The following is a 70,948-nucleotide window of genomic DNA, read 5'->3' as shown; positions in this document are numbered from 1 at the left end:
GGTTCGAAGCACTGCTCGAAACTATAATATCTCGCTGATTCGTTTCACACTCGCTGCAGTCCCATTGCCGTACAACCGAAGTTCGGACCGCAGTGCGACAAAGATTTGCGTCCGTTCTAATGCGTTTCTCTTGTTCGAATTTTTATACGACATTTACGACGGGTTACTTCGAAAAATGGGTAAAACTTTAGTCGAGCAACCGAATTACTAATCCGGATTTCTTGAAGCATCGTTGAATCATGGCGCGTTATCTAAATGGCACGAACCATCCAGCGCGTAAGCCCATTATACTGCCTGAGTTGGCGTGTGATAAATCCAGCTTCCGACGTCGTCGCTAAAGCGCATTCGCTAACACGCACTAACGAAAGTTTTCATTTTTCATACCTAATGAGATTTGCATGTTAGCCATATAATGTGGGTATTTTTGTGAGTCCTTCTTTACTGCGATTTGCGAAGCTGGTTTTGCCGTCTACGTTTTACACATTTCGAAATGCACTATCACTCACGCTGACAAAGTGCATTCCGAGAATTCGCAACTCCTTGATATGTTAATATTGAAGAAGAAACAGCGTAACGTGCAAAACAACGCAAAAAACACGTCAAAAAATACGAGAAGATAAGGAGCAGTTCAAAGTGAGTGCACTCATGTCTCAGTTGACGCATACTATTTTCGGAGTTTTCAGAGCTTTGAAACCAGCCGTCCTTTCTGCCGAGAACGTTGTCGGAAGGATATCAATTGCAGTTCTTGTCATGGAATGCGAAATGGCTTTGTTAGTTTTTTATTACCTTTGCACAAACCATTTGATAAAGGTTTTCATACTTCGCTCCATCGCTGTGCTGGTACTTTATAATTTGGTCAAATTCATGATAAAACTCCCGAGTACTGTATTATGTGAACAATCTTTGTATAATGTGCGCCCTAAACGCGTTCTTTTCTCTATTTTTCTAGAAAAAGAAACGGAAATTTTTGGAAGAAAATTACGGCAATAAACTAACGAAATAAAAAAAGCGGAAGCAAGCTCAAAACAAAGTTCTTGCCGGTAACACTTCTTCCATTCGCCAATAAAGGTTTATTGGGGCGAATTCTATTGTTCTGTTTTGATTTTCATTCAAGTTTCCCATTAGAGGTTAGTGCTTTGCGATTCGCTTGACCCCCTCACAATAACAAGTATACGTAGCCTCGAAAGGGCAACTTTTTTTTCAGGTTGCTGCGCCTCTTTATTTCCGGGAATCCCATGCTAAACCGAACATTCAAACTCGTGCATCGCTCTGTCATTCGAGTAAGTCGTAACCGCGTTTACCAGGAGACCCACCGTAGTCTTTAGTCCCGGATGTGCACCTCATAAATTTGATTTCTATTTTGAAGAATTCTGCTTTGCATACAATAACCTTTACGGCTGCGCAGCATGAACGGCGAATTTCCCGATATTGCTCCATTGCGCGTTGACGTGAATCAACGGCAATATAAGCCGCAAATCCCACTTTTCAGGCTTGCCCCGCCACGGTGGTGTAGTGGTTATGGCGCTCGACCGCTGACCCGAAGGTCGCGGGATCGAATCCCGGCCGCGGCGGCTGCATTTTCGATGGAGGCGAAAATGTTTGAGGCCCGTGTACTTAGCTTTAGGTGCACGTTAAAGAACCCCAGGTGGACGAAATTTCCGGAGCCCTCCACTACGGCGTCTCTCATAATCATATCGTGGTTTTGGGACGTTAAACCCCAGATATTATTATTATTACTTTTCAGGGTTAGGTGTCCCATTTTGAAAAAGCACGCAGCCTGTCTTGAGCTCCAAGCTTTTGAGGTTACGGTTTTTAGGCACACCGGGTTCTAAAGCTTGGTTAGTTATAACGCGTCCGTAGAAAAGAAGATTAAACCGCCGCCGAAGTTGCTTAAAAAATCACCTGCGTATGCTGCGCGGGCACGCCTGTACTACAGCCCGCAAAAAAAATTTAGATGCATAGGGTTTGACATTCCCTCTACTAATGAGCTTCCCGGTTATTCCGGCTTCTTTCAAACGTTGAAGTTTAGTCTAGAGGACTCGACTAATCGTATTTCCCTAGGCGCGCTCTTACCGAGCTGTTTAAACTGCGCGTACACTGTCATAATTTGGCATACGCCTCGGTTTCGCGTTCGCACTGGAAAAGCTAAAACCTGTATTTCGAACAAGAATGCTTGGTTGGCTCTAATTGGTCGCTGCCACTTAATAATAAAATATGATTATTAGCGTAAGGTCAGCTTTCGTTCCAGTGTCTGTTACTGTACCGTGCGAAACAAATCTAGTGCGAACGTTAAGACAGGAAGTGTTGTGTGATTTTTAACAGCGAAGCTTTTTAAGCTCCTGTAATGTGTGTGCCGTATCACGATTCATAAACGAGTATGTGCCACAGAAATTGGGCAAGTTCCACTACTCACCTATGGTTCACTAAAAAGAAAGAAGGCAACATTTAGCCTAACACAAGGGAATGGGAAAGACAACGGCGGCTGCGAGAAGACCGCGAAGCAATGGAAGGCTTACGCCAACGATGACGTGCCCGTAGATCTTTGAGAAGTACGAACGCTTCGTTTCAGCGCGAGTCTGCCTCTGGTTTGACATCCATGTCGTGTCTGTGACTGCATGAGAGGTGCGAACGCTTGCTCTCAGCGTGAGTTCCTGTCTCTAGACATCCGTGTCGTGTCTGCGACTGTGTGTGGTTTAACTCGAACCTCTCTGCGCTGATAATCAACGTAGAAACAACCTAACATCAGCTCGTTAAAGCCTAGCAACGACCTGGAAGCAACCTAGAAACAACCCTTATCCCCTAGCGGAGGCCTAGAAATAAACCTAGAAGCAACCAGATTAGTCTTCACAATCGTCCAGTTTCACTGTTTCAAGGCTTGCGCGGCTTAGTGCTTATTAAACGCTTCGCCATTTTTTGAAGACTGCATCAAATCACTCATATTTTATGTACGATGTTTCACTAACAAAGATAGAAAGGAGAAATGTGACTACAAGTGGTGTGCATAGTCTGTTTCAATAAAAGCAGCTATGGTAAACGTTCTACCCTTATTCTAATGTTTATTAAAAAGAATGCTATTTCCTTTAAAATTATCGGGCCAACCGGAGAACAGCAATGCATCTATCACCATACGTACTTGTGTTAAGCCTATAAGCGATGATCGCACATGATGCTTTGTGACGGTCAAAATGTGTTAAGGAGTTAATTTTCACACTAAAATAGTACCTTTATTTTCGGGGCCATAAAATATCAATTTCTTCCATTAGCACAATTAAGCAGAGCCCTATATTCACACTAGCGTATACCTACGGCATCGCAGTAGACTTCGCCTTCAAGAGCAGAACGCGACTGCGTAATCGGGCCCCGTGCGCATCGCCTTCTAAACTGCTGCTTCGGTTCTCGGTGCATGCCTCAACCGTGCCGTAAGGAAACGAACGTCTGTTCGCGTACCATTGGCCGTTTCAAACTATCCTAGAATGCCTACTGCAACTACAGTTGCCCAGTGCCCACTACGCCATAATTCTTCCTTTTGCGTATCAGCGAAGAGCCCACTACGCGACCGTAAGGCAACACTTGATCCAACACAGCTGCTCACGTTGGTGATGCTTTCGGTGTTGATGATAATTAAATATGTCTGAGTGCTTTGTAATGGGAGAGCCTTTAGAACACCCACTGGTTGCGCAATTCACATCTTTTGACGCCTCACGCGATTCTACGTCTCTGCCACGCAATATTACATGCGTTAAGGTGACTCCTCCCACAGCAAGACATTCATATAGTCTTTTTTCCGAAGATTTTTCTAGCAATGGCGTGGCTGTGTGGTAGAACACCTCCTTGCCACGCTGAAGGCTTGGGTTCGATTCTCACTCGAACCAAATATTTTTATTATATATTTGATTTGCATATTTCTCGATTTTTCGGTCACAGACAATGCTGATTTTTCGCTCGCTACCAACGACGCCGACACAAGAATTTCTGTGAAAGCTCTTTAAAGCTATTCTGGTAATAAAGAAAAAAAAATCACGCCATATCCACGAAGTGAATGATGATGAGTGGGCGAAGCTCCGGAGGTAATCTGGTAAGCCGTCAATCCCCGTAAATTTTGCCTACTCGATCATCATACAAAGACCTGACACACAAACGCGGGGTCCTCATATATGACGTTAAGCTCAGGGGAACGTTTGTTGTCGGCGTTGCCGTTTTGCCTTTCGAGCGCGACAGTGCGTTCACGATCGTTTTCATCCACGGCAGAAAAAGAATGTGTGGTCTGGAACGCGCTTATACTTCATGGTCATCAGCGTCATCGTCATCGTTATCACGTATAGTGGGTACATTCCACTATACTGGAACGCGCTTATTCTTCATGGTCATCAGTCGTCATCGTGATGGAACGCGCTTATACTTCATGGTCATCAGCGTCATCGTCATCGTTATCACGTGTAGTGGGTACATTCCACTATACTGGAACGCGCTTATTCTTCATGGTCATCAGTCGTCATCGTGATGGAACGCGCTTATACTTCATGGTCATCAGCGTCATCGTCATCGTTATCACGTGTAGTGGGTACATTCCACTACACTGGAACGCGCTTATTCTTCATGGTAATCAGTCGTAATTGTCATCTTTATCACATGGAGTGGATACATCCCACTATGCGTGGCTACCTACTACTACATACTACAAAGGAGGGACAGGCTCACACCCTGAGGAGCTTCACTCCTAGAAGAATGTTCAATGCAAAATGTAACGCCGTATAACAGTAGTACTTGTGTATGCTTCAGCACTTGGCTTCTCCACCTCTCCATCCCACTATTTCTGGGCTGTTCATGCATTCGCAATATATTCAGCCTTTGAAAGGGAAGTATATTATAACTAATATGGTGCTGTTACTTTACATTGCTCCTTTGTTTTCGAGCGAACGCATACATGATTATACACTGTAATAGGTTATAGTTAGGTAACCACAATATTTGTTTTAACTGTGAGGGCCCTGAGCAACCTCAAACCTGCGTTTCTTTCTTATTTATTCAGTTTTTTTTGTGCAGTCAAATAACATCTGTTTAGGCCACTTCAATCGCAGCTAATAATGTGCACTATTTCCGAATGCACTAGAATGCACTATTTCCGAGCTACCATAACTCGTTTACCTCAGCCATACATAGTTTAATCTATTGGAAGACTAGAAATGCAGCGGAAGAAAAACCATTATGTCGTGGCTATTGTATATTCATGGGAACCCGACTTAAAAACTAAGGGTATTTTGCGGTCTCTCGGACGATCATATGATAATTAGCACTAGTTATTGCCTCAACCATAAAATTCTAGCAGTGTCTTGGTTCCTTAAAGCTCTTGCACTATTTAACTTCTCGGCAGCGCCCCGCAAAGAAACTTAGCATCAAAGATAGCAAATTTTACGATGTTACATAAATTTAGCAGAATTTTAGTACCTAGGGTGGCCGGTGGTAAAACGTAGGCAGAAAAGAAAAGTATAACTTGCCCTAGTAAATTAGGTTTCTACTGATATTGCAGCCAAGAGAAAATTAAGACAACGAATACATAGAGAAAACTACCTTTCGATATTTCATTCGAATGTAGAAGCATAAAATAATAAAAAAGGGGGCAATAAAAAAAAAGGAGAACACTGTAGGCGGCAGGTGCATCCACAACATCTATGGAGGGCCCATTCTGAAATTTTGATCACCCTCCTTAAAATTGCTTCATTACAATTATAAAAAGGCAGCGAACCTATAATATGCCCTGTGTTGGAACCTAGAAGGATGGCGCTGGTTAGTATCCTCCTATGACATGCACATTTTGCCGTCATCATATAACATAAAAATTAATAATACACAGCAAGTCTGTAATGTTAACTACAGATAGAATGTTCAAGTCGTTCAGATAATAAGAATAATTTTGTTCAACCTATTTTCGTTATTATATAGTCTTGGAGATGTTGGTGCCTTTATATACGTAGCACCGGCGACTCCTTTTCAATGGTATAAGCATAAGCTAAAATCACAACAGTCATCAAATGAAACTACATAAAATCGCGCTCAGAGACAAAGCTTGTATAAGTCGCACACACACGCACACATGCATGCCACAAACACAAACGCACATCGAGCCTCGCGCTCTTTTCAGCCTCCTCACGAACCTATACTCAAGTTGTACGAAGTTCCTCTAACATTTATAAGTTCACTTTTCCTTCTGCTTAAACACTCTTGTGCCTACGCTCACCGCAACTTTTAACCTGCATAATTATTGTCCTTCAAACTCTGGAATGTGAGCTCTAGAAGAAATATCCCGTTTTGCAGGAGCACTAGACCATGATGGTATTTATTAAAGTAATAATATTGTTGAAAGACGTATTTCGTCGTATCATGCCCATTAGCCAGGTTCCCTTCCTGAGGAAACCACGTCCATTGAAGAGCGGGAGCTTTCGAGGCTGCACAAAGGTCTCGGTCAGATGTTGACAAACTTGAAGCGTAGCTTTTTTCCTTGAAAACTTGCAGCGCTATCTATCTTGTTTGCTTCTTTCTGTAAACATAGGACCCGCTGCTACGCTTGAACTGTATCGCTCTTCCGTATTCCGCGAGATCAAAGAAGATCTCTTCTTCCTTTTCTCCGCAGAGCATGCAAATTATTTCTTCATGCCACTTACGTTCCTCTCTGCTGCATCCGAGTGGGTCGCCGAGATCAATATCAAATATTTACAAAAACAGTATCCTTCTAGCTTCAAAACGTATGTCCCATTCAATTAGGTTGGCCGAATCGATCAAAAAAAGCAAGCAAGAAGATTGAATCAGCTAGTCAAATGTAATTTGAATGCCCGTGGGAGAAAAATAAGATAGAATGTGAGTTGATTCGTAGTGTGTCGGCATATTTATAGAGCAATCAATTCTCGGTAGAGATTTTTCGCGTTACTTTTTGTACAGGCATCTTCATCACATGCACCTGTTTATTTACAACAGCAACGGACATCATATATATATATATATATATATATATATATATATATATATATATATATATATATATACGGCGAACGGCGGGTAATGGAGACGCAGGACGCGAGGGACGGGGTGTGCTAGGCGGCGGCTCGTAGTGCATGGTGGGCGGCTGGACGTGGCGTATGGATGACGGTCGGCGTACGCAGCGGCACACTCTCTTCGAAGGCGCCTGCATTTGCGACGGGCGACATGAAGCAACCGCACGCAAAGCAGATGGGGCGGTTGTCGGAGTGCGCCAAGGGCTAGGCGGCCTGGCGATTGGCGTAACTGGCGGCAAGCGAGGGACGGGGTGCTGCTGAGCTGGTGGTATTCCGGTGGGCCCTATGCGATTTCCTGCTCACGTCGGCGTAAGCCGGCAGCAGAAGGCCTGAGGCCTTGCGACGGCTCCGGCGTAAGGCTGCGGGTGATGTGGGGGAACCACAGGGAATAGAGAGAACTGGCGGGCATCTCCTCGCGCACGAAGGACTGAGCGGCACAGTCGCCCGAGGGGGCTTTCGGCGAGCAAGACGGAGTTCCGGCAGACCTGGATTTCCTGCTCAATAGCCAGCGAGATCAGCAGTCGACGGCGCGTCAACAGGCTGCCGGCGCAGCCCTCGTAGAGAGAACTTTGGCACAGTCGCGCACGAAGGACTTGATTTCAGCCACAGACGGAGTGCCGAGGCCGACATGCAGCGAGATGAAGGCACCGTCGCGTGATGGAGGTCAGACGTATCAGACTCAGCTGCCGGCGAGCCTCGTATTTTTCTTGCACAAGTCCAGGACGACGTATGTAACTCGTGAAGTGCTCGCCGGACTGCTGGGCTCGTTCACTGGTGAAGGCTCGTGATGCCTTCATGAATCTTGTCAGGGCGGCCAAACACGTCGACCGGTTTCTTGCGGACCGACGTCGAAGCGTGGTTGTTGTACGCCGGACTCGGGCTCGTTCACACCCGAAGAAAACCAGGTAGTTTTCCGACCTCGTCCCAACGGGCAGGGCGGCCAAAACACGTGTCGGTCTTGAAAGCGGACCACGTAGTGAAATCGCGAGCCAGTGGTTGTTGTAGGTGCGACACCCGCCGTGTGAGGTAGAGAAAACAGGTTGCGGGGGACACCGGGACAGGATTAGTTTCGGGGCCTGGGCGGCAGGCTGTCGTATCCGCTGAAAACAGGAGGGTCGTCGTCTTTGCATGTAGCTCGCAGCTGGCGTGCACGTAGTTGTTTGAAGGGCCACAGCACCTAGAAAACCACGTAAGGCGGGGCGACTAGCATAGCCATCTGTAGCATATTGAGCGCGCGCTCACGCCAAGGAGACCTCTTCTTCTTCTAGTTCTTCGAGCGCATTCATGATGATATTAGGTGCGGAGCACTTTAGGGGCCCGGGCTGTCGTATGCTGTCGTCGTTTGGCGCAACGCAGGCAAAACCGCGTATAAAAATAGAAAAAAGAAGCAAGCGAGAAATAGGAATAGACAGAAAGAAAGGGAACAAATAAGAAGAAAAATGGAGAGAAATAGAAATAAATACAGAAAAAAAGACAGACAATACTGGAGAAAAGAAAAAGAAAGAAAGGGAGGAGGAAAGAAAGATAAAACCGAAGAGGAAGAAAGAAGGCTGCCCAGCTCCGCACTTCCTTCAGGCTTGGCACCACTCGTGCGAAGCTGCCTTTCTTTTTTGTACGAGCACGGCATATTACTTCACACACTACACAACACACACACACACACACACACACACACACACACACACATATAATATATATATATATATATATATATATTATATATATATAAATTATATATATATATATATATATATATATATATATATATATATATATATATATATATATATTTGCCCGCCGTTTGTCAGTTTCGAAAGCGCTGTGACCGCTGTCGCAACTCACAAAACGGCGGGCATAACAGCTCTGCTGTAAAGATCTTTCCAGCCAAGTGCCAAAGGAAGCAGCCGTTTTCCAACCAAACGACATACTACCAAGGTAGAACCTTACTAATTATAGGGTCGCAATTCAGTGAAAACATGGACGCCAGCCATGTAAAATTTGGACACGTTTATAGGAAAGAACAAAAGCCTCTTCACTCTGGGAATCCCGGCAACGTAGTCGCCAATGGCCACGCCCGAAGTCTCATCAACCGGGCGCGTCGGGCTCTTCCAGGGAGCACATGCACTCGTTCAAGGAGATGACCCAGGCATATCGCGTTGAACGCCAGATATATATTCCCCACCCCAACGATCCCTCTACATTTTCGCCAAATATTATGGGCGCCGCCCTCAGACCCGCACACTTCCCTCCCCCTGTTCCCCTCCCCGCTTCTCCCCGGGAGCATACACACCATTCTGTTCTCAATGCACCCACCACCATGCCACCCTCACCTGCATTGGGCTTGAATGCGCGGCGGATCCTCCCCCGCGGGACCCGGAGCCACAGACCACTTGGGAGGATTGGGATGCCTTGTTGGACTGGATAAACCCGGCCAAGCAGAAGATCGCCACTGACCGGGCCACTCAGGTCATGGAACGGCATCAACGCATGAACCTGTAGCGCAGTGGGGTCGTGCGAGGACCCTGCAGGGACGTACGTGCCCGAATCTCTTCGTCCAATAAAGTTTCATCTCTCTCTGCCTCCTCGGCGCCGGTGGGGGAACCTTGTTAGCATTAGGACGTTTAATGTCGGCATTGTGCCAGAAAATATTTGATTGGATGTCGTCCTTGAAATTCAGCGCCTTCAGAGTCGCTTAAGTCAGTACATATTAGATAAGATTTAACTAATTGCAATGACGAAGTACTACGAAGCGCATAGACATGCTCCCTGCGCCATGTCTAGTATATTTATACTCACCGTGAACTTTTGATTTTACTGTACAGAAGCAGAAAAGCTTGGAGAACGCTAGAGCTTCGCCTTCAAGATTAAAAGGCGATAACGTATTCGGGCGCCGTGCGCATCGCCTTCTCTATTGCTAGCCGATATAGCTTAGGTTTTCGGTGCATGCCTCAACCGTGCCGCATGAAAACGAACGTCCATGCGCGTAATATTCCGCGTTCCAAACTATCGTACAATGCCTACGGGAAGTACAGTGGCGCAGTGCCCACTACACCATAATTCTCCCCTTCGCCAATCAGTGAAGGGCCAACTACACGTCCGTAAGTCAACACGCGAACCTAAGCAGCTGCTCACTTTATTGATGCTTTTGCTCATGATGGTGATTAAAATGACTGAGCCCTTTGTAATGGGCGGGCCTTTGAAACACCCACTCGTTGCGCATTTCATATGTTTTAAAGCGTGGCACGATTGTAAGCTTCCACAACGCAATATTACATGCGTTAAGGAGACTCCTCCACTACACTACATTCATATACTGTTTTTTTTTTTTTCCGGAGCGCTTTCAAGCAATGGCGTGGGTCGGTGGTAGAAGACCTGTTTGTCACGCAGAAGGCCTGGGTTCGAATCTCGCTCGAACTGAAAGTCTTCGTTGATTATTCCATTTACATCTTTCTCGATTTTTTGGTCACGGACAACGCTTATTTTTCGCTCACAACCAACTGCACCAAAACCGACGCCGACTCCGACACCGGAATTTCTGCTAAACAAACTCTTTAACGCTGTCACGTCGAAAGGTTTTCATCTTCTTACAGTGCGTTTATTATGTGGTCGGTGTCTGTGTTTCCTTCGCAACTGCATTTTCATGGCAGGCAATATAACTTTTTGTCTAACTGAAACTTCCCAATTCTGATTTTAAAAAGTTGCCGAAACAAAGAGCGAAAAGCACTGCTTTCGTTCAGTTGTGTATGTATTATAGGGCAAAATGACCAATCTCTATAGTGAGGATAATACCCTGTGCATGATAATCAAAACAATCTCTCAGGTTTTACCTGCTAAAACAGCGGTATGATAATGATGCACGTCTTAGTGGTGGCCTCCACAAACTTCGACCACCTGGGCTTCTTCAACGTGCACCTAAATTTAAGTGCACATACTTATGCAGTTTGATGAAAACCTTTTTTTTTTTCAAAACAATAACTGCATTAATTGTATACTACAAAAACGAACTAATTATACATCCTTAGACCAAGTCACATACTCGCACTATTTCCGTTATACAATAATAAAAAAACGTCATAGTCATCGCTAACTGGGGCTTCTATGGGGCGTTGCGGACAAGGTGGTGTATGGATAGCGCAAGGCTTCGCTCGAATGCATATTGAGGCCAGTGCTTCCAGCGCCTTCACGTCTCACTGTTCGCGTGAAAGGGCAAGAAGTTGTATCAGCTATAAACAATGATCCTCGTAAGAAAAGTGCGAAACTCAGTTACGCCACTTCCGATAACTACACAACAAAAACGCGCGTACACTTTTGTGACTGCGGCTTCCATGCCTGATATTTGTGCGCGGTACACGTGTATTTTCGGAGCCAAGTGGTGGTGTTAGACCGTCAAAGTTATTACACGGTGAAATCCCCTGACGTGAGGGTGGGCCTAATTGGTACCTCCGGGCACTAAATGGTCTTGCGCTTAGTCAAAAAAAGGTGAGTGGTAAATCTAATTAGGCCGTTCTTATTATCACGTGCTCGCGCCCGTACCTTTTTGTTTAGCTTCCAGCAGATTGACACTTCAATTTGGACAAGCCGTTAATTAGCTGAAAATGAAACTCTTCCGCAAATTTTCTGCTAACAAGAAGCCATTAATAATTAGAGCGTTAAGTGCACGAAGCTACAGACAAGTCAGAAAAAGAAGTGCTACGCACACGACAAAAAATAAACAATAATTGCTTCAGAAAATGCACTTGTTACTCGAAGGTAGTGCTTAATAGCTTCGTGTTTAGCGAATAAATGTTTGGTTAGTGTTAGCTTCTGTTCTCGGTTGAAGTTGTGCGTTGGTGTTGCTATTGCTTGCGCAGTCACCAAAATTTGTCATAACGGAACCTTATCTAGTGCGCTAGCTATTACGGCTAAAAGTGGACATTGTTTACTCATGGTTGTGTCGACTAAAGTAATACACCATAAAGGCACAATTTGCGAGTGCCCGATGGTCTGCTATGAGAAGATCTTGGCGAACTTTTATGATGATATGTGTGGATATTACGTTTGCGTGAACGTCTCTCTTTTGTGAACTTTTTTTTCCTTCCGGGAACAGGAAAGTTCACTACTGTTTGTGTTTAAGTACTGGAACCAATATACAGGGTGTTTCAAGAAATGTGTCCAACCTACTCAAAAAATCAGGAAAATGTGATATTTGCTCGGGGCTTTCAGAATTGCTTTTCTGTAGCGGCAGGAATCTTAAGGTAGTTAAGGACATCACTTAGGACAGTAATTAATAAAAGTACATTCATTAACTTTTTAATTAGTGGAGTTAGGTGATTATGTCAAATGGGAGACAAATGAAACGGCTTTCAGCAGCGAAAGCCATCGAATTCGGTTGAATTTCATTACTTCGTAATTATAACTAGAGGCCGCTTTTCCGAAATCTCAATGGTGGGATGGGTTCTTCGCATGAAGAACTTCAATTCTCGCATTTCACACAATCACCTAACTCCACTAATTAAAAAGTTAATTAATTTAACTTTCTTAATTACTTTCTCAATTGATAGATCTAACCATCTTAAGACGCCTAGCACTACAGAAAAAGTCATTCACTCATTTTGGACGTCTCAGAAGAATATTGCAGTTGCGTTCTTCCATGTTTCTGTTTAGCTTTCGCCATTGAATTTGGCTGAATTTCATTCCTTCGTAGTTATTACTAGAAGCCAGTTTTTCGCAATCTCAAAGTTGGGTAGGGTTTCTGGCATGAAGAACTTCAATTCTCCCATTTGAAACCACCTATGTCCACTAATTAAAAAGTCGAATAATTTAACTTTTTTACAGTCCCGAATAATTTCTTTAACCATCTTAAAATCCCTGCCACTACAGAAAAACCAGTTCTGAAGGCAGCAATCAAATATCACATTTTCCTGATTTTTTGAGAAGGTTGGACACATTTTGTGAAACACCCTGTATATATATATATATATATATATATATATATATATATATATATATATATATATATATATATATGCTAACTTTAGTCATGCATCCTTGTAGGTGCATAATTCATTAAAGTGCGTCCTTTGCAGTTGATGGACGCATACGAAGAATTCCTTCTTTTGCAAAAAAAAAAACAAAAAGATCACTCCTTAAATAGAAATATTCTTACTTCGTTTTTAAAATCACATCGTATGCAACTTTGAAGTCTGTTTGAAAATTCTGTGATCCGTACGGAGTAAGAAATACAATAAATACGAATGAAGTTATTTTAGCTAGCCACTACTCCACAGATGCGTCTCATCAGGCATCAGGCTTAGTGTTACCAATGATATCGTGACCATAATATCCACAGGCGCAAACTTCTTTTTGTTATCTCGGCACCAAGGGAAACAACCTATCAAAGTGGCGGAGTGCGAGCTAGAAAGCATTCCTTGATAAGTATGTTGCCCCCGACGGCACCTGAATTTTTCAAGTAGAATTTGTTGAAATAGCATTTCATGAAATCACAATTTACCTGCTAAGCAAACAATGCCTATGTCTATCGCAGATACACACGACTCAATGCTCTAGGAGATAGATGTTGGGGATCACTGGTCTCAATCTAAGTGAGTATAATAGTGCGAAATAAAGAACATACAAATGTATTCCGCAATAACTCACCGAATAGCGTCCTGTTTGCAAGGATTTCAGTCATCAATATTGCAACTGAGGCAGAGGTCGTTAATTCCTTTCGCTAACAAGCGAAGAAGCTAGAAGCAACGAAGTTTTCTTTAAGACCTTGTTGGCGGTCTTGTTTTCGTAACTGTTTCGTTTTCTGTACCGCAATCTATGTACCTTTCTTTTTGATAATTTTATCGACAACACTCTCGTCACTGCGCTTCAACAAAGCCCGATACTTCAGGTGTGCAGATACACTTTCGTCCAAAAGCGTACTTCTGAGAAGATGTTCGCAAGCAGTCTTATACCTAGCATTTTCTACGACTGAGGATTCTGGAAGCTCGAAATTTGAAAAGAGATATCGCAAGCTCCTGTTCTTGCGATATGCCCGCAAGATCCGAAACGTCGCCACCGTGGTAGGCGATGAGAGCTGCTCGCCCACCTTGCAACCTACTTGTCTTGTACCCACATGCTGAGCTGCAACTTCAGTAAAGTCGTTTCCAAAACGACTGCGGTTCTCAACCAACGAGCTTCAAGCCATGTGCGGGAACTGCCAGCTCACTTAAGACGTTCAAAAATCTGCTAGCTCCCCCGAAAATCGTCTCACGGTAACTGCATTGGACAGATCCGTCTGACGAAAGAAGTAAAATTGTTGTTCCGCAAGAATAATGTTTTTCTTTTTCGATCTCCTAAGAGGCCGGGAGTCAAGTGGTGAATGACCGAGCACTCAGCGAAAGCGGTGTACGTCAGCTTAGCCGTGGCAGTATAGCCGAGTGGGAGTCTTCCACACTGTCAAACCCATTTGCCCGCTGACAGTACTGTCAAAGTTTTCTTCAAGAAGGTGCTTTCCGGTTTGTTTTATTTTCACATTTTGTCGTAACCTGTACTCGCTCTTCCTCTCTTGTTATTCCGCATCGCTTCCCATCTGCTCCCTTTCATTCCTTTTATGAATCACCGAAAGAAAATCTGCTGCTCTGAGGAGGTCTCAAGAAAGACCTCTTCGTAGTTTAGAAAGCATACGTAAGACACCTTAGAAAAAAATATTTGTGCTGACTGATATTTCTAAAACGAAAGAGAGAAGAATGGCGTAGTAGTTTAGTCGTCAAGCGAGAGCACCACATCAAAAGAGAGAGAGAGAGAAGAAGAAGAATGAAAACAAAAAGCCACTGAAGTACTTCGAGCGAGATAGCAAGCAATGCTTTTAGAATTAGCATTTTAATGGAAAATGACAGAAAAGTTCTTCTCCAAAGGCGTAGTTAACCAGTTCTGCGCGTCTTTTCCGCACATTTCGCCGTCTCCAATTATCTTCTCTTTCCCACTATGATCCTGCAGAACTCTCTTGAAGCGGACGATTGTCGAACGTAGTTGACATTCCAGTATGGCTGAAAGAATGATCTGCTCCAGTGAAGCATTATCTCGCTATTGTAATTTGCATTCGCCCATGCAGTACCGTGACTGCATAAGTTAAATTGTACGCCTAGTGAAAGAGAATAAGCAGTGCTGCGGGACGTTCTGAGAAATGATACACGCAATCTCGTTATCACGAGTTTTCGAAATCTCAGGCAAACCGAATGCCAGCAGATCAAGCCAGTTTGCTATTTCATTGAAGATCATAGCGCACGAAAAAACACGGACAGAGAATGACGTGACACACATATGAGCTAACTTGCAACAACGTTTATTTCGAAAACATAGAACCACATATATAGGCAACATCGCTTTCCGCCATCATCATTACACGCACTTTGCAAATTCAACTATCTTTACGCCGATAGGGTAACTCCTTACAGGAAAGGGCTATCGATGGTTTGGAAATGCCCTTTCTTCGTCCCTATCAATCAACTCAGCCTCGATAATTTCGCGGGTTAGCTGACCTCTGCTGGTATTGACAGTTGAACACTCCTGAAAAATGGGCATGCACGTGGTATGAACATCGTTACTTGCACTGGCACTTGAATTACTGCAGTACCTGCAGTGGGCATCGAGGAACCCACCCCTTTTTTGGGTGGGGCTCCTTCAAACGCTCGTTAACGCATCGTCCACTTTGACACGCCTAATTCTTGCCACACGCTATTGGAAGCTTGTACGCTACCGCATCCGTACATTCTATAAATCTACTTTATGCTTCTTTTTGCATCTCTGCTTCTCCAATGAGGCAGGTTTGGTTAGTCTGCACAAACACTGCAATTTTGTGGGAGCCGAAAACACTACTTTTATGTTCGCACATTGTCCTGTCTTCTTTAGTCGGTGTGATGACCCGTGGATACACGGAATGACCGCGACTTTTCTCGTGTCAGCTAGACCCTGGCCTCCAGGAGTCTCTATTGAAGAGTTAAACTTGAGGATACGCGCTGACAAGCGCGTGCGTAGGGTAACCCGCGGAGAGTAGGCGGCCAATTTGTTCATGGAAATTCACTCATGCACTCAGGACATGATTGCGTAGGACAGTGGTTTTTGTGCGCTATAATCTTCAGTATGACATACCAACACGCACAAAATGCCACGTTACTTGCTGTTGGAGCCTTACGTTTCAGACTGTCCCTATTGATTGCTCCACTTATTACCATACTGACAATACTGTCATGGAATGACATTAAAGATTAGTCAACTGACTGCCATATTGTTAACTTGTGCAGTTATGCATGCTAAAAAATATAGTTATTCGGCGAATGTTTCTGCGACTAGAGCGCCAACATTTGCATTTCTCCAACTGGTATTCTAGTGGTACGAAATTTTCTGATACCTCGTAATTCACTACTTTCTTGTGCATAGTGCACTTGATGCAATGTTGGCCATTTTAGCAACGTGCAGTTGGTAATTAGTATAATTTTTACACCAAAACCTATACTGATAAACACACGTACAATGAAGAACAAAGAAGGAGTGAACGGCGGGCTCTGTCACCGAAGGGAGCAGAATGTCTGCCTAATTTGTCGGGAGGAAGGAACGGAAAAGGGAAGAAGGGAGGAGTGTACAGACAGCTAAATGACAGGAGACACAAATAACAGTACATTTGAATATGACGCACATGCCCAAACAAAAAAGAAAGCGAAAAAATTTCTCTACCACCTAGAAGCGATGTCTGTCTTGTAAAGAAAGATAGAAATGGACGTTGAACCGCGTCCAGTTGAGACGAACTCCAGCTCCGAAACAAGCAGTCGTCAAATGTGCAGATTATATTCGTTTAGTGCCAATGCACGCTTCGTAAAGCATGCGGGAAACTGTGTGATGACGTCTTCGAGTGCCTGGCAGTGTCTACAAGGCGGACATGACATACTGCCCTCATCCTTTTCTCTGTATCAACGTTCGCGTCGCGAAACAAAACCAACATCTAACTTCATAAACAATACGATTCAATGAAATGCAACGCACAGCTTGAAACTCTGATCAGCGCCGTATTATGATTCGATTCTAATATTAATATAGTGATAAATAAGTGCGCGCATGTTTGTTTGAGAATAATGCTCCTGTGGTAGAAAAACACCAAAAGGCATCTGATTGTTATCTGACGAAAGCTTGGAGTGATAGCCCTTTGTTCGCTTCCTCTGTACTTGCTCAAGTGATCAGCTACAGTGATAGCTTAAAATACAAACATGTAGCTTCAGCTTTTGCTTTGCTATCATATGGGCGGCCGTGTCCCGATGATGTTTACGAGCATGTTTTGCACAACCTCGAATGTGTAGCGAAGTAATTTACCTGATAGCCTACAGCAGCGTCATCCGCTTTCAGCGACTTTTCGGTCTGGCCACGCTTAGTCACTGTCCCGCTTGCCGGCCATCGGTCGTCACTATCGTTGAGATCATCGAGCAACCAGACAACACACGAGAAGAGTTCACCGTTTAATCTAAGAGGAAGGCCGGCGCCAGTGCGGCTACATCCGCTTGCTCCGCAGGATCGATGGTGCAAGGGGTCGCGAGTGGTAAGAAGGTAAGTGATTGCGCTCTATTGACCACGTCCTCGCCGCTACTCGCACAGTGCATCAGACCAATGATCGTACCAACGGGAGGGGACTAGACCTTTGGTTATCTCGGTCATAGCACGTGTGCCTCTTACCCCTCTCTCCCTCTCTCTCATCTACTCTTACGATGCTCTAGTTCCCATGTGTAATGTATCGGGCTCTTGGCCTCCGGACGCCGGGAACTAGCCTTTGGCCGGTCACCCGTGCTACGTGGAGTCATTTTTCTCCAATCAAAACAGGCAGGAGCACGAGACGCTACACTAGCCTAGAAGCAACGAAAATGACCTTTAGCGCTGCTTCTACTGACACCTCCTTAAACATGAGATCTCGTTTATTCTATGAGTTCGAAGAAAGAGCTTCTGCACGAGCGCGTTGGAGAGATATACATACTTCAAGAAGTGCGCAAGAAATCACCTCAAATTTTCCTCTTTTCTGTGCGAAAGATTGTATTACAGACTAAGCAGAAAAATGCCGGTTTATTTATTTATTTATTTATTTATTTATTTATTTATTTATTTATTTATTTATCATAGTACCCACTGCGCCCAAGGGCATTACAGTGGGGGGGAAGAATATATTTCGCTACAGAATACAGATTCCAACACTTCAACATTACAATAAACACAATTCACTGTCAACTTGCGTAGTGATACATGTGATATACACAATGTAACTCCGGTTCAAAGTACAGTTTTGGCCTTACACAACCGCGCGAGTACACTACTGGAGACCCAGCAGTGAACTTAAAAATGCTTCATGTGAAGTAATTTCTGCTACTTCAGGAGACAACTGATTCCACTGGCTTATCGTCCTGGGAAAAAATGACATTTTAAATGCGTCAGTCCGGCAGCTTATTTCCTTTATCTTATTGACATGATCTAGTCGCTTCGAAACGTAATCCGGTTTGTGAAAGTATCGCGAGGGGACCAGTCCTGTTTGTTTATGAAATATGCTGTGAAAAAGCTTCAACCTCAGATATTCCCTTCGTTTGTGCAGAAGTTCCCAACCAAGCCTCTCTTTTGCTTTTGAAACACTGAAATTCCTGGTATAATCAGAGCAGACAAACCGAACGGCCATGTTCCGAATTCTTTCTAAATTGGATACGTCACCTGCCTTCCACGGATCCCACGCAGCACAAGCGTAATCTAAGATAGATCGAACGTTAGACATGTATAGTTGAGTGTTGGCCTCAAATGGTAACTTTTTTGCATTTCTGCGCAGGAAACCTAGCACACGTCCGGCTTTAGCTGTGACGTGATTAATGTGACGGCTCCAGGAAAGGTCCGGGGTGAAGTATACACCAAAATGCTTGTGTTCGCGAACTGACAGCAGCCTAGTTGACTTTACAACATAAAATGAGCGATGGGGGGACTTTTTCCTAGTGAAACACATATGCACTGTTTTTTCTTTTTGCATTATTAAACATACGCCACTTTTCACACCATTCTAAGGCCCTATCGAGGTCGTTTTGAAGAGTAGTGCAATCATGGGAGCTGTGTATAATTCTGTACAAAACACAGTCATCGGCAAATAATTTGATATGTGATGAAATACCGGAACAAATGTCATTTATGTAGATGAGGAACAATAGCGGACCCAATACTGACCCTTGGGGCACGCCAGAGGACACATCGACTTCCCGGGATGTCTTACCATTGATAACGACCTTCTGCCTTCTCATATTTAAATACTCGTTTATCCAGTTAACAACGGTATCGTTCACATTATACATTTTTAGTTTTTCAATTAATAAAGAGTGGGGTGCAACGTCAAAGGCTTTCTTAAAATCAAGGAACAAGCAATCAACAGAGAAACCCTTATCTAAAGCACTGGATAAGTCGTGTGCCAATTCAAGTAATTGTGTTGTACAGGAAAAACGACTACGAAAGCCGTGCTGCTGAGGATTAAGTAAGGAATGCGTGTTCATATGAGTCATAACATTGGTAAATAGAACATGTTCAAGTACTTTGCATGGAACACTTGTAAGTGAAATGGGCCTATAATTTAAAACAGTACTTCGCGGTCCACTCTTGTGGACAGGCACTACATTAGCAAGTCTCCGGTCATCGGGTAATGAAGATTCTTCTAAAGACTTAGTGAAAATGACGCACAAGTATTTAGATAGTTGGCGCGGGCATAAAGAAAGCAATGCAGGTGACAAACCATCGCGCCCAGTGGCTTTAGAGGCATTCATGGATTTGATAATGGTCTCTATTCCATGCTGGTCAATCACAATACCGCTCATTTGTTCCGCCACCGCCTCAGTGGGCCGTACGAAAGAGTCAGACATTTGAACTCGAGGGGTGTACACTGAACTGAAAAATGAGATAAAGCATTCAGCTTTTTCGACATCATTATGGATAGTGGAGCCGTTGCTTTCAAGGGCTGGAATCGATAAGATATCTTTGCTGTTTGTCTTAAAGAATTTCCACAGTTCCTTGGGTTACTCTTTTTTAAAAGACGAGTCCTCACTTGCCGCCGATATGTCTCTTTAAAGGTGCGTGTTAACGCCCTTGCAGAGATCATTATGCTGACTTCACAGAGTCGTGGGAGTAGCGACGCTACAAAAGAGAGTTACGGTGTATCTTCAAACAGAGTTATATACGAGGCAAATCACGATTTACTCGCCAAAAAGGAGTGACAAGTAATCTCCATTTCTCCCTTACTTTTTAGTGCAAGGAATACATGGTGAAAAAGGTTGGTGTCAGTTTAGCGGTAAATACGAGAGAAATTTGCTGGTATTACGTCGCGATACTGCGCAACCAGCCGGGTCGAGCACACGTCTGTGAGGAAGCAACGGCGCTGCTTGGGTTTATGCATGCCTCGCACCTCAATTAGATATGAACGAGACGAGACTGATGGGAAGCCGTCATCCCTGTGAGAACCTTATAAGCGTCTCAACGAGTTGGCGTGCACGAAATAATGCAAGGAATACATGGTGAAGCTGTAGAAAGTGTGGCAAGTGACTGAACGCACTTGCTTGTACTCGGAACATTCTAAAAGGTATTATATACCGCCTTGCAAGGACGCAATGATTGAAGTATCAGTATTCAGTAAACAGGCAGAGTGTTAAAATCTCGCCATGAGAACATTCCTATTTTTTATGTATATACAATGTCGATGATATCGCCACCACCCTTATACCCTCCTTCTGCACCCTTTCGGCCCACTTGAGTGCACTACGTGCAGGCGTTGTCCCCATGTCCAATAACACCTCTCGAATGGCGCCCATGAGGGAACGAAGCATGAGATCACTTGACGATGTGCCCTAGGTACGTCATCAGCGGCGGGTGAAGTCTCCAGAGGGCGCGTCACCTCCTGAGGTTCCTTGGCAAGTAAGCTGTTCGGAAGCGCAGGCCATTCCTTTGGGGAAAGATTCCTATCCGCTGGTGTCTTTGAGCTGATTGGCCCTTTCGTAGTTTGACTATGTGGTGCCGCATTGGAGTGGGCGCTGTCGTTTCGTGCATGGGCGCTTTGAGCCCAGTGCTTGAATCTCTTGAGTAGAGCCATGGCTACCAACCACTCTTCTTTTCGATCGGAAGTCAAGACAGCGTCCGTCATCCAGTGGAATGCGAGAGGACTCAAATCACGCCTTTCTGATTTTCGTCAATTTGTGAACACTCACGGTTTCCCCATCATCGTCATTTGCGAGCCCAACATATCGAAACCTGTCAGATTATCGGGGTACGAAGCTGTCATGTCCTCGACAAATGGGGCATGCAGCAAAATCATCGTTTATGTTCGGCGTGAACTCACTTATTTGCTACAGCCAACTGCGCCTGATGACGACAATCAATATGTGTGTTTGACTGTTAAAAAGAACAAACTCCTGTTTACTTTAATAGGCGTTTATATATCGCCATCGAGTACTTTTAATTCACGAAGATTAGAACATATACTGACTGTATGTCCTGCTCCATGGGTCATTATAGGAGATTTTAATGCGCATCATCTGGCATGGGGAAGCACAAGGACAAACGCAAGAGGACGACGATTGGCAAGTTTCGCCTCGAATCATGGCCTTTCTCTCCTGAATGATGGCAGCCCAACGTTTCTTCGAGGTGTGACGTACGGTAGCTGCCTTGATCTTACTTTCGTCTCCAGCTCCTTCACCAGATGTGTTAAATGGTTCTCGGATATTGAGACACACGGAAGTGATCACATTCCTACCTATCTTCACATCAAAGGGCTCTCCAAGTCTTGTCTACAGAAGACCATCAGAATGACTAACTGGACCACTTTCCAGTCTGATATGGAAAATGTTTGCCAAGCGGGCCTGCCCACTGGGCTAGAGCAAGCAATCAAGAGCACAATACAAGACGCAACGCGCCCGATCGTGATTCCTTCTAAGCGAAACGATTTCGATACAGAATTGGAACGACTTCGAGCGCTTCGCCGTCGTGCGGAACGACGATATCGGCGTACGAAGTCCATACATGACCTCAGGACAGCCAGGCGAATGCAAAAGAAAATCCAGCGTCGTATGGACAGATTGGCCTCCCAACGGTGGACAACGTTTTGCCAGACATTAGACCCTCGTAAGCCCCTCTCTCAAATCTGGAGGACGGTGCGTGGTTTGCGCTGTCATCCTGAACAGCGCATTCCCTTCAAGGCGCTGGCACTCTTTCAAAAGCGACAAGACATCAAAGTTGCAGAAGATTTTTGCGCGAGGATCGCTGACCAAGCGGTTCGTCCAGATCCCGTTGCCGGATGTGCCATCCCTTGTTCCCGTGATAGCCGAATGGACCTTCCTTTCACAATGGAGGAACTCGAGGCAGCACTGGCTTCATGCAGGCGTTCTTCATCTCCGGGGCCAGATGGCATATCGTACCGAGCCTTGTGCAATCTTGGTGAGGCCGCGCGGGGAGAACTACTGCGACTCTACAACAACTCGTGGCAAGAGGGCAACGTTCCCGACGAATGGAAGACAAGCCGATTAGTACCACTTCTGAAGCAAGGCAAGTCTCCACTTGACCTTGCCTCGTATCGCCCTATTGCATTGGCCAGCTGCGTGGGGAAGATAATGGAACGAATGATATATGGCCGCCTGGAGTGGTATCTAGAACACTACAAGATCTATCCAAACTCTATGGCTGGCTTCCGACGTGACCGTTCATGCATAGACAATGTTCTTGATCTCGTTACGTACGTTCAACAGCAGAGATCACGTAAGCGACTATCTGCAGCGTTGTTTTTGGATGTGAAAGGCGCCTATGATAATGTTCTACACGAGGCTATTATCGATGCGCTTGAAGTGGTTGGCCTTGGTGGTCGAGTTGTTCGATGGATTGGTAGCTACCTGTCTGCAAGGTCATTCTTTGTGTCCACCGAAGACGGCCCCACCACACTACGCTATACCTGCCGAGGCGTTCCTCAAGGCGGAGTACTCAGTCCCATACTATTCAATCTCGCACTCATTCAACTTGTCGAATCCCTGCCAAGTACGATCAAGATCTCTATATACGCAGACGACATATGTGTCTGGACCTCAGCCGTTACGCGACTTCAAATACGTGCAAGACTTCAAAAGGCTGCAACATTGACAGCGCACTACCTTAGCAAACAAGGCCTCAGAATATCCCCGGAGAAATGTGTATTGGTGGCGTTCACGCGCAAACCAATGACACCATATGCCATTTCTATTGACGGGCAGTCGATTTCTTATGCCAGAACCTACAAATTTCTCGGCATAATTATTGACAGAAACCTCAATTGGAGCCCACACGTGGCCTATTTGAAGAAGCGCCTGACGGCCATTGCCCAGCTGCTCAAGTTCCTGGGAGGGAAGAACTGGGGCATGTCAGTAGATGCAATGTTAGAATTATACAGAGCACTCTTTCTTGGGTTTCTGAGATATAGTCTGCCTGTACTAACCAACACCTGCAAGACAAATCTTCGCGTTCTACAGGCTGCACAAGCTCAGGCACTCAGAGTTTGCCTAGGTCTGCCCAAATGTGCGCCAACAGAGGCGACTATTGCCATCGCCAAGGATATACCAATACAAACACACATTGCGTTAGAAGCCTTGAGAGCTCACATAAGGCATTTTGCTCGAGCTCCTAACCACCACCTGGCAACACTGCCTTCAGAAAGACCGCTAGCATCATACTGCGCGACAATCTGGAGCTACTCCGCCAACCTACCGTCAGGCTTCAACCCCGCATCCAAACCATCGATTCCACCTTGGTGTTTAATTCGTCCTGCAGTGCATCTCATTGTACCAGGAATCAAGAAAAAATCTGATTTGTCATCGCCTGTCCTGAAACAGCTATCTCTGCTTCTACTGCACGAGAAATACACCGACCACATACATGTTTACACCGACGGCTCAACGACCATCCGTGATTCGTCCGGGGCAGTAGTTGTCCCAGCGAAAGGTGTAACTGTTAGCTTTAAGACCGACCACCCAACAACATCAACAGCTGCTGAACTGACAGCTCTTCGCGCTGCACTTTGTGTTATCAATCGCGAACAACCGCAGCGATGGTCAATTTTTAGTGACTCCAAAGCAGCCCTACAATCTCTCTTGTCAGCCCTGCGGCGTGGACCATATGAACAACTGGTATTCGAGATAAGACACCTCATTCATACGTCATTCGAGAAGGGACACCAAGTGACATTTCAATGGTTGCCAAGTCACTGCGGCGTGCTTGGCAACGAACATGCCGATAATGCTGCTCGGTCAGCTTTGCAAGGAGACAAGGAAGAGGCTATACCGCTTTCAAGGTCTGATGCTGCTGCCATGCTTCAAAGGATCGCAAAGAATATTTCGCACTCAACACTGAATACGTCAAGAAGCCAAAACTATCGGCAACACCACCTCAACGAGTTGCGGCGACTTCAAATACCATCTGAACTCCGCCGAAGAGAGGCCACTCTGCTATGCCGCTTATGGCTAAGAGTGGCTTTCACGAAGTCATATTCGTTTCGAATAGGGATGGCCGACAACGCTCTTTGCGACGCCTGCGGCACCGAGGAGACCTTGCAACATATCTTCTGCGACTGTCCTCGCTACGCTGCGCAGAGACGATCCCTGGTATTCGCTCATCTTCACAACAGACCGTTGACACTAGACACGATTCTCCAGAGCCATCCTGATAAGTCATCGAGAGTTCAAGCAACCAAGGCATTGCTCACATTCCTAAGGACAACAGACTTACACGAGCGGCTGTAGACTTTTTAATGATGCCGCATACGGCACAAGACTGCCGCTCTGCGCTGTGACGTTATGTGTGTGCGTGTGTGTTCCCCTCTCTTTCTCTCTTTCTTTACTCTTCTTTCGATCTCCCCCATCCCTTCCCCCTGTACAGGGTAGCATACCGGTTATGCCAAACTGGTTAACATCCCTGTCTTTCCTCTCTCCCGTTTTCTTCTTCTTCATCTGGTCTTTTTCTGCCAAGCTAGAATTTGTGACACATGTGTGGGACCCGTTCGGATAGCATCTATCGGTACTATCGAATCAGACATTCGATATTCAACGATACCAAAGCATTCCCCCGCGCACGATACTGAAAGCAGCACGCGGCACTGGCAGAAACAGTTCAGGCTCCAGTATGTGCCAGCGCACACCAGTGAGAATTCCAGCGTGTCCAGCGCTTCCCAGTGAGCGCCAGCGTCAGAGCGGCAAAGCCAGTGCACCTACCAGTGCGACCCAGCGCTTTCACAGTGCTTTCACCGGAGTCCCAGTGAATTCGAGCGTATATCAGTGTTCCCAGTGCGGTCCAGCGCCAAGAAACGTACTGGTATCACGCTGGGGTACCGGAACGGCGCTGATTTTTGCATTAGGGTGGTTTAACATATATTGGTTTAATACATTGTTTAAAACATATTGCTAAAATAACTTATTGATAATGGTTACTAGTGTATTTGTGAGCCCCATGAGAAAGTGTTCCTACCTACTGGCGGGGTCATGAAAGAAATCATTGCTATCGCCACGTTTACTGAGGCGAAAGCCTTAGATATCTCATCAAACTGAAAAATGTGACTGTCGGCGGCGTCAACACGAGTGATGCAAAACATCATCACGTGATGAAGTCACCCTGTGCGTTATCATGACGTCACAGGTGACAAAAATCTCTGACACTATCATGACGCCACTATGGTGAGCCTTACGTTACGCACATTATGACGTCATCACGTGACATCGTCGCTTGGTCATATGTTGGCTGATCCCGGAGGCACGTGAGGAGCGAAAGGCTTGGGAATGAATCCGATGCCGGCGGCAGTGCTACTCTGGGCTGTTCTCGGTGTTTGTAAATCCAGCTCTGCATAGCGGACTTGCACGTACTCTAGAACTTCTATTTCTTTATCACCTCTAATGTCCTTATTGTCCTATAAGTAATGTATTAAATGGCTTGCTTATTTGAAGAAAGGTTGACGCTCTTGGCGTAGATTTCATATTTTTTAAGACGCGTCACTGTCCTTAAAGAAACACGCAAAGACATACAGGTATTACTCTGACTTTCAAAACCCTCGCTGCGTTCTTGATGAATCAACATCAGACAACTGGAAGGCGAAACCCACGCAGTGCGGCTATTTTACCAGGTACTTTGTATAGCTGCCCAACATTCACAAATTAACAATCACCGACTAGGTGTACCCAGCATAACCTTAACTAATTCACTTTCTCTAAATAAGCTTTCACCAGTTACTTTAATTCTCGTTTAATTCATTTTCATTATTATCATGTTTACCGTTCTCATATTGCATTCACAAATTTATTTGTCAATAAACCACTCACTTGTGTGTTGATTTGCTTCGCCTATCAATAAATGTAGGCCCAGTTATGCTTTCACATACTTTGGCATAGCTTTCAATCCCTTAGATCCCAGTAACTGACGTGTAGGGTTGTGGACGTCGGTTTTTTATTATATTCTCCAAGCCGCTGGCGCCGTTCCGTGGAAGTTCTTCAAAACGTCAGCAGTGCCTGGGATCGTCTTCTTAGTCTTACACTTCGGTTCCACGCTTTAGCAAAGACTGGTATGAGAGTCACGCAGACCCGTTTTTCTTAAACTTGAATGCATTGTACCCGCGATAGAAGAGAAATATAGCAACGTAGCATTCTCTATAAAATATTCCTTGAATTTCGTGGAAGTGGAATAAAAACAGCCTTGATGATAAGATGTCGAGCCGACAGTAACGGTTGTACACATCAGTTATATTCAAGCTTGACGAGTGCTGCAGAGAAGATGGAGAACGCTAGGCCGATGCCGTCTGAAAACGGCGTTCCAGGCGCGTCGCTGCCTGCAAGAAAACCCAACGCTTACGCATTACTTAGACAAGTCCCAGTGGTAGTTCTCTAAGTGATGACAACTCCCAAAGTCTTTATTGCCGGGGTCCACCAAGACTCAACTGATGTATTTCCGTCACGGAAATGACGTAGAAAAAATGCACACGATCAGGCGGCAAATAAACACAAAGAAAAAAGTTCCGTCAACGCGAGTTGAACCCACGACCTCTCGGTCCGCGACAGCAGATGCCGGGCTCGCTATCCAGCGCGCCACCGTCACACTCTCTGGAGGCTTTACAAAGACGCCTTTTGTATCTCGCACATTCCTCTCACGGCGCGCTTGGTCAGCGGTGTGGTGTTAGGATAGCTAGATGGGCTTGTTCCAGCGCAAATAAACTTTTTCGTTCTGAGTCGTTCATATTCGCTCAAAGTTTTGTATTATAATGGGGTGGTGTCACCCTCTGGGAGCGGTAAAGTGAAGTAATGCGTCATGACATGGCCTCCGCGATTAGCTCCTGCAACGCGTCGGTGCACGCGTCCGTTCCATTCCGCGCGTTTCCAATAGCAGAAGTGCAATTTTGTCAACGCCTTAAAACACCGCGACATTTCGACCTTAGCCCAAACCTCGGCCTCGCTCATAGTATCCATCCATATTAAAAATAGTTCTGCGACGCGCGCCTTACTTTTTGACGCCGCCTTCCTCGCTTACGCTCGCCCCGAGAAATATCGTGGCTGCGCTAGAGGGAAGACTCGACGCGCGTTGCGTTTTCCGCTAGTCAGGTCGTGGCGTTATGTTTACTCTCTAACATGCCGCGGAATAGCAACCTTAGTCGACGATCTTTGGCTGTCACACCGGCTTCTCTGATTACGCTCTCACCGTTAACTACTACAGCTACCGCAAATTGTCTAATCGTTGATCGTAGACGTTAGTTGTCGGGATGAAGATGTGTCACCAAGCGTCAACATGGGTGCACCACGTTGAACGGTGTTATAACTGCCAAACACCAATAGATATTGAGCAAGCTCTTTTATATCAATGTACAGTAAACATTCATCTACTTTCGTGTTATACCGAGCCCTATGACGGAGTGACCAACCATGAGTTTTTTGTTATTCATGTGTTTTCTTTTTGTCCGCACGCCAGCTATTATTCTCCTGATTCTATAGAAGTATTGAGCCTTAACAAGTCCATCTCTGGAGTACACCATGCATCCAACGAATACACGGTAGCTATATTGATCATCAGCGTCTACAAGCGCGTTCCGCGCAGTGCGGCATCGCCCTTCACATCCCTCAGGCAATAGAATGCCACTAACTTTACTGATCCGCCTCAAAAGCTTTGCCTCGTTCCATGCAAGAATCCGCCTCCTGGCTCACGGAGCGTGCAATGTTTTGCGACAATAGTTGCTTGGTGCTCAAATTTTCCTATATTTTATGAAACTATATAATAGAGATATACATTTAAAATGAATTCTCGTGTTTTAATCTATTAGACTGCGCTTGCCCCATTACAGAATTATTGCTTGGACATGCGTATTGAGAATTTCTAAATTTTTGTAGTCCACTGCTAGTAGTGTACGTTCAGAGAACAAGGGAAATGAATTCCGTCTCACGGATAAAATAAACCGAAGCTACGACAGCTTGCTACACCCGATTCACCTGGGCGTTGCATTAACTGGCCGCTAGGCGCACATCATTGGCCGTACGGGCAGCCTCAAATGCGAACGCTGCGCAGTGTGTGAAACAGCCGCAGATACATTTTTGTAACTGCCCACATTACGTGTCGCAACGAAACACGCTGGCTTCGACACTGGCATGAATCAGTTTGGCAACACTATGTGACATGATTATTTTGTCCTCAATGCATGGTCCTACAGTGTCAACAACTGCTGCAAGGGCAATTACGGATTCCCTTTAGCCTTCTAACAAATTCTTCCCCTCTCTCTCAGACAACAAAAAAAAAGAGATCAAAGTCAGTGTTTTTTTATTAAAACGAACTCCCCTCTGCCTGACCGATCTAGATATGAGTTTGGTTTTCCAGGTAGAGCATATTTTAACAGTAGAGCTGTTTAAAGCGGAGGCAGGTCCGTAGAACGTTCGCGTAAAGCTATCATCCCAAGAAACGACCTCTACCTTATATGGCATCCGGCTTCGCCTAGCAACGTGTTCGACGATGGAAAGTAGGATAAAGGAAAAAAGCGCCTTCTGTTGTATAGTATAGGAAGGGGGTGGTGAATGGATGTGAGGGAGAATAAGAGTGATGTAAGGAGGAGGGGACAGAGTGAAGCATAGCCCGTCTTTTATAGTATAGTTTTCAAATGTCGCTCAGCAAAGGCGGCGGCTAAATACGAGATGAATATCAGCGGCTCGTAAGCGTTCGAAAGTCTTGTCGCCCTGATGTCGCTGTTACAAATACTCAATGCGTGTTACAATGTGAGCATGCTTCGCTGGTCATATGGAAAATATAGACGCCGGGGAATAGCTTCCCAAATAATTGGCACTATGCTACAGAACCGCATCCACAACTAGTAGTACACACAGAAGGTATATAAGAACTGGAATATTATTTTTGGTATCTTTTATGACAGAGGTTCTTGAGATCCCTCCGCTAGCCTTGAAGCGACAGGAAAATCCTCTCCTCGACATGAGCACTACGAAAAACATCATCGGGCACCATGACCGACGCTGCTATCACGCCGCTACTTTTCCCGCTAATACTGTTGTCTGGGCTGGAGTTTCCAGTCCACGGGACCTGCCATTTTCGCTTGGAGCAGGGAACATGGCGCAGATGTCTGAATTGCATTATAGTAAAGCTTAAATTACCACAACGAAATGGGACAACGAGGGTTTGTTGACAAACGTAATATTTGAAGGTCACCAGCGTTAGCGTTCTTTTTTTCACAAATCACGTATTATGGCCTACTGAAAGGTAGGCGAGAGGCCGCCGTAATGAATGTTTGCATGCGTAATGCTGTTGGTCTCATTGTGAACAATGCTACCGTGTGGGAGCCGAAACGTCAGTAAATAATTTTTACCTTGGTCGGCGTCTATTCATCTTTTCACCAGTAAGGTAACCAATTAATATCGCTAAATGGCCCCACGCGCAAATATTTTGCGCACACTACAGCAAAGTAGACGATGCTATAATTGCCAATAGCGTACACCCGTCGTGCTCATCGCTTAGGAGAGCGCCGCAGCAGCTCATATCTGCACCACTCAATAGCATAACTCTACTGCGATGGAAGAGCCGTTACGGCGCTAGCTATGACGACGATGTCCTTCATGGTCTCATTTGCTCTGGCCTAAAACGACTCGAAGGCGAAAACGATATGCTTATTAGATGCGAAGCATCTTATAGGGGAGTTCAAACCGGTGGTGGTGGTGGTGTACGCCGTCACCACCCCTACTGCGCATGCGCAAGCCCTCTTCACGCACCTTCTATCCACTTCCTCTCTCCCCTTTGCCCATCTCCACTTCCCCTCTCTCTCTCCACTCCTGCTCTGAAACTCGGGCTCGACATACCGAAATTCTCTGCTGCGCAACGCCGCGATGAGCGCCAGCGCATACGCGTCCCCTGCCCCTCTCCTCTCCTAGGCTGGCCTCCTCTCGCGCGCCTGTCGACCGCGTTCCCCGCTCGCCCTGCGAGAATTAACGGCCAGGCTAGAGGGAAGACACGACGTGTGTAGCGTTCCTCCTCGCGTTCCACGACGCGAGGACGGTAGCATGCCCGAGGTCGGTAGCATGCCGAACGAACGCCAACGGAACACGATCGTGCAAGTGCTCTGGCTTCGTATCACCTCATGGTCCCCTTTAGCGGGAAATGGTGTAGTTCTTTCTTCTTTTCAGTTGATGCATTGGTCCCCGTTGCCCCTCGGAAGCTTTTTGCACCTCAACTGGTTTTGCCTTGCACGCGTTATCGGGCCATCTTTGACCAAGTGAGAATGCCTTGTGGTGACATCACGTAGACGTCATACATTTTGATGATCGGTGACATCATGTTACGTCATCAGGCATTGATTATATTTTAACTGCCCGAGCTGACTCCGCCGATGCCGACGGCCAACTTCTGTTTTTGTTAAGGCATATAAGGCTTTTGCCATAGGCATAGCTTACAATACTAATTATTCCATCAAAGGATAATGGCAAGCTGCCCATTTCAGCATAGGAGTGATTCGCATGGTTTCGAAAGCAAAAGGTCAAATATTTAGAATGCTGTAAGCTTCTTTGCTATTGGTCCTGCGGGAAAATGTCGTCGGGACTGCCATCGCATCAATGGAGCTAAGAACACGTTGTACAGGTATTGACGCAGTATAAACGAATAAATTACGTAAGAAATTGTTCCAGAATGCAAGGATTAGGCAGTTCACTGACAACTTTACTAATGAGTACAGCTTTTAAGTAAATATTTCTATAACTGCATTCCCTTGAAAGAACAACTTATTACTTCGTTGTTAGGTGATGCAACCACATTAAAGCCGTAGATTCACACTGTTGTTGGCTAAGGCGGAGGAGAAGGCACTTTAGTAAGACAATCACCCACGTAAAGCGTTGCTCCATGCGCTTTATATAGGATCAGAATATAATGATTCTTGCCTTCCAACTGTTCTTGCTCTCACAAGCATCACGGTAATAAAATTCAGGGCTAATTTGGATACGCTTGGCGTATTTACAGATTTCGGTCTTTAAGGTCCCAGTTCTGAAAGGGGAGCTGATGATATCCGGCTAGTGCAGTTTATGCCAACATTAAGTTTGCAGGAAAACGCAGGCGGCGAACGCAAAGTGTTCCTTGCTGTTCGAAGTACCTTATCGCATATGTTCCCAATGGATAACGAATATCATGACGACGTCCGAAGAAGAGACGAACGTCCGCGTCCCAGAACGGTGGTTCACTGGGCGTGCAGTGGACGTCGCGTTTTGCATGTCCAAAAAAGGCCTTCCAACAGACATCCGAAGAATATAGCACGTGGATGTTTTCAATAATCGAGCCGTCGGTATCAAGAGGAGTTGGCCGTGCGGACAGTTTCAAAGCTGTTTGGATGCACACCGCAACACGCTAGTTCATTTGACAATGCGTGAAACTGATTTTGCAACATGTGGAAACCGCCACTAATTTTTATCTTTCGGAAAAAAACGTGATTGAGGAAATAATCCATGGATAATTGTGCGAGCATGTATGCATTGCATTCGTGGCATTTTTCGCGATTATTTACGTGCTTAGGAGAAAGGTGGGTGAGTGACGCTCGTAAACTTGTCTACTGCAGTTTGTTCCCACAAAACACAAAACCTCTAAAAAAGATGGCTGATCCCTCGGTCATAGAAATGGGTATAACACGAAAGTAAAACATGTCGTCACAGAAGTAGTTTATTGTTTATAATAGATTGGTATATGACAGCTCGTACAATGTCTACTGTTTTTTGGCTGATATCGTACCGCTTATGTGGACGCACTCACGTTGACGCCAGTGACACATCTCCGAACCGACGACTAACGCCCATGATCTTCATTTAAGCGTTGCGCTAGCTGAAGTTGTCAACCTATACCTGGACACCGCGTGTGGTGAATCCCGCGCAACGATGGCGTCAACAAGCACATAATAAACACTGATACTCGGTATGCACTCCTTCAAAGCGTCGTGAAACGCGAACAGAAACGCTACGCGCGTCGTGTTCCCCCTAGCCTGGCCTGGCCGTTAATTCTCACAGGGCGAGCGCGGAACGCGGTTCGACACGCCGAACGGGACGGTCGTAGGGTCGTAGCAACGATGTGTTTTTTTTTTGTTTGTTTTTTCGAGCCTGGTGGCACACATGACACCACCCTGTTATAAAGGGGACGCCAATAGCATCCATCCATCCAAGAGTGCTGCGAGATGAAAATGCGAAAGAAAAAAGGCGCGTTATGTGTTCGGCGATAGCTGAATTGGCTAAGCGCCAGCCAGCCTTCGTTGCGGATCGAGATGTGGTGGGTTCGACTCCTGTCAAGCGAACTTTATCTTATAGTATTTTTTTTTCCTTTTCCATCTCATGGCGTTCGTTTTGCCAACGTACTTCCGTGAAGGAAATATGTCATGACAGTCTTGGTTTACACCGGCGTAAAATACTTTGGTGTTAAAAAAAATTATCCCTTACGTTTTTGTAGCGTTAGATACGCTGTCGGAGGCGGAGCAGTTTCGCGTGGCAGTTTGAGACCCGTGCTGGGCATGCGCGAGGAGCAGTGACGTCACACGGCGCACAGCTGACGCCAAGGAGCCGCCGTAAGGTCCCTGTATTTTTCAAAGGTAGCGCAAACCATTGTTCAAAAAGGAAAGGGAGAATTTCCTCCCCGCTCTCTGCGTCTCTCCTCTCTTCTTCGCCCTTTTGTGCTCCCCTATTGGACCAGGCCCGACACGTGACCAGTTCTCCTCGATGACCCCTCTGCCTCTTGCTCTGGCGCCGGAAAACGACGCCACTGAACTGCGTCTGTGTCTCTACGTATGCGGGCCGGGCGCGCCTTGCGACTCTCGCCCAATAATGGCGGCCGGGCGAGGAGGAAACGGCGCTGAGACGAGGAGTTTGCGCTACCTTTGAAAAATAGAGGGACCTTAAGCCGCCGCCGCCGTGCGCGCCTCACCGCTCTGCGCATTCTAGAGAATTGACGTCATAGTCGTTGCAGACGCATGGGCTCCGGCGCGCGCGCAGCTGTGCGCCTCCATTGCGCATTGACCGTCTGACGGTGTGCCGGAGCCGCTTGATAGCGCCTCTCATTTTGTCTGCAGACGTATCAGTGAGGGTTTACATATAGCGGCGAGGAGGAGGAGGAAAAGAAAAATGGAAGGACAGGGAGGTTAGCCAATTGCCAGACCGTTTGGCTGGCGTTTCCAGTGTGGTATAGCCATGGAGAAGGACAGAGCAAAAGCTGCTAAGCGGCACACAAAAGCGGAGAAGCTTGACAATCGGGGAAGCTAAGAATAAGCAGCTGAACCTTAGCTAACGCTACGTATATCCAGGCATAGCCGAGCTAAGGCACTGCAATTTGTTTTGTTTATTGATAACGGCCATCCGCGGAATGCAGCTTTCGGGCTGATTCGGCATGGCGTCTTTCACGTTTTTCCAGCGTTCGTCCGCCCGTAGAACGGTCCAATGAAAAGATTATCACGCGACCATGGAAAGACGGGTTAGGAATTCAATTTTGTCGACGTCAGAATTTTCCTAAAATGCCCAGTTCCTGGTATCCACCTTACGTGTTGTCCACTACATCGGTTTTAGCCTGCGAACACGAAATATTTCAGTAAACCGCCTATAGCAAATGTTCTGTTTTCCAAATGTTTTTGCATTGTCGGTTCAACGCATTCGTATGCGTTTATTGAATTCAAGTTAGGCAAGCATGGGCGCGTCGCCTACTCTTCAAGACACTCGCTTTAGGACCCCCGGGGATGAAGGAAAATTTATTCTGTTTTATTGAATATATCTTGGTGCGCGTCAACTGTGGGTAAGCGGGGGGGGGGGGGTTGTCGGTGAAGAGGATATTTTGGACACACCCATCACCAGCTACTCAGGTCAGTCAGTACAAGCTTCCCATGAATATAATCTCTGAAGCCTGTTAGGGCGCATTGAACAACGCCTAATCAAGGCAAGTGGGCTAAGAAAGTGAATTCATCCGCCTTAGGCGATGGCAAAGAAGTGACTTCAAGGCTTTGTGATAAAATTGCACAAGCTGTGAGTACTCAGCTTTGGCTGCAAGGTAGTGGCACTTAACGAATGAAAATATAAATTACTGTATTAAATAGTAAAGTTTCGATCGACGTTCTGGATTCTTGATTCTGAAAACAAAATTCCTTGCAGACTTCATTCGCTGAAGATGCGCAACTACCTGTGCCTTTTGCGAACCTTTCTCAGTATACTTGGTGCTAACCATATATCAAGTGCTTTGGCTAAATAGTCGCGCTCTTCGGTAGGGAAAACTTTTGTAGCTCCATTCAAGCTGTGAAATAAACTTCCACAGTGGAGTACATCGCACTGTGAATTGAAATCTTTAACCATTATGAATCGTTAACCGTCTCATTTGAAACGTTCGTTAATCTTGTTCAACCATTACCATTATAAACCTAATCAATTTGAAGCGAAACCTGCATTTAAGGTTTTATGAAGCTGGTTATGGGTTTCCAACAAACCCTCCTCACCCACAGCTGGCGCGAGCCAAAGTGATATTTAATAAAACTGAAGAAACATCTTCCTTCCAGAGCGAGTGCCTTGAGGCCCGATAACGAGTGCCTGCAACTCTAGGCCATGCCCCCATGCCTGCCCAACGTGAAATGAACTAGATCATACAAACGCGTCCTACCTACGTTGCAAAAAACAATCGGAATACAGCGTACTTGCTATCGGCGCTTTGAAATATTTCGTGTTTACAGATTAAAAGCGATATCCTGGACAACGCAGTTCAGGAAAATTGCGACTAAAAGAAAAGCTTCATTGCTAGCAAGAACCGACATTACTGACGACGATGTAGTAACTCTTTTCCGTGGTTTCTGCAGCAGGAGCTTTAGAATGCGCGACAGAAAAGTTTGTCTTGCTCCGCCCAAGCGAGAGCGCCGAAAGTGTGGGCATGGAAACCTACGTGATCTTCGGCTTCTTTAACGGAGTCGTGCTACCCTCCTATGGAAGGTTCACGCTGCTCATTTAGCCTAACTGCGAGAACGCTCTTTATCTGACGAAGGCTTGAGTAAGTATAGGGAAGCTGAATGTTCTGCAGTTGGCTTACGATATCTGGAATAACAACAAACAGCCGAGCGCTAAGTGAACAAGCGTCTCTCCTAACTTCAAACGTGGCCTCCGTGACTAACTGGTGACGTGCTGCTGCCGGAGCTACTCGAGGAGGCCACGCTTCGACAGCGCTGCTCTTGCAGGTAACGCGGCATATCGAGGATCACGCCTCTGCGTTCGCTCAGCATCTCAAAAAGAACTGTAGCTACAGCATCAGTTTTTTGCCAAAAATTTTATTTGCGTTCATTTTCACAACTCTCACATCGCTTTTCGATTTCAGGAGGGATCAAACTGTTCTTACACACACCAAAGTGATTTTCTATGTGTTTCAGCTTTTCTTTAAAGAAAATTGCATTCCCAACCTACTTTTCCATGAACACGTGATGATCCTTTTGTTGGACTGTTCTAGAGGCTGATGAACGCTGGAATTAACGCAAACATGCGTAGCCGATACAGCCCGAAAGCAGCATCCTGGGAAGGGCCGCTTCCTATAATAAAACTGGACGCTTAGTTAGGAAATAGCATTGCGCGTTGTGAAAGAAAGAAATCAAGAAATCAGGAAAGAAAGAAAGAAAGAAAGAAAGAAGGAAGGAAAAAAAACGCCAGGCCTGCGCTGAAACCGCAGCACAGTCACAGCGAAAGCTGGAAGAGCGGCGTTTCTAGAGCCCGTTGTAAGCTCTTTTGGGACGACTAATACAAGTACACTAGCAAGGTGCCCACTACGCCATAAATCACAATTTTCATGAAGCTGGAAAGCACCTACTAAGCCATTATTCGTCATTCTGCGGAGAAGCGAGGCACCAGCTACACGTCTGTAAGGCATTATGTGAACTTTGTTGTCGCGACGACTGATGACGATGAAGAATTATGGCTCAGCCCTTTGTAATGGGTTGGAAGCTTTAAACGGCCCACCAGTTCAGTAATTTGCATTGGATGAAGCCCGGTCCCTATTTCCCTCTCCCGTCATGCTGTATAACATACGTTCACGTGGGACAGAGAGGGGGGAGGCGAAGAACTTTACTGAGACCCCGAGGAGATGGATTATGCGCTTATGGGCTTCCTTGGCAACCAATACAAGTGCTATTAATTACGCTATTAATCATTGTAATTTTTGAGAAGTATGAAAGCAGGCACTATGCCATTTTTCGTCATTCTACGGAGAGCCGTTGTGCCTGCTAAATGCATATAAGGCTGCGCACTTTGTTGATGTTGTGCCTGATCACGATGATGAGTTATGGCGGATCCCTTTGTAATGGGTTGTAAGCATTCAACAACCTTCTCGTTGCGCAATTCGCATTGTATGACGCCTGGTTACAGAATTCGTGTTGTGCGATGCTTGGTACTTATTTTACTCTTCTACCACGCTATATTGCACACGTTAATGTGCTTCCTTCCCGACATGAAGCCTCTATTGGACCTTTTTGTAAAGCAGTTTCCAGCACCGGCATGGCTCAGAGGTTGAATACTGGGCTCCCACGCAGAGAGCCCAGGTTCGAACCTCGTTCCATCCTGGATTTTTTACAGCGAAAGCTGTTATGAGATCATTTCACCGGCCGTTTTTGGCGCCGTAGTTGTCCGCCGCCGCCGCCGCCGGTGTCCGTAACCAGTATCGCTCGAAATAAGAAAAAAAACTAATAAGAAAAAAATTCCAGGATGGAACGAGGTTCGAACCTGGGCCCTCTGCGTGGGAGCCCAGTATTCAACCTCTGAGCCATGCCGGTGCTTGAAACTGCTTTGCAAAAAGGTCCTATACAGGCTTCATGTCGGGAAGGAACCACATTAGCATATGCAATATAGCGTGGTAGAAGATTAAAATAAGCACCAAGTGTCGCACAACGCGAATTCTGTAACCAGGCGTCAAACAATTGCGAATTGCGCAACGAGTAGGTTGTTGAATGCTTCCAACCCATTACAAAGGGCTCTGCCATAATTCTTCATCGTCATCAGGCGCAGAATCAACAAAGTGCGCATAATCCCTTACATGTGTTTAGCAGGTACGAACGCTCTCTGTAGAATGAAGAAAAATGGCACAGTGCCTGCTGCCCTACTTCTAAAACATTACAATTATTTATAGCGTAGTGGGTTCCTCGCAAGTGCACTTGTATTGGTTGCCAAGGAAGCCCATAAGCGCATGATCCACTTCCTCGGGGTCTCAGTAAGATTACAATGATTTATAGCGTAGTGGTTCCTCGCAAGTGCACTTGTATGGTTGCCAAGGAAGCCCATAAGCGCATGATCCATTACCTCGGGTCTCAATAAAGTTCTTCGCCCCCCCCCCCCGTCTCTCTTCCACGTCAACGTATACAGCATGACGGAGATGGAAATAGCGATCGGGCGTCACCCAATGCAAATTACATAACTGAGGGGCCGTTTAAAGATTCCAACCCATTACAAAGGGCTGAGCCATAATTCTTCATCGTCATCAGTCGTCACTTCAACAAAGTGCACATAATGCCTTACAGACGTGTAGCTGGTGCCTCGCTTCTCCATAGAATGACGAATAATGGCTTAGTGGGTGCTTCCCAACTTCACAAAAATTTTGATTTGTGGCGTAGTGGGTACCTTTCTAGTGTACTTGTATTGTAGCCCCAAGAGAGCTTAACGGGCTATAGAAACTCCGCTCTTCCAGCTTTCGCTGTGACTGTGCTGCGGTTTCAGCGCAGGCCTGGCGTTTTTCTTATTTCATTTTTTTTTTCTTATTTCGAGCGATAGTGGTTACGTACACCGGCGGCGGCGGCGGCGGCGGCGGACAACTACGGTGCCAATAACGGCCGCTGAAACGATCTCATAACAGCTTTCGCTGTAAAACAGTTGGTCAGGCATGCCCACGCCGAGCTTCTTTCTATCCTTACAGTGTATAACTCTGTCTAGCACAATTTACAGTTCTTGTTTAGCACACTACTTCGTACTCTAAACTACGCATATTTCTCAAGGCGAAAACATTAGATGCCTCATCATGTTCGAAAATTGACCGTGGCCATCAGCGGCGTCCACGTGCATGATGGAAAGAATCATGACGTGTTGACGTCATGATGACGTTGCAATTGGCCAAAATTTGTATACAGATCTAACGTTTCGTCAAGCAATAGTATGCAAATCTGCCATGTTAGAATACGTAAACTTACTCGAAATTGCTTATATCTCTCATTAACAAAAAACTGCTAGCAGTACGTCAGAGCTTTTAATGCGTTAGCGGATGAAACGTGCGCATGGCTGTAGGCAGTTTTTCTATGCTTGAGTCCTCTAGGTTGTTTTCAGTTTTTCTGAATGTGATCTACATACCATGGTTGCAGGTAGAGTAGAGTTTTCCTTCATCTATCAGCAACTGCGTCTTTATTGTCTCAGAAGTTATCTACTAAGTGTTGTGCGTTTGTTTGTACAAAGGGTGACATGCTTGGTGTAGATTTCAAATTTCCATAGCCACATGAATATCAATAAAATAAACAATCCAAAAAAGACAAAGTTCTGTCTGACTTTGGAAACCCTCAATGGGTTCCTTAACCATGCGTCAAAGAGCACTGGAACGCAAAAACACGTGGTGCGGCTGTTTTGCCAGGGACATTATATCAATGCGCAACTCTCCCTTGCTCCATTCTTTTTTTGTATATTGTTTCTTTCTATTATTATTTCCTTCCCTCTCTCCTTTAATCTGTCAATTCCATTCCCCTTCCCTACACAAAGTAGCATGTCAGCGATATACTGACACCGGCAAAAATCTCTGTATTTCAAATAAAGAGCATCTCTGTCTCTCTCTCTCTCGCAACTCTCCCTGATAGCTATCAATAATTACGTGCCACTAGCGCAACTTTCCGTAATTCAACTTCTCCGTGATTACTTTCACTAGTTACCTCCGCGCTCACATTATTTGTCTTGATTATCATTATTATCATGGCATTTTAATCTTCACCTATTAAGGCGAATGCCTTAGATACCTCATCAAACGCGAAAATTGACCAGCGTCCTGCGTCGGCTGCCCACGTCGGCATCGTCAACAGGTTTTACGCAAATGTTCATCATTACGTGATGACGTCAGTATATGGCATCAACAAAACGTCACAGTTCGCCAAAACATTTGACAACATCACGCCTTTACATGACAGAAATGCTTGGGCAAAGGTAGGCAGATCTCAAAGGTAATGCAAAACAAGGCCAGGTGCAGAAAGCTTACAATGCCTCCGATGCTGGCGGCATTGCAGAACCACATTTGTTGCCGAAAGCTTTCGGAGGGGGCGTGGGGGGTTCAGTACATCCACCGAGAAGAAAAAGAATATCACTTTCGCCTTAGAGTCGACTGAGGCGGGTGCATGAGGGACACCGAGTTTTACAGCACAGCTCTTGTGGTCGAGGTTCGCCGTGTGTTGTAGACAGAAAATTATCATCATCATGAGCCGGCACGCACTGAATGACAGCCCCAGCACTCTATAGAAATACTTAACAAAGGAAGCTGAATTGTGCCCAAACCAGCTCTGCTGTGACAGAGCTTTGCGTGACTTCGAGCAAGCTGCGCTAACTTTTTTACACTTACAAATTTCATTTTCGAAAAACAGCTCACTACCCTGTGTATTTGTGTTGACTGTCACCATACATATGCACATTCACGCTTTCACTCGCATTTTCATCGATTTCGCTCCCTTAGATGCCAGTAACTGGCATGTAGGGGAGCGGACGCCGCTTTTATTTTTCTGCTCTCCAAGCAACCAGTGCCGATCCGTGGATGTATCCGTAACGTCTGCTGTGCCCGGCGATTGTCTTCTTGGCGTTCATTGTTATTGTCATTAACTCAAGCGAGAGTGACAAGTACGCCACGCAGTTTTTTTGAATTTCACTGCGTTGAACTTGCGGTGCAAGACAACGCAGCAAGGATATACTATCTACTAAGGCTTCATTGAATTTCGCGGAAGAGAAATAAAAGAACCCTCGAGGACAACATGTAGAGCCGACAGGGAGGATTGTACGCATCAGCTAGGTTCAAACTGCGAAATTCTGACCTGAGAAAAAATTCAAATGTTTGAATTTTACTGATGTGTACAACACTCATTGTCGCCTGTACATGTGGTCCTCAAGAGTTATTTTATTCCGCATCTCAACTCTAACCTACTCTAACCCACGCATATTTGCTACAGCGAAAAACTTAGATGCCTCACCAAGCACCAAAATTCACCGTGGGCGTCGGCGACGTCGGCTTCTACGTGAATGATGCGAAGAATCATCAGGTGATGACGTCACAGATAGCCGAAGTTTGTATGAAGACCTGCCATATCACCATGCATATCTGCCATGTTAGAATAAGCAAACTTACTATAAATTGCTTGTACCTACTCGTAAGTTCCAGGGTTGCCACTGACTTTCGAGTAAATGTCGCCAAACAACGAGCAGAAAGTCGCCAAAAGTCGCCATTTTTTAGAAATTTCGCCAAAAAGTCGCCATTCTAGATGTGTGCGGCATATCCTAGTAATAGGGAATTTTCACTGATGTTATAGCCCCGTAGAATACAGGGCCATTCAAAGCCCTTAAAGTACTTGACATTTCTCAATACCAGGCGCCGCCCTTCACATGGGAGTGCTGGTGCACCTGGTTCTTCCGACTAGCCGCAAGATGTGCGCGGGAGCCAAGTATGAAAGAATAAAACGCTCATGATATCCTTCCATCCTGTCCGCTCGTTTCAAAGGTAAAAGGGGTGGTAAACCTTGGGCGAAAACCCGCGAAGGCCGTTGTTTGTAGACAGCTTTACATCCCCCTCTATGAAAAAAAAAAGAATTAACAGGTTTATTGAAAGTAGTAAAGACAGAATTCTTACAGGTATCGTTCATTAGTGAGTCTTATACCTTTCAGTGTGAACTAAAATGATACCGACACCACTGTCCCTTTCATAATAATCACTTATATCTACCCGCGTCAATCCAGTGCGTTATAATTGAACAGGTAGACATTGTAAATGTTATATAGCAATTGTTTTCATTGCACACGCTCACCGAGGAACAGTAGAAAAATGCCTGAATAAATCATTTTTTATTGCACGAACACCCGCGTATCCGCCCATCTTCGCTATACGAGCTCGATTATGGGGATACTGCAGCGGTGAATAGGTCGCCAGCTATTCAGAATAGTTGGAGCTTTGGCGGAACAAATTGGCCGGAACACACGACCAACCCGTCATCTAGCCCCTTCAGAAGCGAAACTTTAGCGAAGCTCTGAAGCATCTAGATGAATCTAGATGAATTGAGTTAGAAGCATCTAGATGAATTGAGGAGATACACACGAGTTACAGGACGGACATACAGAACGGTGCGTAATGTGCACCTCAAAACCCCAAAAAATACAGAGAATAGTGCCGCTCATTCGTTGGGAAGGCACTGAGCTTAGGATGCATAACTCAGTGGAGACCTAAGCTGAAAATCGCCAAAAATTCGCCATGTCGCCATTCATAATTTTAGGTCGCCACGGGCCTCTCAAATTCGCCAATTTGGCGAAAAGTAGCCACCATTGGCAACCCTGCTCGTAACACAAAAAACTGCAATCCATACGATAGCGCTCTGGATCGTTGCAAGCCGATGAAACACGGGGTGAAAATGCGCATATGGTTACTTGCAGCTTTTCTAAGCTCGAGTACATGTATCCTCTCGGCTGTTTTCAGTTCTGCATGTTGCTCTACTTACCATAGTTACACGTACAGCAGATCTTTCCTTTCTTCATCAGCCGCTCTGTCTTTATTCTCTGAGATAGGCCCGTACACACAAGGGTGCATAGAGGCACGTCCCCCTCCCAGAAAATTTGATGACACAGGGTGTTTTACCATAAAAAAATAACTAAAATATGTGTTTTTCTCAGACAGTCAAGGTGTTCCGCAAGCAGCCTACCCCCCTCCCCGGAAAAAATTCGCTGCTATGGGCCTGGTCTGAGAACTAATTTACTAATGATGCATCGTTTGTTTGTACGATGGGCGAGATACTTGGCGTAGATTGCATATTTTCATAGCATAGCCACATGAATACCAGTAAAAGAAACACTCCAAGAGAGACAGAGTTTGGTCTGACTTTGGAAACCCTCAATGAGCTCCTTATGCACTCTCCAAAAAAAACTGGAAGGCCAAAAGCACGTGGTGCAGTTATGTTACCAGGTACTTTGTATCGAAGTGCAACGCTCACTATTAGCTTTTATTAATTATGTGGCACTAGCGTAACTTTCTCTAATAGACCGATCTGACCAGATGATCTGCGCATACGCGATCTTCTGACAGCGGCACTGCCACCATCTTAGTTGGAGTACTTTTATTACGGTCCCTAGAATATACTGGCTAGTCTGCCGTCTCCACTCTCCGCCGCGGCCTCTCGCGGGATGCATGCGGTGGTGGCGCTGCGGGCAATCGGAGTTCCTTGAGCAGACGCCCCTCCCGCCACTCTCGCTTACGGGCGGGCTGGCGGAGCCGTTTGCTTACCTTTTCACGTCGAAGGTCTGCGGTGTTTGCTTTAATTACAAAAGGTGACATTGAGTACAAATAAGTAAGGAATACCTTAGCGCTAGTTAAAGTTGCAGAAGAGCACGAAGTATGGAGTCACAGAAGTTTCCCAGTGATGACCACCATCCCTCACGCATCCGCCCTGCTTATCACTTCACGAGACAGAATTGAGAGCATCAGAATTTTTAATCTTTACTGGTTCCTTGACATGAGTTTCGTCAGCGTCATCTTTACAACTTTAGCAGCTTCATTCTTTGCGCTTTACTTCTCTATCGCTGTTCAGTGATTTCGTGAAGAAGCGGGATCTAAGTAAAATGTAGAACTTCATGGGGCTTTTTGTGATGAAATTTGAATGTTCTTCACCTCCCAGATGAGGCAAATCTGTTTTTTTTCGAGAAAGCGCTGAAATCCACAATGCTATTCTCATGCAGCTTACTCACGCTTAAATAAGTGGTAAAACTATTTTCAAGTTTTGCAATAGCTGCTTTGAGAGGTCTGGGGGGGGGGGTATATCAGGCCTCCGTTATCAAATTGCACTGTGAATATGGAGGCTTGATCACTCCCCGTTACCGTGTTTCTGTCTGATGTGAGATATGTTGCGCAAGTCTCGCACTGCGTCTTCTTTAGTGTTTTACGCACCACATAACCAGCAATATACCCAATGGGCCATGAATGTCCACCGGATATCCAGCGGACAACAATTAGTGGACATTTGGATGTCCTGCGGACATCCGCACATATCCTCCGGATGTACTACGGACATCCGTTGGAGCTTAAGGCGCAACCAAGGTGGCCATCCAGCGAATGTCCCATGGACGTCAAACATCCATGTGCCATGGACGATGGACATCCCTTGGACACATATTTTTGCTAATATTGGATGTCCGAGGGATATCGATTTTTTTAATTTGATTGGACGTACCATGCCGGCACCAGATGTGGTCGTCAACCTCTTGGGTCATTGCCATATTCAATGTTGCTGCAGCATTTATGTGTTTTTACTGCAATATTTAATAAATGCTACAACACACAAGAATTAAGGCATCGATCCTGAAGGAGACCTATCATACTGGTGCACAGCTAGGAAAAGACAATGTTACAGCTTTCATTTTTTATTCACAGTAAAGCAAAAACAAGCAAAAAAACAGTGGGATTTGGTCTTGTGTTATCACAGTACAACAGCTCCTGCATTCACAGAACAAGCACTGCAAAGCCTATCTCCAATGCTTAAGCCCAATAGCCTGCAAGTGGATGTAGTGTCACCAGCTCTAGTGCGTCTGAAAAAAACCTCGAAATGTTGGGGGTGATCAGCAGATCAATTCAAATCTTTAAACATTTTCTAGGAAAGTATACTTTAGTAAACCTAACACAGACAATACCAAGTACTAAAAGTATACAACTGCAAAGCACAATATGATGAGAAACTTGCCTCTTGCCACCAGAAACAATAAATAAGGGCACCTTAATTCACAAACATAATGCCATGAATCTGTCACAGCCGTTATTCTTGACAAGCACAACAATATCCGTACAAACTGGACATGGCTAAAATTCAATGGCTTCTACATATACAAATAAACCTCTAAAGCATATAAAAGATGAGTGCATGAGACACCTAAAAACATTTAAAGACATTAAATTCCAACATAAACACAAGGAGCTCTGTTGCATCAACCCGATTACAAAGTGAGTGCATAAAACACATCTAAAAGTGCAGTTTTATGACATCAAATTAAAAACCACAAAGAAAAACAAGCATAGCTGGGACATGTGGACCAAGCCCACCATTAGCTTACAGATTCTGACTAGATTGCACTAAATATATACAGGGTGTTCCACGTAACTTTAGCCAAACTTTAAAAATATGCAAATGCCACCTAGCTCAACAGAACCAAGGTAATGCTGCTTGCGGTCGCTTAGAGATACTCATATTTTTTGCAGTCCACATAATTGCATAAGTCTTAATTAATTAATCAACTTCTGAAATATTAAAATTAGATGAAAAGTGTCAATGAGAAAACTGTAGAGCAACATGAAAAACTCCCGATACAGCTTTCTGTTACTCAATACGTGCTAAATAAAAGTGTTTTTCCGTGCGTGAAAGAAGCCTCCGAATACGTGCAAAATTGCCGCGCGACTGGCCGCTCGAGGCACTTTGCATGTATTCGCGGGCTTCTTTCACGCTCAGAAAAACACTTTTATGTAGCACGTATTGAGTAACAGAAAGCTGTATCGGGAGTTTTTCATGTTGCTCTACAGTTTTCTTATTGATACTTTTCATCTAATTTTAATATTTCGGAAGTTGATTAATTAATTAAGACTTATTATGCAATTATGTGGAATGCAAAAAAATATTCTGAGTATCTCTAAGCGACCGCAAACAGCATTACCTTGGTTCTGTTGAGCTAGGTGGCATTTGCATATTTTTAAAGTTTGGCTAAAGTTACATGGGACACCCTGTATCCTCCTAAGCACGATATGATGAAAGACTTTTTTTCTTGCCCCCAGACACAATACATAAGGGCACTTTCATTCACAGAAACATACCATCAATCTGTCACAGCCATTAATCTCGCCAAGCACAACAATATCCATACAAATGGTCATGGCTAAATTCAATGGCTCTACATATACAAATAAACCTATAAAGCACCTAAAACATGAGTGCATGAGACATACATCTAAAACATTTAAAGACATTAAATTTAAACATAAAGACCAGAAGCTCTGGAGCATCACAACACTACGACAAAGTGAGGGCATAAAACATCTAAAAGTTCAATCTGCTGCCATCAATATCCCCAGAACGACCAGGGAATCAGAAGCTGGGCCGTGGCGAAAGTTTCAGACAGTATCTGAAACAGCAAAAATGCCATGACAAAGACGATTGTCAGACGCTACTTGTGAAATGGATTTTTATAGGCATCTACTGTGTAACATCTCATTAGCATGGTTTCAGTCGGCTGCTAAGTGGGAATATACATTTCTACACAACTAAGAACAAGGACAAACATGTGGACAAGGGCAGCAACAAAGATGGTAAAACAAGTAAGGAACTTTGGGGCCTTTCTTCCGAGCTAGTTTGTGCAGTGTACAGGAGCCTGGCTGAAGATAATACAAAGAGTATAAAGGTAGGTCACAAGCTCAACACAGATTTCACCATATCGACTGCTTAGAACACTTACACATTGGAATACAGGCACAACATACATTTTTGTGCACTGTTCAGGATTTTACATGATGCGACAATGTGAATTCCATTACCTGCTGCTTGCTCAAGTTGTCCTTGCTTTGACTTCTGAAACCTGGTGGCAAGGCGCTCGGGGGCATGTCGGAGCCACGATTTGATAGAGGCCTCAACGTCGGCAGCGGTTGCGTTTGGCGCTTTGCGAGCAGCATCTGAAATTTACAAGATTCCTTAAATCATCTCAACAATAACAGTTGTCTTGGTGAAAATACAAATTTCAAGAGTCATAAACAGTCTGCTGAGCCTACAAAAAATTGAGAAATAAATTACTGCCTACTCGAAGTCCTTCCACACATAATAGATTTGTTATATTGAATAGAGTTGGGCACATCAGTGACACTTGCTTTTTCAAATGATAACGAGGCAGAACACGAGCCAAAACAATCAAATGATTGCTTTACATTTTTTATTTCGGCTGCTATTTCAATCACCTCACACTGCCTTGCACTGAAAGGTTGCACAGTGATCTTACACTTTATTTATGCCCTTCGCTTTTTACCAGACAAACTATAATATTTTAAGTTTTTAGCCTCTAAAGCTAAGCCTGGACCTTTAGAGTGCTACCAAATTGTAGATTTTTTACCATGTAGGCTTCTTTAGCCAACATTAAAATTTAAGTGCACAGTGAAATTGCAGCATCCTTGCAATGCTGAAATATGCAACCAATAGCAATAGTGATAACTGACACTGCAAACTTACAAAATAGATAAACGGGCAGCACTTAAAAAAACAGACCAATGAGCATGTTTTTGTTTTTCCTGAGGAAGGCTAATTCTGTGTAAAACACAAAAGTAAGATGTATTATACAGCACACCTGTTATGGCTTTAGCAATCTTCAAGGCGGAGAAGCTCAGTTTTCCTTTTCGACCCATCCAGGAAAATTGTGCCGCAACCTCGTCTGTGATGCAGTATGACAAGATTCTTTTTGTTGCCCAGTAGGCATCTTTCCCACCAAGCTGTGCCAACTCATGAACCTGTGTACAAAAGAGAAGAAATTCTATTCAACAAAGAAACTTGTTGGATGATGTGAATGTTTTAGAATACGAAAAAGAGTATTAAGTCATAAAGCAAGTAAGCAATGTACGAAAAACCCATGACATTCTTGATATTGCAAAACAGCAGTGTTTAACACCTTGAATATTCATTATGAGTTCGATGAACTGAAAAAAAAAAAAACATAACCCCCTTACCAGGATCTTAAATTTTCCAGCATCGAGCTTGTCGTCGAACTCTTGTAGTTCTTCAAGACTGCTTAGCGGATGGCCTAAGAGCTCTGCGCATTCGGTGACTGAAGAAGTGGGAAGCATATCGCACAACTTGTTCAGGGTGTCCGCTTGCTGTTCCAGCATGAAGCGAAGCGTGTTCAGCAGTCGTAGCACATGCCGCTGGAAGTCTGAAAAATATTGTAAATAAACGCTATTAAAACTTAGTAGGGTTCAAGAACATTTTAAGCAAACCATTTTACTGAAAACTGCATTCATATCTTTCAAAATGTGCGTACTCTTCTCTACACAACAATCATGAGGCGAGTTTCGTGGCCGTTCTTGCGCTGTCTGTTCACCTGAAAAGCACAATTTCAATTCATTAGTAGTTTGGAGTAACTGGCTAATGATTTATTTAACTTTGACCTCCCTTATCTGGCACATACCTTCATCAACAGTGTGGTTATTAGACGTACCTTGTGGCGAGTTTGTCTCTGACAACTGGGTCCCTGCAGTGTCGAAGAACGAGAGCAGTGAGCCACAAGAGCCGCTCTACTTGTTAGAAATTCTGATGTGCAACAGATAGTGACAAAGAGCCTAGCAGAGCAAAGAAATTACCGATAGCAAAGGTTTACTAGTTCAATTATAAAACTGAATTATGGAGGTTAACATATTTTGGTTCATCCACTTGCTTCTACAATGCTTGAGAATTCATTTATGCATGGCTCTTAAGAAGCTTTACAGCTATCTGTGGTTCTAACCTATAGGTTAGAACGACAGAAAGTTGCTAAATTCGTTACACACAAAAAATAATAAATACGCACGTAAATCGTAAATTTGTAACGAGACAGCTGTATATGTGTGAGAATACCTGCTGTGCCTTTGTCTCCCTGGCCAAATGTGGGCATACTTGTTGCTTCACTCGAGGTTATTCCTAGAAAGCAATACGTGTAGTCCATCACGTAATGATTCCTATTAGCATTAATCGCAGCCATACACTGGCTGTGGAGCACAGTATACTCCTATATAAAACAAACTTACAAAAGCTCCAGTATTTATACTGAACTTCAAAGCTACAATTCCACAGTTCATTGTTGCAGAATGAATTTCTTTTGTAGCAATCTGCTACAATTGCATGAATGTCACAATTCTATTCATGCTATACTCCATGATAAACATTTCTGGCAAGTGAATAAATGCCAGAGGGGCAACTAGCAAAGTTTCAGTGTACATGCAAGGTAAATACCTTGTTCACACTTGTCGAAAACAAGTGCTGACTAGACATTCAATGTGAAATTACCAGAAAAGCATTCCAAGCGTTGCATTTATTTTACTGTGAAGTTGGCAGTGCACTGCTGAAACACAGGGGAGAGCGAGATGTCACAAGGGTTCAATTAGCAGATGTGTCCTCCTTGCTTCCCGCGATGCCTTCTCCGTAACGAGCTTTTTGGAGGCCTCTGCATGTTTGTAGAAATCCTAACAAAATTTGATAGTCACAACTGTCACATGGCTTCTAGCGACTAGCAAGAAAGCAGCTGGTTGCATACAAGGGATAACAGCCTTGACAAGCGCGCGGTCCCGCTCACCTTGGTCAAGTAATACTCAGACAAGGAGCTCGTCCACGGCCGCAAGTCAGACACGGGATCTCCAGTCGTGTAGAACCTCTACGGAGCGTGAAGCCAGGTACGCAGTTCTCGAAGAGGAAGTTGTTGAAAAGCCCGCTTCGCGTTACCAAGAAATCATACAAAAGAAATGGCGGCCGTCCCCTACAGTGTATCCCGCGCTACTGTGATGGCAGTGATGATGATAGACGCAATTTTAGTTTTAAAACGACATAAACGTGAGCTCAATAGTGTAATAACTCCACTGTGCATAATTTTAAAGTTATAAAATGCGGTAAAAACAAATTTACTAGCAGCTGAAATGAAAAACAGTGGCGATTAAACAGTGGCGGCCTACGTTTATGGATGGCGGTGGCAGTTATAACAGTTGGCAACTATGATCAAGCAATGGCGGCGCGCAGCAACAAATTGTAAACACGCAAGTAGAGTGACCTAGAATTGGAGAGTGCCCGGAACGATCGAACAGCACGCATACAAAACCCCGCCGACGCATGCTTGACAGGCTCCGCTGTGCGCTCAAGGCTCATTCACACTAGGCCGACTCGGCACCGATTTTGGTCAGCCGACTGTGCGACAGAAGTCTACATGACGGAAAATGCTGTCGCCTACCTGCGCTACCTGCGCGTCAACCTCGGTGCTAAACTGAGAAAAATAAAGGTTAATAAAGCAGTAAAAATAGCGCTAATGGCACACGGTTGGTCAACTCATTATTTATGTTTCAGCCTTCGCGCGGTCATGCATAGTCAAAAGATCTGATGGCAAGCTGCGCTAAGTTAGACGACAAAATGCAGTCCCGTTCGAAAACGTAGACCTATAAGGCCATACAGATATATGTTTTCAAACATGCATGCGATAAAACGACGTACTCGGGTGCGACAGAGGCGACGTCCCTTGGCGGTCCCTGGGTTATCCGGGTTGAAAACATCCGCTATGAATCCAGTGAGGACATCCCTGGGACGGCCGAGAAAAGGACCAAACGGACGTTCGGAAATAGCCGAAAACATACATCCGCTGTATGTCCTACGGACGTCGGGTTTTGGACGTGGACGTTCGGCTTTAGACGGGACGTCCAACGGACATTCATGGCCCATTGGGATCTCGATTCATGCGGGTATAGCGGTCCCGCCGCGCAAGTTAAATCACCTCATACTCGTCTCAAAGCGGAGAATTCGCTAAACTCACACTGGATGATACAATATTTTTCACATAAGTTTACTAGAATATTTTCTGGAAGCGCGAGTCCATGCAATGTACTATACGCAGTATTTGCGCGAAAGGCACCTTCATGGGCATGCAGTGCCTAACTCTATACAAGTTTCACCTTTCAATAAATTTTTGGCATATTTCGCAGCGATTAATACGGCGGTACACGCAAAATTGGCGAGCTACATCCACACAGCTGCATTTGCATGCGCACGCGACTGTTAGTTGTGCTATAGAGTGCATGGGATAGCCTTCTTGGGTTTTTTAAGTGTACACGCGACTGTTAGTTTGTTGTGCTATAGAGTGCATGGGATAGCCTTCTGGGGTTTTTTACGTGTACACGCACTTAATTTTTTATGTGCGGATTACTGAGAGGTGTTGACCACACCAGAAATCCAGAAGGTAGTATAGTGGTGCATTAATAGAAAATTAATTTGACACCATCGAGTAATAGGTTCTAGTGTTGCAGAGCTATGCAAATATTGTTTTCCAGACTTAAACATTGCTTAACATGGATTTAGGAGAAAAGTGTGAACGGTTTTGCGAAATCTAGAAACCTCGTGGGAGCTCTACTGCTCGCACTTGATTTCGACAGCATGCCGTTGCTTTTAATAGAGCATTAAATTAGATATGTACATTTCACGGCAAACGATTCGCGCATTTGTCCAAGGAAGCATTTTGTTTTTCATCATTACCAACCTATTTTATGTCGACTTGAGGGCGAAGGTCTCGTCACTGATCCCCCGCTGATCCTATCCAGCGTCTTCATTACTATTCTTTGTGTGTTTGTGGCATGCACCAGAACAAAGAAAGCAGTCAGGTTGCGGTATCCCTAATGCGGACTCCCTTGACGTCAAATGGCACGCCGTGTAGTGGTTGATTGTTGGCTAATGGAGTTTTAGAATTGTGTACGCAGACGTTGCGTTGGCTGGGCACGTACGCTATACTGTATTCGGAAAGTAACGTGCGTATACCAGTGTCTAGTCTTTGACAGATGCGCAGTGGCAACAAACACAAGAAATTGTGCACACGAAGCTCTGGGTACCGAGTTTTAATAGTGCCTAATTTTAACCACTTGAGATTTTTTTAACGTGAACAGACTACATCACATAGGAGAGTTTTTACGCTCAGTTTCCCTTTGATGGTTACCTAGAGTAACCACTACAAGTAACTTGGAAACTATAAGCATGAAGTGTGTTTAGACATGCGTATAAAACTTCGCATTCTTTTTTTTCAGTAACGGCGGTTAAAGCATGGATGCACCATGTTCCTCGTAAATGTATCGTTCAGCGGAATCATTTTCGTTGAGAATGACTTGACTGGCCCCATCAGCTTCATAGTTCAACAGTACCTGCTGTGTCTAGCGTGTATAAGCATGCGAGAAACAGGTACTACTCACGTGTAAAAATAAGTATTTATTGTAAAAAAATACAAACAGCGCTAAAAGCAGTTCTCAGCGCTGAAGGAAACGATAAACGTGACATCCGATATTCTGGTGCTTTTGATCATTTTTTTTTTATCGTTTCAATGTTTCTTCAGCAGCTTCCCTCCGGCAAAACACCTGGGAAACAACTGGGTATTTCTCATTGCACTCTGCACAAGACGAAGCATTGAGCATACCCAGTTAGGTACGTGAGGACCTTAATATAGTACATTGTCAAGCACAAAATAATCGTATCGTACATCGTCAAGCACAAATTTCTCTAGAACTGTGCCAACCGAACGTTTCAAATTCTCTTGCACTTAATCGCAGTAGAAAGGCTTGTTGTCGTACTCCCTCCAAAACTCCGGGGTCAGGCGATGGGCGGGCTGCTGGCATGTCATCCTGACGAAAAAAAAAAGCAAGAAGACACATTCGACATTATGTTCTTAGATCATCTGCCCTTTTCGCCCATCACAAAGAAAACTTCTACTTGGGAAGCGGTTGTTCTCATTCTGTTGTACACCTTGTCGAATTTTGTTTAAATAGATAGTGTCACAGAAGTTGGAAATTACAATAGTGTTTTCAGAAGCTGCTAATGAAGCTTTCTTATAGTATTTTAACCATAAACTTACCACAGTTATGAAAGAAAGCTTAACATCAGTTCCTCAGAAATACTCGTCGACCTCCACGAAATAAATACATGCGGGCATTGAACGTCTGACCGAAGATGACTGACTTTGTTGAGCTTCTCCATAAAACTTACAGTTTTTTTAGAAGTGAAGCTCTGTTTCGAATGTCGGCTGCAAGTGAAAACCACAGCACAGTCGCAATTTGATGAGAATCACGTACAAGGAAAGCAGTTTTACAATAGACTCACGATTCATTCGTTAAGTAAATAAGATTTTTAGATGGGAGTGAAACGCAAAAAAAAAAAGAAAATGAATAAAAAACACAAGAAGAAAGATCGTATGCTCAGTTACGGCATTATAAACAACACCACGGCCGGTGTTGCTGCTGCTGCTGCTGGAGACCCTGAAAGGTGTGAGCTCCTGGCCAGTTGCTCGATAAAACTGCGCCTGGCTCTTGTGTCAGAAGGTTTTGTCACCTCCAAACGTATTCAAATTCTGTGTATACTATCACGAGGATGAACAACAATTATATCCCTTATTACGACTGCTGTATGAATTTCACTTCTCTGTAATAACATTAACAATGATCAATCCAACATAAATAATAAGCTGCCAACGAAAACAACAATACTTTTATACAACCACGGTTATATATCGCTGTTGCATCGCATGAAATGATGGATGAGAGAACAAAAATGCCATCAACTAGCTAACGTCTAAATTACATATGACGCATTACTTTACCTTCATCGAGATCAGCAATTTGCACAGGCACCACAGCTGGAGCATGATGCACTGATGTACTTGTCCACACATCACTTGGCACTGCATTAGACCAATGGGCAAATGTGACCCGAAACCACAGAAATCAGTGAAGGGGCAGAGTAAATACGCAAATGTATTCATGAGCATGAATGAGGCTGGCTTTAAAACTTGTTAGAAATTAGCCAACAAAACGCGTTTTAAAGACTGTCGCTATTCAGAAAGTCAAATTGCAGATTTTTCCTCCTAAAAACAAGAGATGCCGCTAGTCGTATTTATGAGCGCCTGATCCAATGAAACGGTACTAACGTCTTCGGTACTCGTAAGTGCAGTTTTATTACTTTTTGATTGGGGGAAAACTTTTCCGCTTCCCAAAGGTAAAAAAAAAAGAAATGTAAATGCGAAGTATAACGACCTACCATGAAAGGACGTCCTATCATCATTCAACTGCTAGCAAAAATATGCTTCCTTTGATTGCCGCATTGTATCATTGACCATAAATGCAGAGGACAGTTACTAGCCGAAAGATAAGAAGCCATGCGAGAGCTAAAATTACACAGCTTGTCAAGCAACACGAATTGATTATCTCAGTGACACCTGTCAAGAGCGACGAAAGCCTCTGAACTGTACAAGAGTTCACAATAAATGCGATCAGCACGACAACACGTGCGCGACTATAGAGACGGATCACGATTACAACAAAGATAAGTACTCGTATACTCGTATAGTTACTCGTACGCATACTCGTATAGTTATTTCAAAAGCCGGCAATAGAATATTCTGGCAGCTCAATACCATCATTCATATATATCAGCGCAATCATGTAACAATGTGAACGCTAACAGCACGAGCATATATGTGAGGAAAGAACACTCACCCAGGCGGGTACGATGCGCCGGGCTGTGTCCGCAGTGTGCGCACCAGCGAGACAGAAATGGCGCGAAAGCGTCGTGTAATCCTGCGTCAACTGCTTGCGTGTAGCCATGGCACGTGCAAGGGGATGTCGCTATGTCCTCGCAACACCCCCTTAATATTGAGATAAGAGAATTTTTCCATGGCGGCCGAGTACCGGCTCACGCGGCACGCTCAACAAACCACACCAACCTATTAAACATCCGCCGCTGTCGTGGAATGCGCTAAAACTAACCACTCGCGCCAAAAACGCAACCCCCTTCCCGTCGCACAATATCTTCGAACTCTTCGCTCTCGCTTTTACCTGCTTCCTTTCTTTTCTCTGCGCAAAAACAGCAGAAGCGGAGTGCAACGCAGAGCGTAGCAGCCCCTATTCTCTCTCACGCACGCAAGAGAGGGTGCGTAGTTAGCTCCATGCGGATACCTCCTCGCAGCATAGCTCGCCTTTGCGGCTGACGCTGTCGGCGCATGCGTATACACCGACGCTTGCGCCGACAAGTTATAACACGCGGGAGCATACGCTAAGCTGTAGCCAGGATTCTCACTTACGCGGCCCACACCGACGCGCGACTAATACTGCAGGCCGTCTATAAGGCGGCGGTGAAGGGTGCACGTTTTTTATATACACCAGAGCACGCCTGTCTCGCACCCAGGCTGCTGGCGAGCCGTGCGGATACTCTCGCACCCAGACGCTGGGCTGACCGGGGCTGCCAAGGCGCGTGCGGGCTGCACCAAGTAAACAGGGCAAGCTGCAGTTCTGAGGCTTTAAAGTGCGAAAAAGTACCCGTTCACGCCGCTTCAGCGTATAAGAGCTCGTCTGGGCACTACTGCGTCGTCTTCGGATGCCAAAACAAGCTGCGCAACAAGAGGATATTAGCGTTGTCTACGACGATTACGACGCGCCACGGAAATAGTGCCGGTGCGGTGTTTTCAGCTTCGCCGCGAGTGGATAACTGTGATTCAAGCAAAAAAAAACTAGGAGCCGAGTGAAAATGCGCGAGTAAGTACACTAACAGCGTGTATTCTGCAGTGTGATGCCCACCTATTTTATTTTGCGAACCTATTTTGCCTGACACACAGCTGGGTTGAAGGCAGGCGTGAGCTTTGTGTGGGGGTGCACTTCATACCTTTGAGCGTTTCCTTTGACGAAAATCTAGTGCAAGGTAGTGCTTTCAAGCATAAGCAATCAGCATGCTTTGCCACTTTCAACGCAGTATTAAGCTTTAGTGCTTTTGATGGCATCCACGCCTTCGAGATTGGCACGGTGCTCCTCAACAGCTGGCCAGAATTTCGTGCTTTCATTTCAGTGTTTGATGCCCCCAAATTTATTTGGACACGAAGCATCCAGCTGCACATGATACATATATTGGCACGTAAGTAAACAGTACTCGCGCCAGTGTCCTTTACGTCGCAGGCGTAGCTAACCGGCTTAACTAAGAGTAGCACAGTTTCGCTTGTAAAGCACCATCGTTACAAGAATAAAATAGCGCAGGTAGCTTCCAAAAGGGATCGCTGAACGATACTTCAGGTTATACTCTCTGATAGCACGCTTTTGTGAGCAACACGCATTATTGTAAGAGCGCCCGTGAAACAAAAATTACGTTCTGCGAAATTACCCGTAAAGCGTACTCTAATTATTACGCGATGCATGCTGAAATGATGAGCTTTCACAAAACTTTGTGCACAACTTGTAATATGGGGCAACAAAACATCGTTTCACTCTTTTGTGAGCTGCACTGCAATTACGATTCACGCCTACTACAGCGAGAACGTTTTTTTTACAAATGTAACAGCGTACGTATCTGACGTGGTTGCTTCCGCAGCCCACTCAGCACGTACTGTATACATTGTGGACTTGCATGAGGAAGATGTTCTTGGTGTTCCAATAAAATCAGCGAAAATGTCCAGGCTAGAAAAGACGCGAAACACGCTCTCCGACGGGCTGAGTTTCGGAAGTTTCACGTTTGCTCTGTGTATCGTCTGCTGGCGTGGCAGCCCGCGCGTGTTGTTTCGTCGCGTGTGCGATAGATGGCGCGACGCGCGATGCAAACATGGCGATGCGCATGGAATTCGCTGTGTTCTGGTCTATACGCTTGTCACGTCTAACTCCTGTTCGAAGGCCTACTATAGCCGGGAGTTTTCCCGAGTTTTGAAGCGTCCCGCCTACAGGGCATGAGTTAGCCAGGACTTGATTAAGAGTGTAACAGAAGCCTGCAGTAAGTCTCTCAGCCTCCAGCCTTCTCCAGCCTCTAGCCTTCTCTCTACCATGCAAGCCGCAGTAGTTCGTTGTAGTTTGAGTAAACTGGCCTTGTTGCGTTACGGCAATAAAATTTGAAGGAAAGTGACGTAAGAGTAATAAATTACATTTTTGTGACTGCTTAGTTAGTTTTCCGGGGCTGTAATCGACCACTGTAATCAATTACATTTTAAATGAAGTAATTGTAATTGTATATCGATTACTTATTTTCTGTAACGTGTACAAGTCTGATCGTCACACCAAATCGTACTCCTGCTGTATCCTCCTCTCCGTACCACCTGCTCTGCTACTTACCGAACAGCTTTGTTTGCCGGATCGGAATGTCAGACAGTCAGACTTCTCTGTGCTCACTGTGGCAGCGAGGAAACCATTGCGCACGTCCTGTGTCATTGTCCTCACTACAGCTCCCAGATACAACAGCTCTCAGTAACGCTAGCACGCCTCGATGACCAGCCGCTTTCTGAACAATCAATTTTGGACTGCCGGAACGTTCGAGCTTCCAACCAGAAAGCGACGAAGGCGCTGCTGAAGTTTCTCCGCTCAACCGGCCTCGCTAAAGTACTATGACACTCCCGTGGTTGAGTGTGTGTGTGTGCGTTTTTTCTTTATTTTTTTAAACCTTTTTCTTTTTTTCCTTCCATACCTTTCTATCCCCCCTTATCCCTTCCCCAGTGCAGGGTAGCAGACCGAAAAACTTTCTTAGGTTAACCTCCCTGCCTTTCACTTAACCTCTCTCTTTTTCACTCACTCTCTCTCTCTCTCTCTCTCTCGCCTTTGCTCTCCTCTTCTCTACAGCGATTCACCCTCGCAACTTTACTACCCTTTCTCTACCAAGTCCAACTCGCTACACTAGGCTTCCCTCTCACCCGCTTAGCTTTACCCATGCTCTCCCGGTCGTTAGGCTTCGCTCGCGCAGCTGGGCTAGATAGTGTGGACGACGGATCCCCAGGGTATCACCTCGGCTTTAAACAGCTCCGCTCTTACAAACTGGCTTCTTCTCTCAATTGATTGTGTGTCTTGGTTTCGCACATAAAAACCTTATACTTATATTTCTTTTGTATCTTATGTGTTTTGTAGCAAACCTACCAGCATTTACACCAGCCCTTTGCAGAAGTCTGAACTTTTCCCTGCGAGCGCTGCAGAGGCTAGTTATTGTAAGTCGTTCGTTGTAGAAGTTAAAGTCTGGGCGCTGCAGAGGCTAGTTATTGTAAGTCATTCGAGGTAGAAGTTAAAAGTCTGGGTTTCCGGATGTATTTCGTCCGCCTGTCATGACGAGTTGTAACGTCATCATCAGCCTATCCTTGTATAAAGTAAAACTTTATATAATATTAAACCTAACGTCAGCTGGTGGACTTGAAGATGTGTTAACGCTTGCAGAGGGCTCAACGGTGTGCGCGCGTCATAGCCGTATCATTGGCTTCCGCGGTTCATCAGCGCGGGGACACCAGTCAATTAGGGAGAGCTCTCATAAGGCAAAACCTTTATAACAACGGTATCAGTTGCCACGCATGAGCTTGCCGCATCGGCATCCTCTATTTGGCGGACTCACCATGAAGAGCCCGTGGCTAAAGAATAAAGAGAACGCGTAATATTGCTGCGAGTGTTACATAATACCGCATTATGTTGTATAACGTTATTACGTAATTGAGTAAGGAAGGTGAACCGAAAAGCATGCGCTTTCTGAGCATGGCGGATAAGCACCAATATTGATTGTTACTGATGAAATATTAAGAGAAAAAAATTAGCTGACAAGTGAGTGACTTAGTATTTATTTATTTATTTATTTATTTATTTATTTATTTATTTATTTATTTATTTATTTATTTATTTATTTATTTATTTATTTATTTATTTATGAATACCCTCAAGCGCCGTATAGGGAGTTGTGAGTTATGATTGAAAAGCAGCTCGAATACAGAAAATTTCAGATGAAGGTGGCGCGATTATACGAGCTTTATATTACAAGAACCCTGATGGACATGAGTTACGCAAATGGTAATTAAAACAGCTACGCAAACTCAATCACTGCGTTTAGACAAAGTAAAGACAGTATTGTCGTTATAGCAGCCTACGGCTGAAATCAGTCAACACTAGTTAACATTAGAAATAGCCAACAGCGGCGAGCGTCCGCCAACAGCGCTCAGTGCTGCTAATATATGCCAGTAAAAAATTCGGAGGACACTTGAGCTTCGCCTTCAAGAGTAGAACGCGATAGCGTAAACGGGCCCTGTTCGCATCGCCTTCTCAATCGTTAGACTGGCTTCGCACCTCTGTGGACACCGTGCCGCGATGAAAGGAACGTCTAGGCGCGTAACATTGGCTGTTTCAAACTGTCGTGGAATACCTACTGCGAGTACAGTCGCGAAGTGCCTACTACGCCATAGTTCTTCCTTTCGCGAATTAGTGAAGTACCCAATACGCGTCCGTAAAAGAACACGCGCGCACCCGCGCAGCTGCACACTCGGTTGATGCTGTTGCTGATAACGGTGACGAATTATGCCCGCGCGCTCTTTTTTTAAACGGTGGACCTTTAAATCAACCTCTGGTTGGGCAGTTCACGTGTTTTTTACGCGTGGTTCGATTCCACGCTTCCGCCATGCAGTATTACATGCGTTAAGGAGGCTCCTCGCACTAAATGCCATTCATTAACTGTTTTTTTTTTTTTCGAAACAGTTGAAAGCACTGGCGTCGCTCTGTGGTAAAACACCCGCTATTCACACAGAAATCCTGGGATCGATCCCCACTAGAAACCGAAGATCTTTATTCTTTTATTTACTTGCATCTATCTCGAATTCTCACTCACGGACAAGCTCATTTTTAGCTCACAACCAACGCCGCCGACACCGAAATTTCAGCGAAACCAGCACTTTAACGCTATGGCGTTAACATTGTAGCTGTAATGGGTGAGAAAGTATCGGATAACGGACTGATAGATAGATAGATAGATAGATAGATAGATAGATAGATAGATAGATAGATAGATAGATAGATAGATAGATAGATAGATAGATAGATAGATAGATAGATAGATAGATAGATAGATAGATAGATAGATAGATAGATAGATAGATAGATAGATAGATAGATAGATAGATAGATAGATAGATAGATAGATAGATAGATAGATAGATAGATAGATAGATAGATAGATAGATAGATAGATAGATAGATAGATAGATAGATAGATAGATAGATAGATAGATAGATAGATAGATAGATAGAAATACAGGAAAGCAGAGAGGTTAACTCGGTTGTCCAGTTTACTACCCTACAGGTGAGCAGGGTAATTAGGGGGTAAACGAGAGAGAGAACCTAGAGAATGTACATAGCTGTGCAACTATAAAATTGGTAATGAAAACGCTAACGCTGCGACAGCTCTGCCGATGGCGCTGCGGATGACGTGTCACGCGCCATCAGGCTAATCCTACAGCAAGACAACCAGGTGACTCTTCGCTGACAGCACAGGTCGCCAGAAACTATATTATCGCCGTATTCTTTATCGTGGTTCTAGTGACTATAATTGCTATAAGGATGAAGTCGGGTAATAATAACTCTTGTAGTGTTACGTGCAAAAATCGCGATATGATTAAGAGACACGCTGTAACGGAGGAATCCGGATTAATTTGTACCACCGCAGATTCTTTAACGTGCACTTAAATCTAAGCACACCGGAGTTCTTTGCGTTTCTCACCCGTCGGAACGCGGCCGCCGGGGCCGGAAATCAAACCCGTGTCCTGGAACTTATCAGCACGATTGCTTACTTGCTAAGTTATACCAAGGCGGATGGAGGAGGAAGTCGAAAGTATGATGTAGGCCCATATGGTAGGTCGCGCATCTTCGGGGGCCGCATATGTGTACGCTCGCCGGCGCTGTCTTTTTCGTGTACGACGCCGCCACCGAAATCTGCGAGTTATAAAAACGTTCGCTTGAAACCTTGATTGTCGACGATTCGGAGTAATATGTATACTGTATACTATGGGAGAGTCCTAAACGGCCTCTAAATGCGTAAATGTGTTCAGAAAAAAAAATTTACGATTCAGGGTGCTATGTACGATATGGGAGAGCGTTGAGCCGTCCCGAATTCAGTAAGTTTCAGTACTGCGTAAGTTGCGTGCGTAAGAGCGTCCCATTTCGCGAAGTGCGCATGTGCGTAGGACAACGCGAATGCTACTTGATGCGCACGTGTCTGCGTATCCTTCGCGTGTGCACGGGGCGGGAGGGGGGTTGCGTCGCTCAAACATGCGTCGGCTAAAGAGAGACGCGTCGCGCGTTTCCGCTTTATTCAGTAGCATATCCAGAAATATCCATTCGAATCAGCAGCGTATCCAGAAATTTTTTTTCGGGGGGGGGTGAGGGTGGTGAGGGGGTCATTCATACCTTATGTATGTTCGTGCGTGCGTTTGTGTGTGCTTGTATATATAAAAGCAAAATTCGAAATAATTTAAGGGAGGCTTTGAACCCCCCTGGCGACGCGACTCAACGGGCTGGTTGTCGGCCGCGTATGACAGCTTTCCGGCCAAATGCGCTGCAGTTCTAGCAGGATGGCACTGTCTGCGTCTCTATCCTTTTCTGGTTCTCTCGCCCATAGCAACGCAATCATATGATTCCCATAAATTCTTGTTCTGCCAGCGTGCCTGGATAGCCGAATGGTTACGAAGCTCACCTTCGGACCGTGGGTACGCGGGTTCGAATTCCGCCTCGCCGAGAAATTTTATTACGTTTTGTTTATTTCTTCTCCTCCTCCTCTACACGTCTCTCCTCCTACTTTCCTTCTTCCAACGCGTTGCTAAGCGACGCGAGATACCATATAAGGTAGAGGCAGTTCATGATGATGATAGTTTTCTGTTAACGCCACACGGGGCTTTGCTGAGCTTAAATAGCTATGCTGTTAAAAACTCACAGGGTCCCTGATACATTCGCCTAAGACGACTTGAAGGCGAAAGCCATCACCCTCTTTTTCTTCTCGGTCCATGTATTGATCCTCCTCAGCCCTCTTCCGAAAGCTTTCTGCAACCAACGTGGTTTCGCACTGCCTCCAGGATCGGAGGCATTGGAAGCTTTCTGCACCTCACCTGGTCTTGCACTGCCTCCATGATCGGCCCACCTTTGACCAAGCGGCGATGCCATGTGATGGCGACATCATGTTATGTCACGTTATGTGACATCATGATGGCGTCATAGTGACGCCATGATGACGTGACAAATTTTGGCAATTTGTGACGTCTGATGACGACATATGGTGACGTCATCACGTGATGATGATTTTTTGCATCGCTCGTACTGACGCTGCCGACGGTGAATTTTCGTGTTTGATTAGGCACCCAAGGCTTTCGCCTTAATAAACGCAAGCTCCATCCACAGCTACCTTTGTCCCACCCAGACGAAATTTGCATAAATATTCCACCCAATGCAACTGCAATTATTTGCGCCCGTTATCAAACGCGCGCCGTTCTTATTTTAGCTGGTCAAACGCGCCTCGCATACAAGCTGGGAAGTGTCGTCCCCACTCCCCACCTAAAGAATACATTTCTGACACCGTGGTTGTAACCGGCTCACGGCCGAATACAACTCCAAAGGTGCGTCAAACATTTCGATCATATCGTTAACGATTTACGGTCTTATACGCACCCTACTGTGGAACAGCAGCCAGTGTCCATAAGCGGAAGGAAAAAATTGGGAAGCTCATATCAACTATTGGCATTAGGAGTCGCTGACCTCTGATATTTGCACCCGTTGTCGACCTTTACTTCCACCACAGATTCACTGCGTAACGCCTTTGTTTATGCGTAATTATGCCATAAAACAATGGACGATACCTAAATACATTTGCTGCAAGAAATGTGCGCCGTCAGGGACACTAATCCTTTAATAAAGCGACCAGCTTTTTAGAAATGTTCGGCTATTTCTTTACATTTGCACTCATCGTCAGTAGCTTCTGAACAAAGGTTTAAAGTCTTAGACGTGGCGAAAAGAAATTGCGGCAGCTCAAGGAGGTTGGGCAGCTGCGCACCAGTGGTGCGAAGACTGCGGAAGCAACGGAGCTGGTGGCGTTGCCCTCCTCCTCACCCTGACTTCCCTTTCCCACCTCTTGCTGTACTATACTATACATTTCAATTGTTGGGGTTTAACGTCCCAAAACCACGATATGGTTATGAGGCACGCCGTAGGGGAGGGCTCCGGAAATTTCGACCACCTGGGGTGGTCGAAATTACTGTTCTATACACTATAATATACATGGCTATGCATCGCTATGCATGGCTATACTATACACTATATTATACATGGCTATACATGGCTATGGAAATTACTATACTATACACTATACTATTCATGGCTATGCTTGCTTTCATTTTTCTATCTCTATTAAATGCGAAGCATTCCTTAGCGAGCCCTAGGCACTTTGAGCTTTTTCTATCTACGTATCAATCTATCTGACCGCCTACTTCTGGGTGCTCTCGCGATCGCCTCCTTAACGTGGTGTAGATCAAAATTGGCATGGCAGAGTAAGAGGATATGACAAATGTCTGGTAATGACATGAATAACGTGAAAATCCTGTTGCTTACGTCGACAAACCCTTTCCTCCAGACACGTGCGACACATACCCGTTTACCTCGGGCCGCGGTGTACGGGTATGCGCCACCACAGGTGATTGACAGTTTATACCTATCCAGGAACGCCAAGAGCAGACATTGGTCATTTAAATGCGGGAGCGTTAAGAAAAAGCGACATCGCAGCGTTGACCCGACGAATGCAAAGCCAGCAGGAATCGAACACAAGCATCCTGCGTGGCAGTCAGGTATTCTACCAAAGAGCCACGCCAGGTCTAGAAACTGCTTTGGAAAAGCACTCTATGCAGGCGTAATTCCGGTGAAACTTCAACTGTGGTTGTGGTACTGGCTATCTAATTTTATAAGAAAGCAATAAACACTACATATCTACCCCTACGATACAGGCGTCAAGTCAGGTTAACGTTGGTGGTTCCAGTGTTGGCTCCACTTTTATAGCAGTCTAACAGACATTACATTTGTATTCCTATTATTCAGCAAGCTATATTCAAGCATTGCTCGACCCCGGAGGAATACGCTAACGAAAGTTACGTATAATATTCCCATCATCGCACCGTAATGTAGACTTCGTTTCGATGATACTGACGTACTTACGTGCTCTAACGAGAGTGCTGACGTTACGTCAGACTATAAGTTACCCCTTAAACGCCACCGTTGTCGACGTGCCTGGTGAGCCCACGTTGTTGCACACAACTACTACGCTTACAAAAACCCTTCGATCCACCTCGTTACGCTTGCCTCAAAGCCAAAAAAAAATGCAGCATAGAACTACTCGCTGACTGCTTCGCATGAAACCCATTCCCACAAGGCGTGAGCTCTGCCCAACTTTTAGATGTGAAGCATCTTATGGCGGAGTTCAATCCGGTGGTGGTGGTGGTGGTAATGGTGGTGGTGTGCGGCGTGACCACCCTTGCTGCGCATGCGCAAGCCATCTCCACACACCTCCTCTTCCTCTCCACACCCCCTCTCCACTTCCCACCTCTCCTCCCCCTCTCCCCTCCCCTTTCCCATCCTCCTCTCCACTTACGCTCTCTCCTCTCCCCCTCTCCCCCTCTGAAACGCGGGCTCTACATGCCGAAACGCTGCTTCGCATCGCCTCATGGTCCCCTTTATTTTGAGTCTCTTTCTTTCTATCACTTTCTCTCTTTCTCTATTTCTTTCTCTTTCTTTCTTTCTCTCTGTTTCCCTCTTTCTTTCTCTCTCTTTCTCTCTTTATCTCGCCTTCCATCTTCTTTTCTCTCTTTCTTTCTTTTTCTTGTTTTCTTCCTTTCCTTTCTCTCTATTTCTCTCACCCTCTCTCTTTCTATCTCTTTCTTTCTCTGTCTCTTTGTACTCGTTCTATCGCCCATCAGAGTTATTGCATCCTACGCCGGACAAATCGGCGCCCGTGTTTTGGGAGGGGGGGGAGGTGATTCTTAAAAGGAAGAAGGAAATGAAAATGGAAATTGGGTGTGGAGTTCACGATAACTGTCTCTCAAGTGAGGACACCTCAACCGATACATTCACGGGGGATTGGGGATTAAAGGAACAGTGAGAGTGAAAAGAGTATGGTAAAGGAAAAAAAAAAGAAAGGTATGAGCGGAAAAAAACAGTGAGGGGGGGGGGGGCAGGAGAACGGGCGTCCGAGTCACCGTGGTGAGCGGCTAGAAAATTCGTTCGACTAGGCCGGCATCCTCGAGAAAAGCGAGTAGGGCCGCAAGGGCTGATCGGCGACGGTGCACGTGGCCGGTGGGATGGAGCAAGTCCTGTAGGGTCGCACACGGCAGTCCGACGAGGCGGTACTTCATGGCGAGCCGCTTCCGCGCAGTGTTGAGAGAAGGACAGTCAAACAATAGGTGACACAGGGTTTCGATCGCGCCGCAATCGGTGCAGTTCGGTGCAGCGGCGCCGCGAAGACGATGCCTGCGTTCCGCGGGCCACACAGAACCGGTCCTCAGGGCAAGAAGAAGCGCGCGCTCGCGGCGAGTGAAACCAGTGGCTGGGATGGGAGGAGGGGGGTGTCCGGAGGCGACCCGTGCGTCAGGATGCTCGCGCACCAGCTCCCGGCGAAGGTTGTTGCGTGCCGAGTCGAACGAGCTGGCGTAATCCGTCAGCGAAGTCTCGGCGGAGTGTGCTCGTTTTGCGAGTTCGTCTGCAGCCTCGTTGCCCGCGATGCCGACGTGTGAAGGGAGCCACTGAAGGACCACATCACAGCCTCGTTCCTGGAGGGCCAGCAGGCTGAGAGCGGCACGCTGAGCAAGAACGGGGCCTCGTTCCTCCCTCGCGAGCTGGCGGAGGGCAGATTTCGAGTCGCAGAAGATTGCTGCGCTCGTGACGGCCGGCGAATTGCGCAGGAGGTCTGCAGCCAGCTGGAGCCCGACTAGCTCAGCTGTTGTTGAGGATGCACAGTATCGCAAGCGGCACTGTCGTTCCGAACTGAGCTGAGGGGCTATGCAGGCGGCCGCGGCTGAGCGATCCTGCAGGACGGACCCATCGGTGAACACCTGCGTCCTCCCGGCCAGGTCCTCATACATCCGCGCCGCGGCCTCCTGAGCAATGGCACTGATGGGGGTGTGGCGTTTGGATCGAATGCCCGGCAGGTGCAAGTTCACTCGAAGGGGCACTCGACGGTGAGGGGGTGGCCAGCGCGAAAGGCGTGCGGGGTCGTCAGCCACAACACCGTCGTACACGTCGATAAGTTGGCCGACACGTGAGTTTGGCACAGCACGTAACCGCGAGAGGAGGGGACCTGCATCAGGCGCTCGGTGGAGACGCTGCAAATGGCACAATGCGCGGAAGTCCGCCGTGAGCGACGCAGGCCACGCACGAGCCTCCGCGAGGGTCTCGGCCACACGAGAGCCACGAGGCATTCCGTGACACATGCGGATGACTCGGCGGTGGTCCTGGTCGATCAGTCGCCACTGTGGCGCCTGGAGTTTGCAGATCGGCAGTGCGTAGTGGATGGCAGACAGAGCCATCGCCTCGTAGATGGTGCAGGCGAAGGCAGCAGCGCAGCCGTTGCCGCCTGCGAGTAGTTGGCGCACGGCCGATTCCACGCGACGCGTCGTCTGTCGTACACGTCGCACCGCCGGGAACCATCGGAGGCGATTGTCTATCGTCAGGCCGAGGTAGCGGACGTTGCTACTCCAAACTTTGGTGCACCATCCAGCTGAAGGCACGGAAGACGTCGTCGGGCTTCAGCACGAGGGTGGACGACGAGGGCCTCAGTTTTCGGCGCCGAGATCGCGAGTCCGATGTTTCTCACGAAGGCGGCCACACATTGGAGGGCCTCCTGCATGCAAGCGCGCACCACCGAGCACTTTCGGGTCGGACCACGCACATACAATGCGACGTCATCAGCGTACACCACTGCGCGAACAGGGAACACAGCCGTTTCTGGTAGGCACTTGACGAGCGGCGCGAGTACCAGATTAAGCAGAAACGGGCTGAGGACGCTGCCCTGTGGGACGCCACAGCTGACAGATCGCGGCGCACTTGTCGCCCCGCCCACGCGCACAGTAAACGTTCGGTCAGTGAGGAAGGCCTGAACGTAGTTCAAGAGTTTGCCCTCAACACCTAGCGCGCGCACAGCACTGAGGATAGACGAGTGGGGGAGCGAGTCGAACGCCGACTGCGATGTGGCCGGAATCCACACTGCTCTGGTGGGAAAGCGTTGCGCACCTCCGCGATCCACTGTAGCCGGTAAAGAGCCATCTCCTCCATAGTTTTGCCCGCCACAGAAGTGAGAGAGATGGGCCTGTATGACGTCACCGAACTCGGCGGTTTGCCTTGTTTGAGGACAGGGATCACAGTCGCGGAACGCCATTCTTCCGGGAGGACAGCGCTGGAGAAAACTCTGTTGAATGCTTCCAACAAGAGTGGGCGCTGGGAGGCATCCAGGTTTCTCAACAGCTGATGAGTGATTTTGTCCGCTCCAGGGGCGCTGCGCTTGCGCTTTCTGAGGAGAACCCGTTCCAGTTCGTAGAGGGAGAAGTCTTCCTTGCAGAGAGAGCGAATGTCAGCTGAGGTGATGGGATCCACGGGAGGGAGCGGGGGTGCGGCGTTTGTCGTGACACCGCCAGCGCTCCCCGCTCTAGGAGGGGAAGGAGGTGCGAAAGAGGCGGCAAGCAGTTCAGCAAGCTCCCTTTCAGTGATGCCCTGCGCAACGGCTATGGCGAGCACTGGGTAGCGCGACACTTTCGGGTTTATCAGGACGCGCATGATGTGCCAGCCGCGGCGACGTCCTCGTGGATCGCTCAGAGAGGAACAGACGCCCGTCCAGCTGCGGTCGCGTAGCCGCTGGGCGTGCCGCCGGCACACAGCGTCGAGTCGGTTGTACTCTGTCCATGCGCCGGGGACCGAGCAGCGCAGCGCCCGCCGCTGTGCTCGTTGTCGCACTGCGCGGAGGTTGAGCAGCTTGATGTCAGGGCAGGGCGTGCCGGCGGGAACAACACAGCGCGTTGTCGCACGCTCAGCACAGTCCGCGATGCGCGAAAAGAAATCATCACTGCTCTGCACGCTCGCGCACAGGTCACGGAAAAGTGGCCACCCTACAACACTGTATTCACGAACAGCACCACGGCTGGGGTGGCACGGGAGGAGTGTGACCGGGTAGTGATCAGAACCAGCAGTGTCAGCGTGGCGTTTCCACTCGTAGGAGCAGCGTTCTGACACCAGCGCCAGGTCAATCACGGTCGAGGCCGCACTGCGACGGATGAAGGTGGGTTCCCCGGAGTTTAGTACGAGGAGTCCCACCGAACTGATCGCGTCGCATAGGTCCCTACCACGCGCATCCGTGGTACGGCAACCCCAGCTGACGTGGTGCGCGTTGAAGTCTCCACACAGTACGTGGTCACGCGCGAGCACGGCGACAAGGCGCGGCACAAACGCGCAGCTAGCCGCGACGACTGGGCGCACATAAACACTCGCGACAGAAGTGTCCACGCCGTCCACACGGACTGTGGCAGCAACGCACTCACTCGTCGCACAACATAAATGTTCTGTGGGGACAAGCGCATGAGCGAGTGTGTCACGAATGTACAAACCGGCGCGCGGCTTCCCGGGCGGGTGGGCGGTGTCACAGCATGGCGCATTATTGCACTCAGCCAGCGCACACTGCGTGGAACTGCTGTAGCCGATGTAGCCGGGCAGCGAAACATCCTCCACGCGAACATACGTCTCCTGCAAAGCAAGGACGTCGTAGTCGCGCAGGGGAAGGATCGCTGCGAGCTCTGCTTGTCGGCGACACAGTGAACGGCAGTTCCACTGCAGTATGCGTGGCCTAGACGCGTGTCGATCACTCGCCATCATTTGTCAACGCAAGGTGGGTGGCCAGCGCTGCAGCACAGAGCGGGCGAACGGGGCAGCCGAGAGGGAGAAAATCCATAGCGGCTGTCAGCGCTGCCGAGAGCACAGCGATCACAGAGTTTCTCTTGTCTGTGGCGGTTTGTGAGTTCTTTGCAGACGGAAGACCAGCGGTCGCCGCGTACGAAAAGTTCTCGCAAATCAGGGGGTGGGCACGGGACATGGTGGTAGAGCCGGGTGTTGCTGGGTCTCCTGTATTCTGTCTACGCGCGATAGCGAGCGCCTCACGGCGCGAGATTGGGAGCGACGATTCGGCGCGCACTTCCAACAAGCGCCGCTCCTCCTGCCAACGAGGGCAGCGGGGCTCGGTAGCAGGGTGAGCTGCGCCACAATAGAAGCACCTCGCCTTCTTCGCGGTGCACTCACCGAGGGAGTGCGGTCCGCCACAACGCACACATCGCCGCTCAGACGTGCACGTTACGTCCGTGACGCAGAGCTCACACTGGGTTGGTCGTGGACGGCGAGCACGCACGGGCCGGCGCTGTTTGGAAAGTTCCACATCAGGGGGAGCCTTGTTGCCGGCGAAGCGCACAATAACGTGGCGACCAGTGCGAGAGCACTGAAGGACAGGCAACCGTGACGTGATGTTGGCGCGGATCGAATCCTCGTCTAGCGCGGGGTCGACGTTATAGATGACGCCGCTGCAGGTGTTCGTCGACGCCTGCTTCGCGCGCACAGCAATGCCGCAGATGTCAGCAGAAGATGAAGAAGAGGTCGAAGAGAGCGCGTGCCGGTTCAGTATGATGATAGAGTTCTGGTGTCGCCACACGGCATAACAAAGAGCTGAACAGCCGCGGTGTAAAAATCACCACGGCTAAACTAATTATGTCGAGCGATAGCTTGGTTCTGCTTGTTTGGGATTCGGGAAAGGACGGTACTATTGGTTTGCACAGGTTTAACTTTGTTAAGACGAAAGCCTTATACGTCTCATGGAGTCAACAAATTGCGAGATTTGGCAAGACCTGACGAGACATAGCGAGACGGCAGCGTCAGCACGAATTCAGCACAGTAAGCTATAGATGGCTTGGTATGGTTGGCACGGTTGGCACCGTGTGCCGGCATCGTGTGATCATCATCATCATCATCAGCCTGTCTACGCCCACTGCAGGGCAAAGACCTCTCCCATGTTCCGCCAATCAACCCGGTCCTGTGCTTTCTGCTGCCACGTTATACCTGCAAACTTCTTAATCTCATCTAAGAATCTCATCGTGTGATGCTCATATGCAAACATCGCGTGATATTTCGTGCACGTCCACAGTCCTCCGTTTTCTAATAAGACGTATTGCTTACGATACGACTTTGCTCTGCTGCGTGTTCGCTGTGACGGTTCTTTACGATGCCATCACCCTTCTCGATTCCGTGGCCTAAACGTGGATGCCAGGAATCTCATGTTGTTCGCAACCGGGATTCGATCCCTTGTCCACGTCACGTGGGATCCGCGACATGCCTCACACTTGATATGTCTCCACGAAACGGGCCCAGACGTATCCTGCTCCACTCGACTGGACGTGAAGACAATAGCCAACATGTAACCATATGTAGCCGACATTAACCAAGGATGGTACGTGTTATCATCATCATCATCATCATCATCATCATCAGCCTGACTATACACACTGCAAGGCAAGGGCCTCTCGATTTTCTCATTGAAAACCAAATAAACGTGTTATTCTCTCTCTCTCTCCCGTGCCCGTGTTTCGCCAATTAACCGGATCCTGTGCTAGCTGCGGCCGCGTTATCTCCGGCAACTTCTTAACCTTATCTTCACACCTAACTTTCAGCCTCCCCCTGGTGCGCTTGCCTTCTGGTGTTGTGGGAATGCGTGATGGGCTTGACACGGAAACTGTATATTTTTTTAAAGCAAGTAATCATCCTTTTAGTGTCTTAACATCCCTATATGACAGTTTCTATGTCTTCCTTAACATAATTTACGTAACTAAAGGTTCACATTTGTTATATTAGTATAGGAAGTGTTCTTTTTTATATCGACTATCTCTCTGAAACGTCATTTTTTGTTCCCGAGGAACGCTTCGAACTAAAAAACCTCCATACTCTCTATCACGACAACAAGCCAAGACCTCCATACTCTCTATCACGACAAGCCAAGACCTCCATACTCTCTAACACAACAAGCCAAGACCTCCGTACTCTATCACGGCAACAAGCCGAGCTGTTTACCTCTGTTCAACGCGCGTAAACACCATCCTGGCTCTTCGTGCTGTACATTTACCCATTATCCCGTGAATTCCTCGTCCCACTTCGCGCCTACTAGCTTGACAGTATTCTCGCTTTTGTTTTCGTCACGAGCCGGCCTTGCCATCGAAGCGTTTAAAAAAAAAATATTAGGTGGTTGCGAAACGAGCGCCGACGTCGCTCGTTACGCCACGCACTTCAAATCGCGGAAACGAGGTGACGCAGCGAGTGGCGCTTTGAGAGGAGGACGGCAACGACTTCATCGACTGTCTCTTCAAACGCCTACACGCGCGCGTGGGTGGAACTATTTTTCTACCGAGTTCCGCAATAACGGAGAATAACGCGCCGGTTAACCGAGAGAGTGGTACGGTAGACGTAACGCCGCTGGCGTCCCTTAGCGGCTAGAAGCCTTTTCTGTGTTTATTTCGAATCTATCTATCTATCTATCTATCTATCTATCTATCTATCTATCTATCTATCTATCTATCTATCTATCTATCTGTCTATCTATCTATCTATCTATCTAT

General features: G+C 46.2%; 1 protein-coding gene across 1 annotated transcript; it reads right to left on the bottom strand.

Annotated features, from left to right (window-relative positions):
- Positions 1–46,006: 46,006 nt before the first annotated feature.
- Positions 46,007–48,522, bottom strand: LOC119371789 (uncharacterized). The gene is made up of 6 exons (XM_037642248.2): positions 48,382–48,522; positions 47,987–48,019; positions 47,810–47,869; positions 47,499–47,701; positions 47,123–47,282; positions 46,007–46,460 (listed from the first exon to the last, which is right to left on the bottom strand). The coding sequence occupies exons 1-6, from the start codon at positions 48,503–48,505 to the stop codon at positions 46,243–46,245; spliced, it is 798 nt and encodes a 265-aa protein (XP_037498176.1). The 5' UTR covers positions 48,506–48,522; the 3' UTR covers positions 46,007–46,242.
- Positions 48,523–70,948: the final 22,426 nt, after the last annotated feature.

The sequence above is a fragment of the Rhipicephalus sanguineus genome, chromosome 10 (assembly GCF_013339695.2).
Source record: "Rhipicephalus sanguineus isolate Rsan-2018 chromosome 10, BIME_Rsan_1.4, whole genome shotgun sequence".
Lineage (NCBI taxonomy): Eukaryota > Metazoa > Arthropoda > Arachnida > Ixodida > Ixodidae > Rhipicephalus > Rhipicephalus sanguineus.
This window is presented reverse-complemented; position numbering and strand designations above follow the sequence as displayed.

Coding starts and splice junctions, on each gene's coding strand:
- LOC119371789 (XM_037642248.2), bottom strand. CDS start 48,505: ATGGCTGCGATTAATGCTAATAGGAATCATTACGTGATGGACTACACG. Junction 47,870..47,986: donor AGAGACAAACTCGCCACAAG/GTACGTCTAATA, acceptor TGTGCTTTTCAG/GTGAACAGACAGCGCAAGAA. Junction 47,702..47,809: donor TGATTGTTGTGTAGAGAAGA/GTACGCACATTT, acceptor AATATTTTTCAG/ACTTCCAGCGGCATGTGCTA.